Here is a 72089-nt window from a genome sequence, read left to right as displayed (position 1 = left end):
TATTTGTATAAAGTGTGATTGTCATTTTGCAAGTTATTGTTTGTAATTTCTCAACAAGTGAAAAGTTTCACCATGGGAAAATAGGTATATCATTATCAATTTTCAACTGAGCATTTTAAAATTGTTTGGTTTAAAAAGAAGCAGATAATCATGCTTTCACAGCATTAGTCTCAAACATATGGCACAAAATTTGTTGGCTTCATGTATTTCTGCCATGCTGAACCCCGGAGAACAGCAAGCAGCATTTTATGCAGCACAAGGGGTACCAGATAGACAATGACTATACAATGTGCAAAACCTAGCAGTGAAAGGTCCATGCCTCACAGAAATTAATCATTAAAAGAGACTTGAATTTACACAGCTGGTTTATACAAGAATAATTATTATTATCATGTGCTTATTTTGTTCTAGTGCTAGGAGTCCTAGACCTAAATTTACTCTGTCCTCTAAACAAAGACTGAGAGTTGAATGAGGCCTTGCTGAGATGAATATTTTACCAAATGTTTTGTTCAGCATAGAATAATCCACTTCACTTTTGATCCAATTAATCAAATCTTCCTTTATGCAAATACAGTTCCTAGTGAAACTGGATTGTACACATTTCAGTGAAATTATGGAAGTTAGAAATAACTGGCAGCATCTAAAAGTCCAGCAAATGGGAGCAGAAGAAAGAGTAGAAAGCAGGAATGAGGAGGATGAGGGAGTTTCTCTGTCAAACTGGCTATAGTGTCAAGAAGATGCCACATGTTTACTGCTAGGCAATAAATAACTGCATATGGCCATGACATATGCATATGCAAGTTGCTAAAGCTCAAGGGGCTGAACAACCATGAAATGACAGGAGAGTTGAAATACTGATGGAATTGAGGACCAAGAAAATCTTAGAGAAGGAAAAGACATGCAGGACTAAACTTGAATATCCTTCAAAGGCAGTTCTGAAGAGCTGTATGAGTTCAGATGTGTGAGCTCTTGTGCAGCCTGGAGATTTAATATTGAAGGAGGTAAACACATATCCTTAGCCAGAGCACTATGAAGCATCTACAAGTTAGACGAAGGATGAGAGAAACTTTCAGAATCTAAATATCACATAAATACATATGTTACTAGTATTTCCATTAAAGCTGTGTTTTCTCAGCCTTTATGGCAGTATTGTTTACCTTTGCTAATATGCCTCCTTAACAAGAAGACTGCTGTCTTTAGCAGCTCCCAGCTGGATGACCTGGTTCCACATCCCCAAAGCCTGGAACTTGAAAGAGTTGGATACCATAGTAATGGATCAAAGTTACATTTAAGACCTTGGTATTTCACATGAACTGAAAACAGAGAGACCCAGAAAAAGAAGCTTTATAGAAAGGAAAAAGAGATAGCAAAAATAAACTGTGGTTTGCAGTAGTCAGGCAGATCTGAATCTTTATTGAAAGGGATGTTTTGTGGCTTAGGAATTTTTTTGGCTCTACTTTTAAAGCACATTAATGATTATTGTAATGTGGTTTTTTTTGTTGTACCTCCATGCATTCTACATTATCTATAACTATTGTGTCTCTGGGAAAGTTGTGAATATTGAAGTTATTTCTCTGTCTTAAATTTTGCATCCTAGTTTTTCACCCAAAAAAAAAGGGAACAAAGGTTAAAAAAAGCATTAAACACATATTCAAATGAAAGATAGTCTCTATAAAAAAGATCATCTTGAAATAAGCCAGTAGACCTCCCAGAAATGCTCTATTACAAATATTGTCGCAGTTGGAATGAATATCTCGTGCAGCCTAAGCCTGCTACCATAACTGGTCTGACTCTGTTACAAGGTGTCCCAACAGGAAAAAAATAAAAGAAAAAAAGTAGCGACATTTTAAGGACGTGCAATGACTCTTAAGGGCTCTCCTCATTGACTATGACACAAACATCTAATGTTCCTAGTGTCACTTTCTACAATCAGCACTTTAGTATGTGCAGTAATTTTTTTTTTTTTTTTTTTTAAGGAGATCCTATTTCACTAGACCTTTTGTAAGGGCTTTTTAGAACTGGTTGCACAGAAGCTGCCAAGAGCCATATTTGCCAGCTCTTTGAACAGTTAAGCCTTCTCTCAAGTGACCTCTCTGGTCACAGTTGGGCCACCAGCCCTACACTTTGTTCCTTTTCTTTTAGCATGCTTATAAACAAAAGGAACTGCAAGTGTGTATCTATAAAGAACAAAAGCCATACAAGGTTTGATCAAGAACTAACATGTACCTTTCAACTGCCTACAAACATTTTACTTGTGACAGACCCCACATTACATCCGAGAGTCTGCAGTACCACATATGGATCTCTGAGGCAAACAGTGATTAAATGCTCCAGCAGGCATCTGCAGCTCTGACAGAAATGTTGGCCTCTGATGAAGATTCAGAAGAGACATGGTCAACAAAGGGACATTGGTTTTTTAAATAATTGTTAAGAAATATTAATTTCTGATATAACCAATGGGAAGACAGAAGTTAGGAGCTTTGCTTTTCTCAGAAAACTTGTTGATCAAGCCTAAGATATACTTAATTCCATTAAAATTCATGGTTCTTACAGAAATATACCGTAAATGATTACAACAGGACTGCATTTTGCTGGCCTTGGCAGGGGCCATGATTGACCCTATTCCCCCATCCTGGGCTCTGGCACTGGGGAGTGGTGCTGCCCAAACCGACCCCTGCCCCACATCCTGCTGCTCCATCACATTTCATTTGACACACAGAGACCCCCAGCCCTTCCCAAGGTGGCTACTGCAGAAAAGATGAATGGAAGAAGCTCAATATGTCCTTTGCAGGGAACCTCCAGGGGCAGCTTTGATCCCAAGGAGAGGCCAAGCTGGCAGACAGAGCTCTGGAATGTGCTGACAGTTTGTGCTCGTCACCTGGCTGAAGCAGAGGGTCTATTCCTGATTCCTAGAATGGGCTTGATTTGTGAAAAAAAGGTGTAAATGCTTGCTCTAAAATGACAGTAATTTTAGGGAAAGGCTCAAATCAAGGCTGCAGGAAACACAGCTGATGAAATATTGAAGTATTTGTAAAATAAAGTGGGGATTTTGAGAACTGCTTTTCAGATTAAAATGCCTAATTTCAGCCTCAGCCACCAATACCACAACTTGCATTCATCACCACAGGCATCACCTATATGTTTTGAGATGACAGCTGCTACAGAAAAAAAATATTTTTATAATCACAATACATTTTTGTGAAATATATTGTGAGATTTCTTCTTTTCCTTTCCTTTATAGCACTGCTTTATTGCTGTTCTTAGCAACTTATCCAGGCCACAATAGCCATTATGACTTGCTGAGATGCACATAGCACAGCACAATACTAATGCTCCAGCTGTGAATGGGAAATCAGGGATGGAGTCACATTTTTCCTTACTGCATGCAGGTAGTAATTAAAGCTACCAGAGATTTTCTTCATTGGATTCTCCCATGGCTCTATGAAGTTCCACTCCCAAACTTCATTAAAATACAATCCGTGCAATATTTTTCTTTGCAAGGTATAAAGCCCCCTTGAGGACAATTTTTTGTGAAGTGATGGGCTTTTGTTGTGCTTTAAAGTAGTTTTAATATTTCTGTATATACAGGAACACACATCACTGTACACATGCAAGTACTTTGTTTGCAGTTTGAGTTTTATCAGCCTACGCTAACATAAACCTGCCCCTGGCAGTTATGGGACTATATAGATAGAGTATTGTAACACTGTAAGACTTCAAAGATTAATTCTGACTATTAGAGGGTTTTTGAGGTTCTATTATATGCACAAGTAATGGTTACAGTCAGAAGGAAAGGAAATCAGAACACTCAAGTTTATTTAAGAAAATCTAATAAATATCGATGCTCATTTTCACCTCTTATTTTCAACTTCATGCTTCATGTTTTCTTTACAAAACTCCTCTTGGTACATTTGTGACTTTTCCAACACTGCAGACTAAAAGTTCAGTGCCAGCTAACTTTGCCTTCTATCAATTTTTTCAATGACAAGAACGTGTGCACATGTGTTTCCTGCTCGACGTGAGATTCGCATTTACAGGATATGGAAAGTTAGCATGACAAAAGTAATGACTGTGTAGAAGGAAACTCACTTTCGTTAGCAGGCATCCTATTTACTCTACTGCCACCTCCCATGATATGACACATACCATTTCAGACACCAAAGTTCTTTTGGTGAAAACTTCCTGCACAGAAAATGGAAACTTTGACAAAAAAAACCCAAAACAATAACAATTATTAAAAAAAAAAAAAAAAACACCCAGCTTCTACTGAGTCCACTGATCACATATGAACTTGATCACAGAAGATTATAAAGAATTATTCAGTTTAATAAAAAAGACCACTTTTTTTTTTTTTTTTAAACCACTGCATTCTGCTTACTGAGAGATCTGGCTGTCTTCAAAATAGTTTCTCCAAAACCTTTTAATTATGACTGAAGATTAATTTTTCTGGCAGTGCCTGAGGAAGGATTCCTGGTCTGAGGGATAACAGCCAGTGGGATTGGACAACGATGCTCAGCAGCTATCTATAGGATTACAGTGGGATAAAGAAGGACAGGAGTGAGTTTGCATTCATAAATCCTCATAAGATGGACCCAGAGACCCAGTAACTGTGTTGGAAATACCACATGCAAGACAGTGGCTGGATTCCCAACAGTGGGGGAATTGCAAGGTTCACTGTTAATCTGCCTACAGATGGGCACCATAAGAACTGGAAATTTAAGGGAATCATTTTCCATGCACTTAACTCTTCTACAAGTCCTCTGGACTTCAAAAATGGACTCCAGGTCATTGCAATGCAAAGCACTGGAATTAATATAAAATCAGGAGAAATTCCCATGAACTGGTGCAAAGACTACTTTTGTTTAAATTCTTCTAGGGTTTCTAAAAAATAACGTGAAAATAACAATTAATTTGGGTGTTACAAGAAATGACAAGCTTTGCATTGTTGTTGTAAAAATGAAGGTTTTGGATGCTGATTTCACCCCAGATTATAATCACTTGCAACAGTTCTTTTGCAAAGGCTATAACACTAAATTTCAAAAGGATGTAATTTTCCCACATGATAAATTATATTCTGTGGAGCACAATTTGGCCATAAGTCAGCTCATATGAATGACTGAATTTAGAATAATGCAATAATATTCTTCTCTGCTCTGTGATGCATGAATTTAATTTTGCACAGTGATACGGATCACTGAAAATGACCATTTCCAGGTTTATGGAAGAGCTTGCCACTGATTAGAAACCATTGAGTGCAGCTGAATTTAGGAACAAAAAGGCTGAGAACCAGTATCAAGATCTGAAGTTTTAGCTTCTGAGAAAAAAAAAGTGTGAATGGTTCACTAGTTACTAAAATAGATCGAGTGTTACAACAGCAAGAGCGTGCAGACGTTACTTGTGTAATAAAAATATGGGTGGTAGCAAATTATATTGCTGTGAAGAGCAGATGAGGAGAGACGCCTACTGAAACCTGATGCTGCCTTTGAACTTTAAAATTTTGACTTAATAAGCTTTGCAGTGGCGCTGCTTAGCAAAGAGCTGTCACGAAGGGCAGATTTGTTTCACAGCAGAGTTGCTTTATTAAAAATCCTCAGCATTTCCATAAAGTCTTGATTCAGACACAGAAGGAGGAGTTACACTGAACTTGACTGCTGACCTGACAGTGAGAATGGAGCTATTGTACCCAGGACTGAATATGCATATCTGTGCTTCTCGCCGAGCTTCACAGGGCAGTTCTCCTCCAAGAGAGAGGAACCCTTTAGAGATCTGAGAGCTGCTACTGCCAGATACTGAAACCCCAAAACAGACCCTAAAGTCTGTAGGTTTCATAGCCATTAAGAGGTTAAAATACAACTTTTAACCTTCTCCCTTTTTTTTCCTCTGTTTGCTGTAGGGTAATCAATGGATGGCAAGCCATGTGCAGCAGCGAAGCCCATGGCGTCATCTTTGTGCTATTCAGCAAACTGCAAGCTAGATGTGCTCAATTAATAGTAAAGATTGTCAGGGAATCAGAGCTGGAAATGCTTATTTAGTGCTGCATGAATTGAACCTGCTTGTTTGAATAAAATACTAATTACCTCACTGACTCTTTTGCATTAAGCCTTCTCCTTATACTGTGCTTTACTTGGTGGGAAGGATTTAGTACAATTCAGCACAAAATGTCATACAAACTAATGCTTGGGAAGGAAAAACTCTAATGGCACATTAAGTGTTGTCAAATGCATGGCTTTCTCTATTATTGCTGAACATTCAGGATTAAGAAAATTCCATCTGTAATTATTGGTTGCACAAATAAAACACACCGAAAGGAAATTCATTCCCTCGTCTTGAACCTCAGAAAAAGGCAGGGCTCCTTTCTGCTCTGCATGCGTTACTAGGAACCCTTACTAGTGCCCACCTAAATCATATTTTTTCCCCAGATTTTAACTGAATTTCAAACTCTGTAATGCAGATAGATCTGCTTGTGATTTGATCTAGTAATGATGACAAGAAAAGGTATTTTAGTTGACTTTTCTGCCATCCTTGAGACACAGAGGCTGTCTTCTCTAGGAAATTTTTTAGTCCTTCTTCAATCTTCATCTGTGGTTGTCTTCTGTCTTCATCCTGATGGAAGCTGTGGTGCAGTTAAGCATTTTCTTGTTAAGGCTGCACTGAGACAGAGCTCTTGGTTCACTCTAACAGCTCCATATTAAAGTGATATGACCAGCAGTAACCACTTGTTTTAAGCAAAGACACATAGAAAATACACTGAAAGAAGTAGAGAATATGCTTCATTCCTGTTTCAAGACCTGGAAGGAGTCAACAGAAGGTTTTTTATGTTTCATTTTTTTAATGTAAAATTAATTGTTCTACAATTCAGTGCTTAGTTGCTCCTCTAACTGAATGAATTTTTGTCATAGGAAAAATAGTTTTCTATTGCCACCTATTAATGAGCTAGAAAAGACTGCATATGCTGTTGTCTGAGAAATACTTTGTTTTGCAATACAGCAACAAACTGAAATCTCACGACAAGGTAGAAGTGCACGATGTGTAACTAGGACTGTTGCAAGAAGCAATGCCAATGCAATGAGACCCTCTGACTTCTTGTCACTGGTGGTGAGAATCTCCTTCCCCTAGAATGAAAGGTCAAGGCATCATGATGGAAGATGGCTTTGTGGGCTTTGGGATGAATGGATCTCAAAAGACACTACAGGGAGGGGCATTAGATTAGGAAAGGTGATGTTATTGGGTAAATAGAAGAAAGTGAGGTGGAATAAAATATTTATTTCCTAATCATAACATTTGATGGGGAAAATGAGGCAAAGATTTGCTCTCAATTGTTTATATCTGCTAGGTGGAACTACCAGCAGCTTTCTAAGGCCCATGAGAAGGTTATCAAGAAGACTCATCCCTTCTGCTTCCCTGGAAGTTTTCAAGGCCAGGTTATATGGGGTCCTGAGCAACATGGCCTAGAGGAATGAGATGATTCTTAAGATCCCTTCCAACCCAAACAATTCTGTGATTGATTCTATGAGAGGGACAGGCTCTCCTGAGTGGTCCATGGCACGTGGAGGAGTTTCAACTCACATATGTTGAAAAAAGGAGAAGTTCAGACTGGTTGTAAGGCAATGTCCTCAACACAAGGACAGTCATGAGCAGAACAGCTCTCACACAGGGACTGTGCAGTTTCCTTTCTTGGGGGTTTTCAAGTTCCAACTGGATAAACACCAGAGCAACATGATCTGATCTCACAGTTGACCCTACTGGGAGCAAGATGTTGGACCAGAAACTGCCTGAGGTCCCTTCCAACGCAAATTATTTCATGATCTTGTGAGCCTATGATTTTTTAATTTTTTGTGGCACAGGTCTTTTTCCACACATGTAAAAGAACCTTGCATTTATCCTTACAATTAACTCAGAATTAATGACTGTTCATTATAAACACCTACTTGACTGCTGACTATTGATTCTCTAAATTACTGCTGTATTTGTCTTTTAGATTAGTGATATTTTATTTCATTTACATATAGACTCAAGGCTTGTAAGAAGAGATGTAAGGTTATTTAGATAACCTTCAGGAGAACATGTTCTAGTTCAGATGCCAGAAAAGGCCAAAATAGTTTACTAAAAATAAGGATATTTACTTTTTTTTAAAGTAGTTTTAACATCATCTAGCTGGAGCATAGTATATAGGCTATAATTACTCTAATTCTAATAAGACAGAAAAAAGAATAATGCACTTTTGGGAAGTGAAGAAACATTATCTTAATGTTCCTAACACTTCTATTGCTGTGCTGTTTGTATTACACACTAGACAAATGATAATCTAGGCACGGAGTGTCTAAATTGTAGAGGGCTTAAATTGTTTTCATGTTGGTACCATCTCAAATGGAATCTAACAGTACTGATACGCTTACATTTTCTTTGAATTTTTGCCTAAAAGAGAGAAGCACTCCTTTTTAATGAGGTAGCATTTTTGACTGTTCAGATTTTAGGTGAAAAAAATAATTATTGGAATATGGGGATTTCTTTTTTCAAATTACACCTAAGAGAGTGTTAAACTTATCTTCCTTGCTCTCAAAAGAAAAGAGAGAGGCCAGTCTCCTACTGGCTTGCATGTAGGATAGATGTTCTACAGTTTGTGAAACATGGATAAGGAGAAAAAAGGACCCTGCAGGAAAAAAAAATCTTCATTAGATTTACACCAAGTAGTTTTTATATATCCTGATATTTGTTTTGACACAGCAAACAACAGATAAATCCAAGTGACTTTAATGAAAACTATTGCACGTGCTTGTTTGTTACAGCAGAAGAGACAAATAATTGTAGGAGAACCCATTTTTTTTTAATTCCTTGAGTTTGCTGGGTGCTAAGCAGATGCTCACTCCAGCAACAACAGGCCAATTTCTCTCCATGCTGTGCTGAAGGCTGTCACATCTGCTCATATCTTCTTCTAGGGTTGACAAGGTGAGCACATCTTAATATGGTTCAGTCAAAATGAGGTGACCCAGAAGAGATCTACTATTTAAACCATTTAATCTAACCTCTCTCATTTTGACTATAATAGAAAATAATCCCAGCAAATCTTTGGGGATAATAAACACAGGCAATCTGGGAGTGGTGATGTGTTGGTACCAATACAATAGACCTGAGAAGATGACATCCATTCACAGCTTAATGCTCCTGCAAAGGAGTGTCTGGATCCTGAAAATCCTTTCCAAATAGTCTATGCAAGACAGGATATTAGATCTTATTTGGTTTGATGTATTCTTTAAACAGTGGTGCTGCATACATAGAGCATGAGCTAAAAACAGTATTTAAAGCTGCAGAGTTAAGATTTCAAGAATTAGGAACTATCAGAATCAAGATTTTAATGTACATTTCCCATAATCCAGCTGGGTACCTACCCTGCTTTTTGGCTGAAGAGCAGAGGCTTTGTGTATTGGTTTATAAACAACGGACATTAATGGATATGGATTTTGCAAAAGTGTATGTATTTGATCCACACTGAGATAATATGGGAAAGTCAAACCCTGGCTTTTCCTATTACAAAAGATAAGAATCTAATTTAGCAACCCAACTGTTACTTCAAAGCACTTGTGTAATTTCCTATAACAACTGATCATCATTTCATACATCTTCAAATTGTAGTCCTGGCCTTTTAACTTACTAACAAAGATTTCAGCTCAGTTGAAGTTGCTGACGACCATGTAATGGGGCAAAATTAGATGGCTCAAATTTCCATTTCCATCAGCTCTGTCCTCCTCTCCTTTGACAGAGACTGCTGTACTCAAGGAAAGCTCTACTGCTTATTTCCTGAAGCATATTCCAAATGTTGTGCTGGTCAGTAGCTGTATGAAGGTAAATTGAAAAGAAAGATCCTCAGCCACCTGAAAACTTCAGTGGCTCAGGAGTTGCTTCAGAAACTGTTCTCTTGTTACATGTACATTTAACTCTAATATGAGTGCAGGAAAAGTGACTGAGGACCATTTCAGTTGTGTAATTTGAATTTATTCTGGGTATAACTGAGTCCTACTGGTAAGCAGAGGAAAATAGTTTTGTTAAGAGTAGAACAAGAACAGCTATCATGTTTCGTGTCCACTGAAGAATAGCTGTAAGGTTGTGGTTCAGCCATGCTACCACAGAAGGCTTCAGTTATTGTTGTTGTTTTGAAAAGAACTACACAGGCCTGGCTGCTAAGAGTATTCAGACTCTGTGATTTTGATCCAGGCTGAGAAGTCTTGAGAAACACAAATTGAAAAAACAGGAAACAATAGTCTACTTTTATAAATGTTCTGCATTTACAGGGTATTATACATGGTACATTTCTATAAACAAGCTTTGTGGCAGGTGAACTCCATAGATCTTATCCTTATCAAAAATTTTTTAAAAATTGTTTGATAATACTAGAATATACCAAAGATACACAGGTTTCTGTAAACCATATTCTATAGCAAATTTGCTGACATATACTCAACAAAACCAGCAGACAGCTCTCTGAAAAATGTCCTTTCAATGACATTCACACATGAGATGATAACGCATATATATAGCACTTCAGCTTCGTGCTTGTGGTATATGCTGTATTAGCTTCTCAGGCTTTCAAGTCAGCATTCCTAGGTGTGGCAATGCTGGGAGCCTTTGCTCCTCTTCTTCTCTCCATAAGTTCTATGTAAGTTTGGTGAAAAATACAGGATTTTCAACACAGAAAATAACAGAGAAGAAGCAGGGCTGTGGTTTGGGATTATCATGACTTCACAGGACACAGATTGGGTTGCTGCTTGCTTTCCATGTTTGAGTAAAAGTATGTGAAGCATGCCAAATAAACATTTAAGCTGGATAGATACACTAAAGAAAATGTTTAACAGATTATTTAAAAAAAAATCTAACTCACATAGATTCCTAGTCATCTATCTATAGCTCTGAACGATGGAAGTATCCATCTTGTATTCTCATGATTCCTGCAGTATTGGTTACCTCATTTGCATAAAATGAATAGAATAAATTGTTACGAATCCAAAAATATACGGTTGCCAGGATACATCTTGCTAGATGCAAATGAAAATGGGTTTGTGCCGACCAGCTTAAAGTAGTTTGAAACTTAGACATTTTCTTATTAACATTAATAGTGATAAATGAAACATTACATATCCAGTGAGCCAATGAAATTATTAATATTTGTTTTGCCAAAGGAATGTTATTTCAAGAAAATCAGAACTAATGGTTGTACAATGTAATTCTGCTGAAATATCCTGCAGTTTTACTGTAGAAGCAGCATTCAGAATGAATATTCTGTGCTTGCTCCTATATAAACTTTGAATTTAAAAGGTAAGTTTCATGCTAATTGTTTTTATGATTTTCAGTGCTGCAGCCTTAACAACAAGCATCTATCAGTGTATAGAAACACTGTTATTATGCTTTATCCATTCATTATACATGGTTAAGGAAGTTATAGTTGAGAACCATATAAAAAAAAGTCCTAGGGTCTAACCACATTTCTATACAATGACATAGACAAACTCTTATCCAATGTATATTATTCTGACTTGCTAAAAAAGATAAAAATATAGCTTATTTTATGCAATATAGATTATAAATCTCGAGTTTTTTAAGCTGCACACATGCATATCAACATTTTTTAAAGACTATACCAGAAGTTAGGACCTTCTATCACATTTTTGAGTAAATTTGTTTAATTTTCATTGAATGCCTAATGAAGTTAATGAATGCATAAAATAACTACATTTTTAATATTCATCGTTCAAAGTGCATCCATGTCTTTAAAAGGTGATTTATATATCCTATATATTGACTTCCAAACTGGTAGATAAACGGAGATCAGATTTCCAGCTGTATTCAGATGAGACTCCAGTGGTTTTGGTGAGTGGTGTAGCTGCTCTAATCTGCCATGGCTTGTCCCTTGTCAGCAAAGGGCTGGATGCCCATGCCTCTGCCAATGTCATGTTCCAGTTGATACAAGAGAGAAACGAGGGGATTACTACAGTAAAGGCTCAATGTGCTCTGAGAAAGAAAGCTCTTCAAGCTGAAGATACTTGAGAGAATTGAGATGAGGAAGTTTTCTCTACGCTCTAACTAATGGTTGGTTCTTTGAGAGGAGAGAAAAATACTGACAAAGCCACAGCAGCACTGTTCTTTCACAGGAAACAATTTCAGACACAATTCAGAGCTGTAAAATTCTAGATTAACTTCCTTCTCTACTCTTTTGGCTTGTTGTGTCTCAGAAGTTACTGGCTTCATTCCTAATTTTCAGTCATATAACTGAAAAAGAAGATTATGTCATTAAATTATAAAATAGCGCTGAAGTTGCTCTTCACAAGTTACTATTACAAACAATACCAGTGGTACTGTGAATTATACAACTGATGACAGGAGCGTACTGAATATTCATATAATTTAGTTCATACAATATATAATTACCCTTTTTTTCTGAGTTAATCACAAAAATAAAGGGCTTCCAGACTGAGGAAATTATTAAGGGCCTGATGGAATGGGCACTGAAATTGAAGACACTCTCCTTTGAATTTGATAATTTGATAATTTCTGAACAAAGCTTTAAACCTTTCTTTTCCTGAGAATGCTCTTTGTACTAACCTTCTTCTTTTCAGTCTGCACAGAGCTAAAATGAGCATTAAGGAAGATGTCCCTTTATTCTACAAATGAACTCCCACATCCCATACTGGAGAAAACTGCTAGATAAATACATTAGTTCTGCTTAGCAAATTAAACATCAAAAGCTAAAAACTCATGTGCCCATCTGTTCTGAGACCACTGGTTGCATCCAGGTGATTTTGAATGCAATCCTGCAAAAAGCCATGAGTTTCAAGACTTGCAAGGCACCATAATCTGCAAAAGACTAAAGAACACTGTTCCAGGTAGATAAAAATACAAAATCTGCCAGTATTGCAGATGACTTTATGAATCATTCCTGTTTAAAAAAAGAATCTATGTCACCATTCAAATTTCAGCAGATGTTTTAAGGCCAGCACCTACAAAAATCCGGAGATTACTGCTATGCTGCTCTGTCCCAGTTGAGCCATGGCAACTGGTTGTGTAAACGTTGTCATAACTGTGAAATAAAATGTGTTAAAATCCCCTCTGATTTCAGACTGCAAATCGATTTAGATGGGATTCAGTGTGAGATTCAGACTCCTAAATTTTGGGTGTCTGGCAGCAGGTGTCTTTAGCTAAGTGACTTAAATTTCCACTGCAGTGATGACAGATTCACTTAGGTAGCAATGGGCATTCTGAGATACATCTACAGGTCACAGGACCTACAGGTGCTTCTGGAAGACCAGTAGAAAATAAGGCAAGATAACTAAAGATAACTTAAAAATCTCTGGATGTTTCTGCTTATCCCACCCATGGATCAGGATTGGGGCAGCTTTAAGCTGTGATAACACAGACTGTTACTGGCTTGTCCATTGCATTGCTCACCAGATACCTGATTTAGGTGCCTAGCTGCTTCCTGTGATGTGTGAAACAACTTTATGAAAGCACCAAACCTGGATTTTAGTACTGCCTGTAAAGGGAGATTTGACACTTTATTAATGTCTAAGAAATTGAGGTGTCTGTACACCCAAATTTAGAGGCACAATTCACTTGTGTAAATGCAAGCACATCCTTTCACCAGAGAAAGTTTAGGGTGCTTGAGGTATTGGGATGGGGCTGGTAGAGATGAGACAGAAATTTATGGGTACCCTGCATCTCTTCAAAGAAAAAAACTGGGTGATATGTGAGATCACTCATAGAGTCTAAGTGATAAGAAATTACTTTATTGAGGAATCTGATCCCTACACAATGTGCTGCAAACTGAATTTGTCTCACACAAGCACTAAGATAACAGTTTCACACAGACAGTTGTGGCTTGGCTAATATGCCAATACCCAGTTAAATAATTGTTTCCTGGTCTCTAACGTCATCGTCTGAAGCTGAGACTCTGAAATCTATCGCTTGCCTGCCATTTCCCCTACAGGCTGTTCATCTTCAGTCTTATGGTAGTATGTGACACTACATGCAGATGTTCTACAGTTCATTTCACCAATACAGAGCAGTTCCTTTGTTTTCGCAGGATTTAAAAGTTGGATTTTTCTAACTCCCAAATATTATCTGTATGCAGATAAGAATATAAAAATATTCTTCTGGCTAAGTCCTTGATGCATTCAGTGCAGACAACTTGAGAGCATACATAGCATGCACTCATAGAATCAGAATATTTCCAAAAGATGGGTAACAGCTGCATTTTCTTTTGTACAAGCTTCCAGTTAAAGACGCAACCATTATAAAGCAGTTAGAATGCATGCCCCAGAAAAATAATTAAAAGGGGACATTACGTTGCTAGCTGGGAATCAGGTTCAGTTCTTTCTCCTGGTTCAAGTTTTCCATGTGACTGTTCTTCCCGCTTGAAAGTGGAGCAATGCTATTTACTTCTTTTAAAAGGTACTTTGAGACTTGTGGGTAAAAAATGCAAGCCAGCAGCTCAATGTTCTACTAAGCTGGGTGCTGTAAGGGTAGCTATACTAAATATGTGCTCCAGCAACAGACACACAGCCTTTTAATAGACTAAGTATGTCACTTGAATTATTTTCTAACTAGACAATTTGGAGTTTTCAGACCAAAAAAGAACAATTCAAGGACATCTGGATGCAGCCTGGGTAAAGGCAAGAAATCAAAGCATGGAAGTGATGCTGCTCTGGGGTGCTTGCTCAGAGGGAGTGACAGGCCAGAAGGTCAAGGCAGCAGCAGGCCCTACATGCTCACAGCTCCACCAAACCACTCTGCTTCACAGCGCTCCAAAACTTGACTTATTCATGAGAATCACACCTCTCGGAGCACACAGCTCTCCTCAGCACATTTGCCCGAGGCAGGACGCAGCTGTGAACTCTCAGGTTCACTGGCACAGAGTTGTGATGGCTTTGTGGTCAGCATCACAGCTTCTCACATTTAAAGAGCTCAGCAAGCAAAGCACTGGTATGAACAAATAAGCAGGTATTTCTGTACTGTACTTCCAATATTGACACTTGTAGGCTTTTTTTTTTGTTTTGATTTTCTTTTCTTGCTTTCTTTCTTGCTGTAATTGAGGCACAGACTGGCTTTTGGGGAAGGGGGAAACTAAGCGCTGCACAGCCGTTCTGGCGACTTTAACCTCATTTAACCCTCAGCACAGCAAGAGGAAGTAGAAAGTATTTTCACGAGCTGTGAATGGGCTCAGATCTGCTTTTGACGTCTTGAGGAAGCGCAGCCTTCTGCAAAGCCAGAAATACAAAAAAAATATATATGCGACGTCCCGAACTCCTGTATTTACATACAGACACCGTCCCGTCCCACCTCCCGCCACCCCAAAACAGAGCCCACCGGAGAGAGGGGGATGGGATCTCTGCGAAACGGGGCGGCTTTGGGTCAGCGCCGATGTCTCCGGGCGGGGCGCAGCGCGGGTGACAGCCGCACGCACCGCTGCCCTTGTTCCCGGCCGGACACCCCAGCGCCCCGACCCGCCGGCTGGGGAGCCTGGGGTCCCCGCGTACGGTCTGCACGGGGGTAGGATCCCAATCCCAATCCCCGTCCCCGTCCCCAACCCCATCCCCTCCGGAGGTCGCCGCGCCCCGCGGCGGGAGGCGGGAGGCGGGTCCGGGGAGCCGCGCCCGGGGCGGCCGCCGGCGGGAGCAGCACGCAGCCACCGCGGGGCGGGGCGGGGCTGCCAGCGTCGCGCTGGGCCGGGCGGGCTGGGCCGCGCCGCAGCGCCGGCGGCTGACTCGGAGGCAGCGGCGGGGGATGGACGAGGGTACCTGCGGCGGCCAGCGGCGACGGGCGGCTCAGGTACGAGCGGGAGACACGGCGGGGCCGGGGGCCGCCGCCCGCGGGGCTGCGCGGGGCGGGGGCTGAGCCGCCTCTGCCGCTCCCGCTTTCGGCGCCCCCGCATCGCGGTGGGGCGGGGACGGCGCGCTGCAGCCCCGGAGTTTCTCCGCTCCCCTCGCCCCTCTCGCCCCCGCGGCCGCCTTTGTGCCCGCTCCCCGGCCCCGGGTCACCCTCCCCGCCGTGCCCCTGCCCCTCGCACCCTGCGGGCTGCGGGCGGTGGCGGGGGGGACCCGGAGGGACACGGCCAACTGTTGCCTGGGAAGCGGCGGTCCCGGAGCGCTGCCAGCGGCCCCGGGTCGGTGAGCGCCGGGGGACTGCGTTCGCCCCCAGCCGCGCTCGGAGAGGCATCGGGTGCGGTGCCCGAGCGGAGGGTCCCAGCTGGCCTCGCCCAGCCGGGGAGACGCTTTCCCGGCCACCGGCTCTGGCGGGTGGAAGTGTCCGGGTTTTCGCTGCCGGCCGGGGGATGCCGGAGCCGCCGCGGGCGCAGGGAGAGCAGCGGCGGTGCGGAGCCGGCTGTGCCCGCGGCAGGGCCCGGCGGAGCTCCGGCGCTGGCCCGGGTGTCGCTCAGACAGCGCGTCGCTGTGCCTGGCTGCACTGGGTGCCTTGCCGGGGCAAAGGGAGATTAAGCTTCAAACTTTGATTATACTGAAAACTTTCCGTTCCAGCTGCTGGTGGTTGCTGGATGCGGGGTGCCATAAGCGTGGTGATTCCAGAGGGATGTACCTAGACAGGAGATGAAAGACAGGCTCTGGAATGCTACATTCATCTCCTTTGAATCGCTGTCCATGTTGGGAGGTGTTACAGTGAACAGATAGCACGCTTGCATCTATTCTTCCTCTTATTATTTTTCTCCTAATTTGATTCCCAGACCATTTAGTTGCTTGTTTTCTTTATCTATGGTTTGTTTTGCCAAGGTCTCAGTAATACATTACGCCACTGTGTAAAATCGAACGCTCCATAATTCACTGGCAGCACAGAGAGGCTCTTAACTGCACAGGCTTTCAGTGGTGCTGCTAATAACTTGCCGAGGGTGGTGATGTGAGTTGGTTTCCAGCCTGTTCCTGGTCTCTCATTGTTATACAGCCCATCTTTACACTCTCTGTTTTTGTTACCAGTTCTAAAGGCAGTTTGTAGCTGTTTGGGGAAAGGCTAGGTTGAGGGGGACAGAGATGTGTTTGCTTTTCTTCTTCTGTTTTGACAATCTGCAAGGCCAGAAAAGACATGAAAATTACTTTGGCAGTGAGCTCATAGGTGGAGAGATCTAGAATGGATGCTGTCGCGACATGAGGTTGCCGTGTGGGCAAAGATTTTCACATGCTCAGCACAGCTCTACAAAAATACCCCAACTCCTATTACACACGGAAGAACTGAGCTGATACTTCCCTTTTCTCTGTTATGGTAACTTTCATATTTCTGTAACATATAAGGGAGACTATTAAACAGCAATGTACTTTTTTTAAAGTAATGTTAAAAAATAAACCTTGTAATTTCTCATGTTTAAATCTCCTTTCTAATCCTCTTTAATACCCCCACTCCCTCATCTCACCAGGCTCAAGTTAAAAACTAATGATAAAGTCCTACTACTTCCTAGGGTAGCCTTTAAAAAAAATGTTTTAATGGAATGAAATTACAGAGAATGGGAACATCATGAAAGGTTTGACTTAAGTTTATAAAAAGCATAATTTAGCAACTAAGAATAAAATTCTTCAATTTGAACTGCTGTAGTATAATTTAACTGCTGGTCATTAAAGTTTCACTTGATGTAAACTATGGCAAGTGTAAGCAAGGCTTTCTAAGTTACTTATATGGTTTCTCAAAGACTGCATTATTTTACTGTATTCTGCCCTGTACTTTTTTAGTACCCTCCTGTGCTGCTTTTGCAGTGCTGCTCTGTTTTTTCTCCCATGAACTTCTGCTCTTTATTAAAAACTGAAAATAAACAAACCACAAGTGATTAAAAGGACAAAGTATGCCAGTAATTAGAATAAACCTCTCTTGATTAAGTCAGAAAGAAAAAATGGTGATCATCTTGGATACTACTGCGTGGTTACCATCGTCAGATGTCATTTTGCCGTGACAATGAGTCTATTAGTGAATTTTACAGTGCTGAGAAGATAATTCATTGTTAGTGTGCTTAGCTTGTCCCCATGACATCATTTTTGACTCTGTTTTGTCAGGCTGAAATATCTTGTCCTCAGCAGTATGGTAGCCTTACAAAGACACTGAGGATTTGCATGTGCAGTATGTTGCAGATTTCCACGTTATGTGATATACAAAATGAGCTTAAAATGTCTGTCAAAAATACTAGATGTTATTTATATGAATAACAATTCCTGTTCTATGGCAGAAATAATATTTTGTAGGTGTACAGATACTATAAGTAAGACCTCTTTATCATGTTTCTATCTACTTCCAAATGCCCTTTTAATTAGAAATTTTGGAGAAACTGTAAAATATGTTTGTGTCATTACTGGCATCTTTAGCACTAGATGCATATTACATGCAGTTGCACATGAACTTAATCATTCAGTTCACATTTTACACAAGCCAGAAAAATACTATGCCACATCCAAACCCTTTATATGATCCAGATATCATTAAGTCTCCTATTAAAATCCCTGGAGACAAACTGAGTATGTTACTGGGACCTATAATATCAGTGGATAGAGGTGTATGGGTGCTAACAATATATGTTAATTTGAAGCAGCCAAGCCTCTTCGTGTTTCCTCTGTACTGAATTCAGTATGTATTTGGATCCATTTCAATTTTATCAATCATTCTTTTAGCAGTGCTTTCTACTCATGTTATCTAGGAATGCAAAACAGTAACACTAAATCAGAGAAAACAGTTTGAGAGGCATGAATTAAAATATTTAATATATGGGGCAGTTTGAGAGCTGCAAAAAATGCAGTCATAAATTTGAATTCTGTTGTTTAAATTAAAATTGTAATAGAAGCTGCTATGCACTCATGTGAATTATGACAAGAGCAATGTAAATTATTTGAGTTGTACAGGTCCTAATTCTTATGAAGTACCAAGAATTTACCATTCTTCTACTTATACAAAATTCCGATTCCCACTTCCAATTGAAATGAAAAACATGTCTTATTTTCTGTCTTTATGTATTATTCAATACAAGTTCATTATTTAAACTGGTAGCAGTAGTTGATTCTATAGAAAAAATAACATTAATAGATATAGGACAAGAACCCTTCAGGACTGATGTGGCCCAGTGCAGCACTGACACACAAGTGCTTGAAAGATTTTTATTTAGTATTGTGGATTTAAAATGTTTAGAAATTATGCCAACATGAACATACCAACCACGACATTTAGTTAAACATCAGTCAGCCTTACCTTAACTTGGGAATGGTTACTTTTGCATGCTAACAACTGAAATACTCTTGTCTAATTTATGAACTTGTCAATAGACAACAAAACCAGTGCTCTGAGGGACTTCTTTGTGCATATTACCCTTTTCTTTCCTCCTGTCTGTGACAGTACTTCTGTAGTGCTTTTCATCATGGACAGGTTGACTTTTACCAACATGGTTTGGATGACCAGCAGTGCAAAAGGTGAAGCTAATGCCTAAGTCCCAGGCTTATCTTTGAATAAACCTGTGTAAGGAATTTTCAGAGACTGAAATAGTTCATGCCTCAAACAGGAATTTATGATGTTTGTAACATGTGAAAAGTTAATTTTGAATGTTCCAGTAGCAGTGAGGCTTGTGGTGTTGGATGTGCCTATCATATGTGCTGGTCTGGTTTGGTTCAAGTCTTCGGTTAATTAATGTGATTTACAAACACACATTTCCCAGGCCTGGTGAAGAGCATCCATACAGCATGGGAGTTGCTGTGTCTAGAATATGGCATGGAGCATACCAGTATCTTGAGTTTGGTCCCATTTGTCTGTGGTGAGCTCTGCATGACAGAGTGTGAGTTTGCGAAATATGATAACACTGTGGAGGTGGTTTGGTGTTTTTAAGGGAATATGTAGATTTAAACTGACATTTTAGGTAAAAGTCATTCTGTACTGTCCTGTATCTCTCTGGTACATATAGGTTTAACTTAAAAATTAAATAGTTGTTAGAAGCTTTCTTATATATAATTTATGAGATTTGGGCGGGGGAATCCTTCTCTCTACTGTATTACTGCCTGAATTCATAAATTATTTGAGTGGCCTATTTTACAATTAGATGCCTCAAAGCTGAGGCTGATGGTCCTAAAACCCCTGTCTGAAAGCACACTTTTCTGCAATTTTTTACTGTGAAGAAAATGAGGTGCACAGAGCTTCCGTTCTGCATCCATCCATAGCAGTTACCACCAAGACTGTTCTGGAGAGCGGAATCTCTCTTCTGCCTCACTGCCTTTGGCATCCAGAGATGGGAATGTTCCCTCAGGATTAGAAGAGCTTGTTTTGCTAAGAAATAAGTGTAAGCTATTTACTCAAACTTGAGTAGAAGCATTTGCAATGATGTTAATCTCTCTTTTCATGTTTTATGATGCATTAGTTACATCCCATATTCATTAAGTGTGACACTTTATTCTCTGTCCTGTTCAGCTTTAAGTACCTTGAGCTTGCCTCACCCTCTTCCCGAGAGAATGAAGCAAGCAGAGTGTCATAAGCTGTCCTTTATTTCACCTGCAACCTTTGGGAAAAAAAAAGAAAACAAAACAGTAATTAGGCCAGAGGGAGAGTGACTCCTGCACTGTGATTAAGGCATTCAGGTGAGGGAGATCTGGATTCTATAGGTGTTTCATTCTTTCATCCAGTAAATATTTTTCCATTTCATAACTTCAGCAGGAACAGTCTTAAGACAGACAATAGCCTGTGGTTTAGGGCACTACCCTGGCGTGCAGAGATGTGGTTGGGAGCCAGTCTCTCAACCTGAAAAGAGCCTACCACCCACTTCTACTTCCTCTGTGGTTGCTTTCCTGATGCTTTTAAATAACTCAGTGGTGCTTGAGGACATGCTCCTGCCCTCTCATCCGAAACTTCAAAATTGCATGACTCCTTTCCTCAGGAACTTGTGAAAGGAATGACTTTGTATCTTGCTTCTGGGGAGGCCTGAGGGTTTTACAACCCTATTTAATAACACAGGTACCTTTTGAGCTTCCAGGAATAGGTGGCATCAGTTTAAGGTACTGCCTTCACAACTTTCTTGCCTGTTAGGTTAGATGGCTTCCTGCTTGCTATCCCAGTTATCTTACTTTCCCTCATATACCCAAATTTGTTGCAGCCATGCTCAGAATTCTCCTGTGAGTCCAATTTGGTCTTCTAGACTTATGTGGGTTAGTAAATCTAAGAAGAGTATAGATTTTGAAGGGATGAAGACCAGGATTTGGCAAGACTGAGGACTTCCCGAGAAAATCTTTCTTTGGAAAAGGTTTAGGGCACAGTTTGAGTCTGGTTTGATTCAGTTGTCCAGTGTAAATGTTTTGTCCTTGATGAGATGTTTTACAACAGCTGTTGCATCTATACTTGGTTAACAGATGCAAGGAGGCCAGAAGACCCATATCCTGCATGGACCCATGTCCTGTAAAGCGTACTGGTGAGATGGGATATTTTAAAACAGCTCAGTACTATTTGCCTCCGCGACTGAGCTGAGCCCAGTAGTGTCCGAAGACTATTGTTGCCTAGGCTGAATGTGGTTATACTGAGAAGTGGGAGGGAGGGGTTGTTTTCATGTTTTTCAAAGATATTTCTAAGCAAACCTGCTTTCTGTTTTATTTTCTTTATTGTGAGTGTATTTAATACCTAGTTTGATCATTATAATTTTCATTTTGCAGCTGCCCCAGATAAAATCTGGAAGGTTAGCTTCAGTTAATGGCTTTCTGGGAAGAGGGGAGAAAGTTCATCTTCTGGTTTCTCTCATGCATGTTAATAGTGGTGTGGAGCTGTGGGGCAAAAATTCATTACTGTTTTTAGCTGGTATGGAAATGCTGAGTGATGGTGCCACTTACAGAGCAGAATTGGTTTTGGAGGAGAAGGAAAATTCTCTCTGATAACTGATCCATATGATTCTATCTCCAGTAAATTGGTTCCAGAATTGTGTTTAAATAGCCTCCACGGGTTTTTATTTGGTATGGATGATCTGTTGGTCCTGATTTTTCAGAGGAGATTGCTGTAATGCTGGGGAGCTGGGGAGGGAAGCAATGGCAAGGGGAAAATTCTATAATAACATTTCTCAGAGTTGTTGCGATCTCTTTAGATTTGAGAAGGCTAGATTGTTAAATTTGCTACATTTTATTTCCAGGAACAGTCTAATTTTGTCCCAGTTATACTTTGTCCCACCCACATACACACAGTCTGACTCCCTGTACTGTATTGCTCTGTAATTGCAGTGTTTTGCTTCAAGGATCATCTGTAGGCAGTTGGTGATTTCTTCAGATAAAGATGTCATGATGGACGTTGGCATCTTTAGAAGCTTCTGGAAAGAAGTATTAATCCTCTCCCTAATACTTGATGGTGGCAGAGGAAATGGGATCTGATATTTTGTAACTGTTTTCTCTATGTTTTTATTATTAAAGTGTAAAGCCCTGTAGGACTGGCTGGAACACTTCCCTCACCCTCTCACAAGGCTGTGCTGCCGCAGGGCTCTGTAATACCAATTACTGTGGGGATGGTTTTGCTGTCCAGATGAGACCATGATGGGGGTGCTGGAAAACTAGTCTCCCTCAAAATGTGTTTTATGCTCTGAATACGTTAGTGATTGTGTTATTGTAGTGCAATACTCAGGTTTATGTAGTTTATGGTTTTGGTTAGTGAAGGTGTTAAAAAATCCACTAGAATTTTTTGTCAATGTCTCTTGTATTCAACAGGAAGGTAGAAAATAATTCCTGATCTTGAAGTATTTTGGGACTGTTGCCTGTAGAACTGATTGAATTTCTACAACTAGATAATCTTACTGCTTTTATTTATTTTATTTTTTCCTGAAAGACAAGGCCAGAACACACATTAGAGGTCTGAGATATATAAGGTAGTATGTTTGTCCATTTTTATAATGTGAGACAGAAAATGAAAGTCTGACTACTTACGCCTTTGTTTTACAGAGGTTTTGATTCATTAAGGCACAGACAGTATCATGTTGTCCTTTACTGAACTAAAAGTAAAACTGCCAAAAAAAATCCCCTTTTGTTCTGCTGCTGAGGAACACTGTGGGCTGCCAAATCTTGGCAGTCTGAGTCACCACAATTGTAATAAAGTGTTTGTACTTTGGAGGTTGCTGTTATTCAGTGTCTTCTAATTTATTCATAAGGCAAAGGGACACCTACAGATTTAAAATACTACTTTTAAAATAAACAGTCAATGTTTATAAAGAAATAACATTTGTCAATAGAAAATTGGGGTTACACTTGAAAGCTTCTAAGGAGTAAATGGTTAATCTTTAACAGTAAGAAGTATACTTACGTTTATACTTATATATAAATATATATATATGTATTTAACAAATTCCGTGTTTTGTGTAAGAGCAATGCTAGACTTCAAAAAAATGATGGGATTATTTTAAACTCCTCACTGAACTCTGCTGTTTTGGCCATCTGATCTGACCTGATAATGATCTGATAACCAGGGAGACTGTTTCCTTCCTGAAAAAAATCCCAAAAAAGACTAAAAAAAAAAATAGTTTTAAGGATAGGGCCTCTGACCCTGGAAATGCTTATCTGCATTTTAGCTTTGAAGTGTCGGCTTTGACCCAGCAAGCATAGCTCATGTAATTGAATTCAGTTGTTTTCAGAATTGCTTCCAAACAAAGTAGTCAAGTTTAAGTTCTAGTAGTCAAATTAAGTTGTAATAGCCAAATAAAACTCAGAGTGAGCGTGCATGAAGAGCTGGGGGATGCTTTCCTGGGTGTCTCTGGCTCAGCGATGGTACCTGTAAGGCTGCCAGGTGTTCCCAGACCCACAGCAGGTATCCTGCCATGGCCATGTGCACACTGTGCTGCTCTGGCTGATGGATCCTGCTGCCTGTGCTTGGCTGGGAGATGGGAATACATACAGATTCCTGATCCCATCACCTGTGCATGGAGAGGAGGTGGCTTTCTTTATAATTTCTCAATATTGTAGCTGTTTATGAATATGAGTCCTCATATTGTCTAGTATCAGTTATTGAGGCAGAAACAATGATTCCTTTCTTCTCATTGATAAAACAATAATAAGGCTTTTATTCTTGATACATAGGGAATTTCATGTGTCATTTACCTTTCCCTAACATTGAGCTAGTGAAATTTCCACAGTTCTCTCTCTCTAAAAAAGCAACAAATTTGCTAAACTGGATTATTAATAACTTTTCCTGATTTAGTCTTTTTAGAGCTGCTTACAAAAAGGCCCGAGGTGGGTGTGGGGTAGTAGGCACTGGGGACACATGGAAATTCTTGCAGCAGAAAGTACTATAATTTTAATTGCTGCTCAGTGTCATGCTATCAGTACAGCTGTTTCCCAAAGAAGAGGTTTGCCTGCTGTTGACAGGACATTCACACAAAGGGAGGAGATGGTAGATAAGCAAATGCAAATATATTACATGCCTTCTATCTTTTGGTTTTTAATAGGTGCTCTACTGACGAGTTCAGCGTGAAACAGTCAGTGACATGTAATTATATATGCATTAAGTGGAAGTTGATTCATAGTGTCCTTCTTTGAGAGTACCTATCCATAAAGCACTGAGGTAGGGATGCGAAAGGAGTAGCACAGCTCTGAGCTGCTTAATTCATGTGGCACTGCAGTCCTGCTCGGCTGCTGACTTCCTTTCTCCTTTTTTTTTGCCCATAAAAGGAGAAAAGTGCTGCCATATGACTCGCTTTAGAGAGAATCACAAGATGAGGTTGGGGCCAGGAGGAGGGGGGGCAGGGGGGGAAGTTATTCAGGTAGCTTTGTTTCTTGTACATGGTACAAAACATTCTGCTCTCTCCGTTTAATGTGGTATTACTAGCAAAGTATGTGGCAGTATTTCCTTCAACTGACATTGAAATCAAACATTTCATTCTTTTAATAACTTCTTTTTTCTTTTTTCTTTTTTTCTGCATGGATGAGAGATTCTGAAGGGAAGGGATATAAATGAATTTGGAAAGGAGATAACTTCAGTTTTTAGGGATTAGGCTATCCTCCAAACCTGCAGACACTTTCCTGCTGGTTGTCAAGGAATGACTGTATGTGGTATTCTCCCATCTTGTGCCAGTGACTGTAGGTAGGCATGCCTGAATTCATTGCTTAATTTTGCACTGTTAAAAAGCTTCATCTCCAGGTTTTTCCAGAAAACAGACTAGTCGGGTGATTCTCTGAAGACTTGGTCAGAGATCAGATCTGGACAGTTCTGTGCCTTTTCATGAAGTTCTTGAGCTCTCTTACTCTGCAGTCTCACAGTGACTCTCAGCGTACAATAAAGCAGGAGTTGCTTGACTTCCTTTGACATATTCTGACAAAAAGCACAGCCCTCCCACTGGTGAGAGTCACAGTTTCTCCACAGAGCAAAGGCAGTTAGCACCTCTAAATTACTTCCACCCAGTTTCTGGCGTGGGTTGCTAGGTGGTGTTTGATGGGCTCCTGATTCTGCATCAGAGTGCACAGCAAGCACCAGGATGGTCAACTCAAATCGTGCTGCCAGCTGAAGTCCTGTGTGTGTATTCAAAGCCATCTCTGAGTTGATGATTCGCAGTATTGATCAGCTTGGGTTTAGTCAGCCTTGTGTGTTCCCTTTATTTATTGATGCTATGAAGCAATTTGACATGGGGGCATATAAATCAGCTGTCTCTTCTTGCTCAGTCCAACACAAGATGTTTTAGAAATCACAGCAAAATGAATGTGTCTGTGCAAACCAGACTTTTTTTCTCTGACAGCTATGAAAAATGGACATCTTCGACCCAAACATTCACTTTCATATGAAATGAAGCATTTTGTCAAGGAGTCCAAAGGGAGCTGGAGAAAATTAAGATTTTAGTAATAACAGTAATTTCCTGCTTTTCCTAGCATCACCCTTTTCTAGTGTCACTGTAGGTATCCTGGGAACAGAGCGAAAGGACTATACTAATTAGGGATCTAAAGTAATTTTTTCTTTTTTTTTTCCTAGCTGTTGGTTTTTGGGGTTTTTTTTTTAGATCAGAACTAGGATGTAGGCCAAGATCTGTGAAAAACAGATGTCTGTCTCATGCCTGCAGTGTTACCATCACTGGGATTTAATAAATTTGTTACTTCACATATGTGGGTGGGTTTTTGTTGTGTTGTAGGCTTTTGGCTGCTTTTCTTGAAAGATCTGATGGGTTTATGGTTTATAGGAGTGATGGTCTTTAGATGAGTGTTGATGTCACAGTTGAGATATATTTGTCATCTTTTCATCTCTTTGAAGACTGAAATTGTACCTGTAGTTCAAGGTGCCACAATTAATGTATTCACAGGTAAATCAGAGTATGGGATTTCATCATCTGGGACTATTAGGCTGGAGCAGATGGTTATTAGGTGGATTATTTGGTGGACTCACCAGACCAGATTGGCAGCTGGTATTCCAACAGTTATAAATGGGTGCTCAAGGTTTTACAGAGTAATAAGCAGTTTTGTCAATGCTGAGGTGGGCTGAGCCTGTTTGGATGGCAGGCACCCACCAAAGCTGCTCTGTCACTATCCTCCTCAGCTGGGCAGGGAAGAGAAAACATAATGAAGATCTTGTGGGTTGAGATAAGGGCAGAGAGGATCACTCACCAGTGGCTGTCATGGGCAAAACAGACTCCACTTGGGGAAATAAGTTTAACTTTTTACCAATCATATCAGAGTAGGATAATGAGAAATAAACCCAAATCTTAAAACACCTTCTTCCCACCCCACTCTTCTTCCTGTGTTCACCTTCACTCTCAAATTCTCTACTTCTTTCCCACAAGCAACACAGGGGGATGGAGAATAGAGGCTGCAGTCGGTTCAGCATACCTCTGCTGCGCCTTCCTCCACACATTGTTCCTCTTCTCCAGCGTGGGGTCCTTCCCACAGGAGACAGTCCTCCATGGACTTTTCTAATGTGAGTCCTTCCCATGGCCTGCAGTTAGTTCTTCATGAAGTGCTGCAATGTGATCCCTCCCTCAGGATGCAGTCCCTCAGGAACAGCCTGCTCCACTGTGGGTCCCCCATGGGGTCACAAGTCCTGCCAGCAAACCTGCTCCAGTGTGAGCTCCTCTCTGCATGAGGCCACAGGTCCTGCTGGGAGCCTGCTCCAGCACAGGCTTCCCATAGAGTCACAGCCTCCTCCAGGCATCCACCAGCTCTGGTGTGGGATTCTCCATGGGCTGCAGGTGGATTTCTGCTCCCCCGTGAGCCTCCATGGGCTCAGGGGCACAGCTGCCTCACCATGGGCTACACCAGGGGCTGCAGGGGAATCTGCTCAAGTGCCTGGAGCACCTCCTGCCCCTCCTTCTGCACTGATCTGAACTGCAGGATTGTTGGTCTCATGCTCTCACTTCTCTCTCTGGTTGCTGCTCTGCAGCAGCTTTTTCCCCCCATCTTAACTCAATTACCCCAGAGGTGCTTCCACCATCACTGATGGGCTCAGCCTTGGCCATGGTGAGTTGTGTCATGCTGTCCTGTTGTGCCTCACTGCCCTCCCCACTACCCAAACCTTGCCACAGAAACCCAGTGCACAGTACCATTGCACTTAAGACTACAAGGTGAGGAGTTGGGACTGAAGATGATCTGTACGTCAGCCGTTGTGAAAGGGTTGTATGTTTTTGTAGTCGTGATGATTTTTCAGTCCCCTATGACACTGCATAATCACATCTATACAAAGTTTTACACACAGTAATTCTTGCCAAGTACAATATTTACATCCAGATTTGCACAACAGTAGTTGGAAAGTTTTATGTGCCTCTCTTGTGTTTATAAGAGCTTCTTGCTTGTGTTCCTTTCTGTGCAAAATAAGGGTGAATCTTTTCAATTCAGGTTTGCATGAATTATTTTAAAAGTAATTAATTTGGGATTTCTGACTTAGACAAAAGAAACAAATTTGTGAAGACATATATTACTGTGAGTTTTTGAAAAAACCCACAGATTTGTTCCTAAAATGCTGATCTTGTAAGATGAATTTCTTCCTTGCCTGTCACCCCTATGTGGGTGAAGTTTGGAGAAGCAGAGTCTCAGCTGTGCATTGGGATGCTGTTGATAGAGCTATGCCCACTTTATAACCAGCTGACAGGGCCAATGTTCTACTGGCAGCAATCCAGGCTTGCCAAAATTAAGAAATCAGATGCTCACGTTCAGTCCATCTGAACATGCTAAAAAGCTCCAAAACCTAGAGAGTGCAAATTTTCACGTGTGCTGCATGTGATACTCATGGAAACACAAATGCTCAGCTGTTACCTGATTATGTGGTTCTATTCCCCTGATTTGAAAGCAGCAACCACCTAGGTGAGGTTGACCTGTTAATTCTGAAATGCATTTGGCTGGTTATGGAATGAACTTCTCAAAATTACGTTCTCCAGAAGCAACTGGGTACTGTATTTGTGATGCATGTTCATAGCAGGAACTAAATAAGGAGTGGATATGGCATGCGACTCTACTGTTACATTTTTAGTACTGCTCATGACACAGTTTTGTTCTATGCCAACTAACACTCTCCCAGATAATGCCCAAGCATAGTTCTGGGGTTAGTAGAGACAATGGACCGTTTCCAAAAGGCTCTTTGGAGTTGGCAAGGCTGCATGGAGGAACAGGGTTTTAGTTGTCCAGATACAAGCTGTAGCATGTTTGCTGGTTCCAAGCCCAGAATGTGGCTGTGTGCCCTATCTCTTTTATTTTCTGACATATATATATGGCCACAGATCCTGCTTTCCAGGAAGCTGGGATTCAGCAGCTTCTTTAGGAAGGCAGTGGCAGCATTGTCTTTGCGTGCTTAGGAAGGTAGAAGAAAAAGTTCTTTAAAGCCTGGAAGTGAGAAGCTGTCTGGAAAGCAGGAAAAATAAGCCAGAGCAACTTAAAATCGTGGAATAATTGAGTTTCATATTTTTTTAATGACAAGCCCCAGGGAGTACACAAGTGTAATCAGCCATTTTGAAAGCTTTTTTTTTTTTTTTAAAGAATATATTTGAAGAATTATGGCCTGGCATTTTAAATCAAAATGAATAAACTGAATGTAAGCAGATGGCATCTACAATGTCCTCAACCGGAGGATGTATATCCTGGCAGTAGAGTAAAATTTATCCCTGACCTAAGCTTTGCCTTCTGTTAGCTAAAGGAGCAGTAGCAACATGCTACTGCAAACCTGAGTTGGCATGATCCTTAGCTTTTCTCTGGGGAATCCCTGTCTTAAGCAGATGTCTCAGCCCTCTTCTTCTAATTGTCTGTTTGCCTCCTGTCAAGGAGGTGCAAGTCTAACCTTATATTTAGCAAAAACTGTAGGGCGTGAAGTTTTGTGTGTGGGTGTTTTTTTTTCTTTAAGCGGTGTTAAAGCTATTAGCATCCTAATGACTTAACAGTGTCTGGTCCAGCAGACAACTCAGGGCTTGACTCTAGTCCGGAGCTCAGCCATCTGTCTCAGCACCTCGCTTCTACGGGACATGAGGAAAAGCTACTGGGATGGCATGGGCTTCCTGCTAAACTTGTCATGGATTCCTCCACCTGGAAGTGGTCCAGCAATCAGAAACTGAGCTCCCAGTCCCCACACCAGCAGTGACAGGCTAAGTGCCACTCCTGGGCTGCAAATTTCTGGTGCAGTTTGTGCTTTGAGGGTTGTGTGGGGAGAGTCAGAAACTCACGTTAGGATGCTCTAAGGATGGGCTGCCCTGAATTACCTGTATTCCTGTATTGCCATCAACATTGCTCTCATTTTTCTGCATAAGATTTAAATAGTACCAGTTTGGTAGTAAAGTTTGTAATGAGTCTTAATGAGTCTGTGCTTTTTCAGTTTATACATTGATAAGTGTGTTCAGCTGTTCCTTTTTTTTTTTTTTTTTTTGTATTTTGAATTAGGATAGAATTCATTGCTTCATTTTGGAGCTTGTACTTTCTATTTCTTGAGTAAAGGACTTCTAAAACATGGAATAATGTTGTGGTTGCATAGTTAGGATTGAGAGTTTGGCCTCTGACGCACACTTCATCTCATTTAGCTCTTCTCTTTTGCCTTTGAACTACAACATTATGTAGTCCATTGTGTAATGCAGCTTCACTTAACTCTTTACTTGCAAATAGAATTAATTTAGCATCTTTGCTATTTATGCTTCATTGAATACTGATCATACAGCCTTAATTATTTCTTACACAGCAGGAAACTTTCAAAATAGCAGCTGTGTTTTTCCTTAAGTCAAATTGGTTGTGAACTATGACTGCTCAAATCCCTGGATGGATAATAAGCTTTGCTCCCAGCAGGTCCCCCAGACTTCTATGCTGAGGGAACTGAACTGACTCCCATGTTTCTTTGTATAAATGCATTATAACTAGGGATAAATTGACTTGCTGGATCTTACCAAAAAAGTAAAAGAGAATTTTCTCTTCTGTGTTAGTATGTGATGGTTTGCCTCCTTGTTAATATCCTTTCCTTAAACCAGCATTAAGGTTTTTACTAAAGTTTCTAGAGTGCCTTATTCACTTCAGTCCATTTTAATCAGGCTGGTGTTTAAGAAGTGATCACTTTCCTTTCTTTCTGACTTGGAAATTCTCCGAAGGACAAGAGTGGTTGCTCATAAATATGTTTCTTCACCCTGTGGTTAAGTCACAGTGTGGTGAAAAGTATCTTGATATTTAGTTATTTTCTAAACACGTTGTTCCTGTTCATTCCCCTCAGCTTTCCTATGGAAAACTCTGATATCAATTTTGGGATGTTTCTCTCCACTTTTAAAGGGATATTTTAAAGGCACAAAACCGGAAACTGGTAACTTCCCAGAGTAGTTTATCCCCTTTCCATGCCATGGCATTGGCTTTCCCACTCGATGGCATCTCCCTCAGTCCAAATGTGATACCTCAGTGAACTTGCCTTGCAGCCCATTCCATGCAGTTATCACTCACAAACAAGAAGTGCTTCCTGACATCTGTTTGTCATCTTTTTATGCCCATTTCATATCTGCTAATCACATTAACCTTGTGAATTACACTGACATATTTTTTTTACATCCTATTTGTTTTGTGTTTGATTTTGTTTTATACTGAAAGAAAATTAGATATCTGAGATAATTTTTTTAAAAGCTTAAGAAGCAGACTTCCAGAATGTTGTATGTATTTGATTAAAAATCTAATTCAGTCCTAGCTGCTAAAGTTGTGCTGAGGAGTAGCTATTCTGCATAAGTTGCAAAGGTTTTGTAATTTTATAATTCAGCTGAATAGGAGGTTCTCCTTGATAGTTGCTGGGTTTTTGTTTCCAAAATTTAGTTTATCTATATAAATGTAATTAGTGCTGGAATTCCAGAGTCTTTCAGACCTGTCATTTTTGTTGCTGTTCAGTCAAGAGGGAAGGGGACATGTTTTCTTACATCTTCACCCAGTAAGTGCTGTAAAAGACAATGGTGTTTAGAGCTGGTTTTTGCAGCCCTGTGGCACTGGAGGGTCAGAGGTTGTCTCTTACAGCATCACTGCTCTGTGGGTTTCTGGGAGGGTTTCTGGGTTCTCTGAGGTGCTGCCAGTCCTTTCCCTGTCCCGAGGTGTTCCTGTAACTGTAGTTCACTGTCCTGGTGTGCAGTAGTGAGAGAGCAATTGACCTTTGGCTCTGGGAGTAATGAAGAGTAGGAGACCTTGCAGGATTCCTCATTGCTTTTGAAGAAAGGGAAGTTATATTCTATTAAAGGCATTTTAGTAACTTTTCTGATTTTTACTCAGTAATAAAAATAGTTTCATTAATAACAATCCTTTTAAATAAATTTTAAAATCCACAGATTGCATCCTGTGTCTAAGTGTTGGGAAGGCTCTGGATCATCTTCAACAAGGTAAGAAGAGTCAACTCTGGTACTTTCAGCCTTGCACAGAACAGCTGTCTAGCAGATTTGAACATCATCAATGATAAATGAGCACTCAGCCCCCCTTGAATACATCCTTTATGTAGTTTTACTGTTGCACCTAACTGACGCTTTCAAAATGCTATCTGGGCATAATATTCTCGCCTTGAGGTTTTTATTTGTTTGCTTTTCTCATTACAGAACAACAATTGAGAATTCTTCTTCCCATGTACTTTTTTCATTTACTCCACTGTTTGTTTTGAGTCGTTTCACTGTTATTGTTCTGGTCTGTGTAAACCCTTGGGACAGAATTGGCTTAGGCAGAGAGTGGGATTTGTTCTCATCCCTTTTGAAGTCCTGTTTCTGTGATTTTTATGGGTCTTCTACTGCCATTTTTTTTTTCAAATCTTGACAGAGTTCCCATTAAACTCTTAGAAATATAAGTTGTAAATACCATGCATTGCTACGGAACTGGAGAGAATTTGCAGCCAGCAGCAAAATAAAGAAGTGCTAAAAAAAAAAAAAAGTTTTTCCCCTAGAGAAAGGGAGTTCCCTGACTTGACCAGCTACTAATTGGTACAAAGACTTGTTTACACAGAGGAGTTATTGCTAATTAGTTCCCTGTGTGGGTGTTCTACTTGGGAAATTAGTGTTACATTTTGATATAATTTAATCTGTTTTCGTAATGAATTGTTACAATTTGCAGTAAGGAATGTATTTTTAGGAAAAAAAACCAATCTGCCCTGCACCATCCCTGAGTTTCAAAAGATAATTCCTCTTTAGGCAGCAATCAAGCTTACTGTTTAGAAATTAAATGAATAAAAGTCTATAATTAGATTAAACTCAGGTTTTAGTCATATATTTATAAATATAGCTGCAGAAACACAACTGTGTGTTTTTCAAAGCCAAAACTTAATTAAGCTGATTTATGGACTGGATGACTTGACCCCTGAGGTTGTGAGGATAGTGAAACTGAATATTTAGGAAGAGTGTTTGTGGAGTTATATTAACGTTATTGAGGTTATGGTTGAAATGGAAGTTCACTTCCAAGCTTTTCTGCAGTAGATTTATTTTCCTTGCTACCTTCACCTTTATTCTGGGAGCAAGGTTGCATCTCTATAAATTATTTTATTTAGAGAGTTGAAAAAAGTAACATTGAAATAGCTGTCCATATAGAACCTTATGAAGGAGCTGGTCCCCTCGTTTTTGTAATAGCCTCCCCTGCCCCAACACTTGCAAAACGATCACTATTGGGCAGTTAAATTGCATTCTGTATTTCAGTAGTTTCAAAAGATTAGAAAATTAATTTCTGAGTTTAGAACTGCTTTAACTGGACTTCTTTTTCAATATAGTTTTAAATAAATATAACTTTTATAATAAATTGCTAAATGTTTTGGAAATGTATTCCCGTTTCTATGATTTCATTATTATATCTTTTAATTTTTAATATATTGCATACCATTACTAGTGAACATTATTTTCCTTTGGCTGTACCAGTCTTGGCAATAGCTCATTATGAGATCCAACTTAAATTGAATCTTTTCTGCAGAATTATGTGGGATAAAATTCAGCTTGAGCACCTGATCATTTCAACCCAGCTGCATTTTTTAATGGTATTATTACATAGATTTTTGGGTGTTACAAATTTCACTTTGAATAGAATAATTTTCATTTTTCATGGCAGTTTCTTTTTTAAACCAGAAAGTTTCATTGCAAAATTGAGATAGGGAAAAGCACAGTGATCCAAAGTGTAATCTTGAATGTTTTCCATGACAGACAGGCATTGAATGTTTAGCATCACCGCTTTGGATTTTTGGATGTGAACTGAAACCACTATATTTCTAGGTAAGACATAACCAAGTGTTTGTGTTAAGTACCCCCTTCCTTTTATATGTGAATTGCAAGAAAGCTAAAGGGTGCAGTCTGCTGGACTTTGCTTTGTGCAGTGTGTATGTATTTGTTGAATGAGTCCAATGTTATCTGAGATTTTAAATATTAATAATTAATTTGTCCTAAATTTCTATGTTCCCTGAGAGAAACCACATCAGCCACTCCATATGGTCAATATATGTACAGGACTGAACTTTGTGGTCGGGTGTATAGATCTTCTATTAGCTCATTGCCATCTAGAGGGAGAGGTGAGTGCTGTCAGCCCCTTCTCTTGCACCAACACCTTCACTCAGCAGGATATGCTGGTTCAGGGCATTTGCTGCTGAAGATCTGTGGGATTGCAAAGGCTTCCTAGAGGATTACTTCTCTGTCAGTTTAGATCCCTGCATCAGCTCACTGCAGATTCACACAAATACTGATGTCAACTCAAGGGAATCAGTGCCAGCTCCTGCAGCAACAAATTGTTTTATTGGCTTTAAACTTCTTATTTCTCTGTGCTCCAAGAAAAGTTTTGATACATGAGGATGACTATTAAGGGGTTGTGAACAGCTGCAGGCTTCCAACAGATGAGGAGGAAGCAGAGGGTGACAGAGTAGAACTAGAAGTTTTTGATCTGTAGATGTAATTAAAAGAAAATTTGTCACTGAAGATTACCACCTTCTTAGTGAAATACTAGAGGTAGTGCCAGTCTGGCTTCCTGTGTTTTTACATAGATTAGAGGGACCAGAAGGGAGATCTCTGTCACACTTCACACACAGAGCTGTGGTCAGCACTGTGCCGAGGCTGCTGGGCTGAGAGTCACAGACATCAGTTCTGGTTTTGGTTTTTGGTTGTGACCCAAACAGTGCTGTTTGCCAGCCCTTCCTGGACTCCTGGGAAATGTGAAGCAGACAGGACATTTGACCTGGAGTGCCTGCAGCATGTAACAGCTGAAATCTGACAGGCAATAGTATCTTAACTCTATAGTGGGTAGTAGGCTGTGTGAGATGATAGCTGTGATCCAGTGGTTTCTTGGAGAGATGGAAGCCTTTGAGTATGGAAAGGATTCTTTAAGCAAACCCTGCTTGAATAACAATGAATGCTGTCATTAATTCAGCTTGCTGTGAGAGGCATCCAGCAAGTGATGCTGTGGACAAAAGACCACAAAAACTTGCATTTTTTTCCGAAAATAAGCCCAACATGGCAGCAGCCTGACTGGGTTTCTATCAAAGCTGGTTCACAGTATCCAGGTGAAGCCAGGGCAGTCTGGCAAAATAAAGGTATTTGCTGGTCGTGTGGAGGTTTGATCAAAAGAAATAAAGCCACTTGCAGAGGTGGAAGGTCACAAAGGATGTGGACGTGGAACCAGTGTAGCTGAAAGACAGCAATACTCCTGTTTCAAATCTTTGAATGGGTGAACAAGCCCAGGTCCAGGGCAGGAGGTGACTGGGAAGGGTGGTAGGAGAGATTTAAGATGAAAGGCTGCAGTCAGAGCTTTGACAATTTCTGCAGTGTGGAAAATTATTCCCTATGTTTTAAACTACTGATAAGAACTTGTAAGGACTGGATACCCAACCAGCAAAACTATTTTGCATATTTTATTTTTAGGTTCTATTTTATCCTTTAAAAGGGCTTTCAACCTTCTATTTTGTTACAGTCATATGGAATTTGAAATAGGAATTATGTATATGACATACCTATTAAATTTTATAATAGCATTTCAATTAAAATTAATGGCCCAGGATGATCCTTCTGAGCCAGAGAGGAGAGAATCTCAAAAATGAGTGCTCAGCATGGACTTAGCACTCCAGTGGGGGAAACTGAGATGAATTGAAGGGAGATCTTAGAGACAGGACAAGTAGAATGAAAAGGAAGAATAAAAGGAAAAATGGTAGGAGTGGAGATGAATACTCTTGACGTGTCAGAAGAAACAGGAAAGGAGGAGAAAAAAAGGGGAGTGAAATGAGGAAATAAAGATTTGTTAAATTATGGATTATTTAATATATATTCCATAGAAAGTTCATATGACTACAGTGTGGATCACTATTTTTGTTAAGTTTGTTGGTTGGAAATAATAAACTGGTAGGAATTACACCTGGTAAGAAAATTAGTGGTTTTTTTACCTGGTATGTTTTTGAAGTCTTAACTGTTTGCTATTAGAGATCTTTTACAGTTAAGACTTTTTTTTTTAAATGAAATCCGTAAATATGGCTTTACTGACCTTGAGGATAGATTTTTTTCAGAAGGACAAAATACAAGCTGTAGAAGCATCTGAAGATATTTTTTTGTAAAAGGAAGGGTTCTGAAAATCGAATCTTAGTATAAAAGTGACAAGCCAATAAAAAATTTTAAATACTAATGCAGCAGAAGCAATTCTTTGTATTCTTAGCTGTGAGCTGTTTGAGCTGTGCTGGGAATTTTACATGATAAGGTTTTCATTTCTGTCAGTGCAAAGAGAAAGATTGAATCTTGTAGACCATGTTTAAAATGACCAATATCCCTTACAACTTTTGAAAAATGTGACTCGACTTACTGCTTTAGTTGTTCAGAGTTTGAATGTTCTCATCAGATTAAATAATTGTATAACTGTTTTCAGAAGTGTCTGGTGTGTACATGTATATGATGATCTATTACTGTTGTTTTTTTAATGACCTTGGGAGGAGGAGAATATGGGATGGGAAGAGAGTAAATTAGTTTTCATTTTCAATTTCATTTTTTCTAAGAATACATTGGGAAATTTCTTAATTAAATAATATCATAATAGACATAAGTTGGAAGATGAACTATGATGATTATATTCAGCTCTTCGGATGGTAAGTATATGCTTAAAATAGTAACTGCTTGACAAGAATTAGGCATCATTTTTCTACCAAAAGTAGTGTGAACTGGTAAGATGAAGTTAGCAATGCAGGAAGACCAAGATCAAACATTTAACCTAATCCAGACAATTAAGTTGGATGCCTGAAGTAAGCTTCACATACTGTTTAAGGATTGATGCTTAAGTGCCAGAATTAATATCTGAAGCTGAATCTCTGGAGTGAATTTGTACTTCACACGCAAATGTGTCCTTAGTTTACCTTAGGCCATGATAATTTACTAACATCTCAGCTGCCTTGATAAAATGAGGAGCACTGTGGTTGTAGAACTTCAGCATGCATTTCAGACAATTTTTTAGAAAGTAATTAAAAGTTTATAAGCAAGATGATAACATCTCATGTCTGTTGCTGTGCAGTTTTTGAGACTTTTTAAAAATCTCACAGAGTATCTTGTACGGGCATGTTCTGTATGGTTATGAGGAGTGCTATGTAATGAAGTTTTCAACACAGATCACTAGCTAATTCTTTGCCAGGTATTTTGTAGATATAACGTATAAGTGTGTTTCAGGGAGAACTGTGAAGGAAAGTACTGTGGTAACTGTAGGGGGTTGCCTTGTATTGTTGGCCAGATGTGTTTTCCCAAGAGCTGGACATACTCTCAATCTGGAATTCAACTTTATGCCAGATTTTGGTCTGTAGTGCTAGACTGTGACTCAGTCATAGTCTAAAATTAAAATGCTTTTCCTGAGTTTTACATCCTCAGAGAAGGATGGTTTTCCAGCAGGTGTTAAGTGATGAGGTTTCTGCTAATTGACAGCACTGAAACTTCATGAAATTTTTGAAATTAAGGGTAAATTTTTTCAAAAGTAGCAAAAGACTGAAACTCACTGACTTCTTCTGAAACAAAGGCTCTAATTTTTCACCAACAGGGAAAAATAAGGCCTTGTATTATCTCTTTTTTAACAAAAAAAACCTCTTGCAAATAAGTTCTTTCATTAAAAAGATGGAAGCCCTTTTTTTTTGCAATGTTCACCTTCATTAACACAACTTGCTGACTTCCTTCCTCAGCTGCAGTTCTTCCTACACTCAGGGGTCAGAAAAGAGCAAGATCAACAAGCCACACATCTGGCTGTCTCTCTTTCCAACTGGAACAAAGAAACAATTTTTAATGGCTTTTTGAGTTAATTGTAAACAATTTGGGTTTGGAGTCGCTGACTTGCAGCAAATGTTTGTCATAGGCGGATGTAGGGAGAAATTACTATGTCCTAATGCAATTCCTCTGTGGCCGGCGAGGGAAAAAAAATCACTTAAAAAAAAGAAAAGGAATGTCTTGCTCATTGTAGCATTGAAGTATGCTGAGAATTTTGAGTGCATATATAGGACATTTCACAAGCTTAAAATATATGCTTTGATGAGGCAGATAGACAGAAGTGCTTGCTCATTTAATTTTTCTGTAATCTTATATACAATAATACTGATTTTTCCACCTCGCTTCATTTTCAGGAGCTGTTTATGTATGCACAAACTGACAGTGCTAAAAGACTAGGGACAAACAATAGGAACAGGGAAAACTATTTAAAAATGAGAGTCCTGTTCTAATACTTTTTTCTGGTATTTATATTGTTCCTAAACACATTTTTCTAGTAAACAATTGTCAAAAACCTGTATTTATAGTCATTAATCCTTAATTAATATTTTGAAAACAAACAAATCCTTAAATAATTAATGAAGTGTAGTAGTTTTCTTACTTTCCCTATTGTTGTAATCTTTAATACTTTCTAGAATCAAGTAGCATCAGTATATCTGAATTATTAGAATTATCTTTTTTTCTTAAGTGTTTTATCTAAAGTAAACATCTGGTGTGACTTTTATACTTCTGCGCTTCACAACAGGAAATACTAGACTTGTTGATTTACAGCACTTCTGAAACCCCAGCTACTTTTAAAATACCTTGCTGTAGTTTTACGTGTCTTAATTTGAACTCACATTGCTCCCATATTTTGCTTTGTTGCTTTGTTTAAATAGGTTTGTTATGATGGTTTTATTTCTGATCTGACCATCCTGCTAAATATTTGCAAATGTCTTGATCTGAAAAGTAAATTGCAAATGCTGTTTGGAACGATGCCAAAGCTTATGACAAAATTGAATAAAATTAATCCTTCAAAGAAAATGTTTTTTATCAATTTGTTTGTAGGAGGTAAACTGTTCTGTATTGTGATTATTTTTTGTCTAAATTAGGTGTTTGGGTTGATAATGCCACTTAGTGGATATCTGCCTTAACTGCAGCCTTTTCCAAAGCTAAATCAGGTGCCAGACAGTTCGCTTGATTTGTACATTGGAGTTTTCCTCCTGGCTAGAATATGTTGACCATAGCACATTTTCAAGAAACTTTTAATTATCAGGTAAATTTCAGGAAGTTTCTTATAGCTAGTTCAGTTTCTGAATTAAATGTATTAAAATGTAGGAATTATTTATTACAGAATTTTAAACTTGGAGAAGAATAAAGATCTTATTTGCATATTTAATTTGCATTAAAACATCAAACATTAAACAACAATCTTGGTCACTTTGCACTGATACTTTAGGTTAACTAAATATTAATTGATAGTAAGGCAATAATTTTGGTGGTTTAGGCAATACTTCGTTTTAACCCTAATGGTTGGAAGATTGGTGGCTGGGCAAACACTGACCTAGAACAAGCTGATAGTTCAAGAACTGAATTAAGAATTCAAAGTATTGAGTGCCTTACTGAAAGCAGAGAGTGCCTTTTGTTGGGTGTATCCAAAACAGTAGTGTAGGTCTGGGATAGTCCCTGCTGTAGTTGGACTTTTTCAGACTTGAAATAACTGGTTTAGAGCAGAGTGTGCTATTAATGCCAGGGTTTGATCACTTCAGAGTTGGACTCGATGATCCCTGTGGGTCCCTTCCAACTCTGAATATTCTGTGCCTCTGTAATTCTCCTTTGCAAGATGAGGAAGGTGAGATAGACACCAAATGTCTGTTCTACCACCATCATTGAAAGTTATCATTTCCTGAATATATTTTTTAAATAAAGGCTCTTACTAATTAGTTTAGATGGTGGTATTAATAACTTGGTGTATTTGATACAACATTTAAATACATTAAAAATCCAACTTTTATGTGATATTTATATATTTTTTTTACCTCAGTAAATTTCCATTACTTGCCATCAACCCTGATAATCTTCAATCATGAAGTATTTTTTATCTAATTTCTTAGGCTTTTCTGAAGTTTTCATTTATGCTGTTTTTATTAGTAAATAAAAACAGTTGAATAATTTGTAACTGAACTAGTGATTGGCTCAGAGGAGAATGAACCAAAAATCAGTTTCCAGACTTGTTTCAGTGCTATATTACAGGCTGGTTAAATTAACAATGAAGACTGAAAGACAATACAAAGACTTTGGTTGGCTTGAGTAACAATATTTTTCAGAAAATTTATTGTCTTCTATTTGTTTACAATAAATTAGGATTAATTGCAGAGGTTTATCTGCCTTCTGCCATCCTCCAGAGAGCTCACATCATCTTAACTCATGAGCTAAGAGGAGCCTGAGCTGTAGGACTTGTTAGTGCAGCTGCAGTGACCCAGGTGTTCCTTGTGCCCATAGATGGCTTTCAGTCACCAAACAGAATGCTTTGGTTAAGTAAATGAGTTTAATCTTTTGGTGTTGGTACAGTTTTAATCTCGATGTATCTAACTTTTTTTTTGGTAGTTAGCAACCAGTTCTCAGTTTTTGGTTAAACAAGCTCATTTGCAACTCCTTGTGTACATGCACATGGTATGTGTTTGTGTGTGTAGTTTTTACAAAATTGACATTTTTCAACAAATTTTTAAACTGTTTTTACACTTCCTCTTTAAATAGTTGTTTATCATTTGAAATTTTCTCAGGAACTAGTGAATGTTGTCTTTTCAAGGATGTATTTCTTTCAGATGTGACTTCTGTCACCTTTAGGTGTGAATGGCAAATTAGTTACAAGTGAAAATGAAACAAGGTTATGCAGAGGTAAAATTTTAAATTTTGTTTTACATCTAAATATAGTATAGTTTCTATAGTTCCTAGTTCTAAAAGGCATGATTAACCCATGTATTTGGCTTTTAGTCAGACTACAAAACCATTTCTTCTTTCTCAACTTCTAGGCTGCTTCTTAACTTCTTTCTCAACTTCTAGGCTGCTTCTTAACTTCAAAAGAAATAATGTTAATCCAAGCTGCTTGAAAATCTGTGAATAAAAGCAGTGTTTCTGTACAGAGGGAGAAGACAGGAGTGGTGCCAGAGCTGATGTGGCACATGGCAGATGCCAGGCAAGGATGTCCTGCTGAGAACCCTCACCAGCCACGGATCTCACTGTGCCAGTCCTGGGCAGAACCCATGTGCTGTTCTACCTTTGAGTGGAAATCACACTGCTGATCATTTTAGATGCAGTCACAGGTATTTTTAGATGCAGTCACAGTTACTTTCAAGCTAAATTCTGAGTTTCAGCAAGAAGAAAGGCAAAGCAATATAATCTGTTTTTTCATATTGGTGTTAGTTCTGAAATGTGGTGATGAAAATGTCGTCTGGATGAGTTTGGGTTTTGTTTGAGTTGTAAGAGTAGAGGAGAAGGTGATGCAGTGGTGAAGGAGCTGGAGCTGTGCAGGAATCCAGGCTGACCCTGCAGAGGGAGAGTGGCACTGCTGGGCTGATCCCAGCTGCTCTGAGGCTCCATGACCTTCACTCCTGAGGAGGGAAGGTGGGCTGTGGAAATGCTCAGGGAACTGGAGCACCTCTTTTGTCGGGAAAGGCTGAGAGAGCTGGGCCTGTTTAGCCTGGAGAGGACAAAACTGGGAGGAGACCTGGGCTCTGCTCGGTGCTGCCCAGCAACAGGACAGGAGGCAGAAATGGATGCACAGGAAGTTCCATCTGAACATGAGGAAAAACTTCCTTGTGCGAGTGCCTGGGCACTGAAACAGACTGCCCAGAGGGGTGTGAGTTGCCATGGAGGGCTGTAGGTTGCCCTGAGGGGCCGTAGGTTGCCCAGGAAGGGCTGTGGGTTGCCCAGAGGGGCTGTGGGTTGCCCAGGAAGAGCTGTAGGTTGCCCAGGAAGGGCTGTAGGTTGCCCAGGGGGCTGTGGGTTGCCCAAGAAGAGCTGTGGGTTGCCCAGGGGTCTGTGTGTTACCCAGGAAGAGCTGTAGGTTGCCCAGGGGGCTGTGGGTTGCCCGGAGGGGCTGTAGGTTGCCCAGGAAGAGCTGTGGGTTGCCCAGGGGGCTGTGGGTTGCCCGGGAAGAGCTGTAGGTTGCCCGGAGGCTGTGGTGTTGCTCTCCCTCGCTGGAGCTGTTGCAAGGCCCGGGGCTGTGCGCTGGCGGCCGTTGGGCAGCAGGGGGCGCTCCCGCGCCGTCCCGTCCCCGCGCTCCGCTTTCCCTGGATCACGGATCACGGATCATGGATAATGAGCCTCTGCAGGCTTCAGCATCCCCAGGCAGGGAGCAAACCGGCATAAGTGGGCCCGGGACCGACCACCATCCACGCTGGTCACCCAGCAAAAAGTACATACATACAGGAAAGTGGGAACAGTATAAAGTCACTACCGTGCATCAATTTTATTGTCTTAATAAAACGTTATTGTGCTAATTCCATTACTATACTAGGGATAGCTTGCAGGAGTGGTTAGAATTAATTACTGCAGAGCCTGCCAGGGTCAGTACATGCTTTCAATTTTCACTTACACTTAAAAGAAATCTAATTTTTAATTAAAAGGATGGTTTTTATTCTGCACCATCTATAGTAGTCCTTCCCTGTTCATCATCTTAGGCAAATAGCAGACTTGTTAATATACCCGAAAAATTGCAGTGGTTTTAGCAGCTCATGTTGAGGCACAAGGCTTGTTTGGCAGTCAGTGCAAGTAAAACACTTTTTTGAAAATAGATTTACTAGGGAATGTGCTTCTTAAAGTATTAGGCACAATGCAAAATTAAGAATCTCTTTGTGTTTGCATCATTAAGAGGGTTAATGTGCTTGTCTATTAACACAATTTTCAAGGCAGGCTCTTCTGCAGAAAAATACTATGCACCCATTCTGCCCTGTATGTCTTAATGAATTGAGTATTTAATTTGAATGTGCACTAACAAAATAATATCAGAAGGATTAAAAAAATTACACAAAGTTGTTTAAGAAAAAAAAAAGGGAGGAGTTTTATTGAAATTTATACTTTTCAGTAACTCCTGTATACTTACAGGTTACGCAAGTGTTTTGGAGAAAACCTGTTACTGTTCTATATTCAGTCCCCTCATCCCTTAACTTGACTGTGAGAGCAGCCATTGAAAAATTCCAGAGTTTAGCAACATTCTAACCTCCCTTATGTTTAATTTATAGTCCAGTATAATGATTGAATATTTTTCCTCAGTCTTTCTACTTACCAGTCTATCTGCATTTGTGGGATTGATTTGGTTTTTTCCTTGAGTGGAATAATTTACGTTTGTATTTATGGAATGTCTTCTGGATTGTATCTCCAGTTTATTAAAGTATTTTGAATTATGATCCTATTTTTCAGAATATTTTAATTCCCTTCTAGCTTAGTGCATATTTTTAAAGGGTATTTTCTTCTTCTCTGCCTGTCATTAATTAAAAGTATTGAACAAAACCAGATCTATACAACAGATATTATTTAAAAATACCATAGTCTTTTTTTTCGCCAGTAAACTACTAACAGCTACTTTTTCAGATTTTCAGTGTTTTAGCAAATTTATGGTAGTAAATAACAAAATTTTATCTTTCTTCATCTCTAATGCTTTGTCAAAGGTCCTGCTATATATTTCTTCAGTACTGCCCTATGCCTATACTGGTTCATTGATGTCTGAGCCTCCCATTTTTGTCTCTTTTCTTTATCAGAATAACTTGTGTGTTGTCTTAACTGCTGAGTTTCCTGCACTCCCTTATCCCATAAAGCAACTTGCCAAGTGAGCTGTCCTTCCAGGTACCTGAGATTACTGAAACTGCTTTTGTGAAATCAGTTTAATTTGCTGTTTTCTCTGTGTTTAGTAACATCCTCTCTTTTTAAATTCTCCTGTATTTCCATCCTTTTATTCAGTTAATTCTCCCCATAACTACCATAAAAGTCAAAACCAGCCTCTAGAAAGGACATTTATTACTCCAGAAGCCTGAACAGATACATGGTTAGTTATTCCTCCTGAAACTTCTTGCCCCATTCTGTTACTCATACACCTCCATACTTCAGCAGAACTTCCTAAACACTTTCCTGGGTTAGGTCATCTCTCAAGTTGCTGTTTTGGGATGACACCTGTTATTTCTTCCTTTACTCTCACCCAGACACACATAGAAGTTTTTCTTTTACCTTTTTCTGAAATTCTAAATACATTTAAAAAATATATACTATCTTTCAGTTTATTTGGAGTGGTTTTTGATTCTCTTTTTCCTAGTGGAACTCTTGCTATTTCTTGCTATTTCCATCAGCAGCTGTGTAACAGCCTTGTAACAGGGCAGCAAGTTTCCTTATTTTTGTAATGAGAAATGAAATAAACCACTATGACACACATGGAAGTATTTTAAACTAAAAGCAGCAAATCTCTAGAAAGATCCACATTTCATCTTTAATTTCTCAAATCTTGAGCTATTGGTAAATATTGTCAGCTATAGCTATCTTAATTCCACTAATGTCAATATCTTTGATTGAATTAATTGTCTGCTTAGTATTTTAAGATGTTCTTTAACTTCTCTCCCATTTTCTAAGAAACAGTATTTGCATAGACTACTTCAGATCCATATTTTATAGATTGTTACCCTCTCAATCAGAAATACAAAATGGTAAAATGCATTGTGTCCCACATACTGACACATTCAGAACAGATCACTAGGAAATACGCACTAAGAAATTCAGTCCCTGTAGGATTTATGTTTGACTTACTGAGATTAGATGTACTGTTTTGGCATTTATGTACTAAAATGAGAAGTAAAATAGAAAGAGTAGAAAGCTAGCATGCAAAGACTTACTTTTGTTATCAACTGGAATAAGAAATAATTGGAAAATATAATCACTCTGAGGAAAGTTTTTACCATAGTTGCCCAGAGAACTAGAATATGATGTTTTTTGTCTTGTTTTTCAGATACTTGCATTGGATTTTCTATGAGTATAATAAAAATACTCTGTGTGGCATAGTGAGAAGGCTGAATAATCAGTTATTTACAGGCAGAAAGGACCAGGAACATTTTTTTTTTTGTTGTTTCTGATGTTTCACCCAAGAGTCCTGTTTCTGATTCTGGTTTTTATCTGATTTAGCATAGATTTTTCACTCATTATATTCACAAATGCTGAAACCAGATGCCTTCACAAATGTTCAGATCATTAGATTTCCAAAACTGTGTGTGTTCTAAGATGTCTTATTTCCTTTCTTACTATGATTTTGGTGAGAGATGATGAGGACAAGAAAACTTTGAAGAGGAAGATGTTGGTGTGGCTCTCTTTCTCTTACAAGAGTTTGGAGGAACCAAGTCAAACTCCACTTGGAACAGTGGCTTTATTTTGAAGGAAGAAACACTCAAAGTAGCCAAACCTGTCCTGTCTCTTTTAAAGGTGTCTCTCTGCTGTGAATCAGTTTGGTAAGCTTTGTTATCCTGCTTTGCTTACCTGACTGCACCAATTGGCAGAGGTTCCATTTATTGTGTATAGAGAGATTGTGCCCCTGGTTTGTGTAAAGTATTTGTGCAGACAACACCATATTCAGACTAGGTCACTGTAGTTACTCTGTGCTCAGGCAGAAGGATCAAAGTGCAACAGTGCTTTCTTAAATTCAGATATAATTTTAATCTAATTACTTAATTGGATTCCATTCTGCATTTTTGTTGGTGTGTTTTGTTTGTCTGGTTTGTGTTTTCTTTTGTTGTTTATTATGACCTCTGAATCAAAATCCAGGTATTTTGGTTGCCTGGTTTTCATTCTTTCATGATGGCTACTCTGACATTATATACTTTGAAAATATATAGGAGTTCTGTTCAAAGTAAATTCAGGTGTGAGGGTTGGCGTATAGAAAAATCCCTCCGCTGGATAAGTTGTAGGTTCATCTGAGGTAATTTTTTCTTTCTTTACCTTTTAATTTTAGCGAAACCACAAGCCAAGCTCTGTAATCCTTGGGGCTACAGGTACTAATGTTGGCCAACTTTTTAAACATTTTGTGATTAGTGAAAAACATATTTGTCATTACAAACCATTTATTAATTCCCTTTGACTTGCCTCACCTTTTTTTCTGTAGGTTTTAATTGTGTCCTGCATTCTGCATATCAGTTAACAGCAAAAGCTCTTGGCTGGAAGTGTTGCTTAACTAGGAATTTTAATAAAATGGTTGTTCAAAGAAGAAATGACTCTTTTATCTTGAGTTATTTCACCTTGAGCAACTTTCTTTTCTTATTCCAGTTTTCACTTCTTTATAGCTATTTTCTGGCTTTGAGTTTTGTTGGGGTTTCTTTTTGTCTGTTAATACTTCACCTGCCTAAGGAATGCACGGCACTGATTTTTCTTTGCTTGCATGCAGGTTGCCACTCGGTACACTTTATGCATGTTATTCGTATTATGAAAACCTTATAAATACAGTGTTTAGAGGCCAGCACTGGGGGTCATTTGTTTTTTTCTGAAAAATGAGTATAGCTTGCTTTCTGAAAAGAATTTGGTTATGTTCTTCTCTTGTCTCTGTCTTTCTAGAGAATACTGTACATACTTCATTATCAAATGTCTTTGGGGGTTTTGTGCAATTAGCACCTCAAACACAAATGTATGACTATTGTTACATTTTTCTTAGTATAACAATACAGTTTTTAACTTATTTCTAGAATAAAGTCTGTAGGGGAATACCATTTTTGAAAACTAACTGTATTTGCACAACTGAGACTATTAAATATTAGTTGTTGCATTTTTCTTCATCAATGCAACTACAGTTTATAAGATTTAACACTTAGCAGTAAAACAACTGAAGATAATAATAATGCCATATCCATGCAAATACTCTCAACTATAAGAAAACTGAAGAGATGATTAAAAAGATACCTATTGTGGAATTTGATGGGAATAAATAATAGAATCATAGAATCATTTAGGTTGGAAAAGATCTCCAAGTTCATTGAGTGCAGCTGGTGACCTGATCCTACCGAATCTACCTTGTCCCTAAGCACGACACCTACAAGTTTTTTAAATACCTCCAGGGATGGTGACTCACCCACTTCCATGGGCAGCACGTGCCAGTGCTTGAGAGCCCTCTCAGAGAAGAAATTTTTCCTAATATCCATTCTAAATGCCCCTGGTGCAGCTTGAGACCATTTCCTCTTGTCTTACTGCTCATTACCACTTCCCTGGTCCTGCTGGCCGCTCTATTGCTGATACAGCCAGGATGCCACTGGCTTTCTTGGCCACCTGGGCACTCCTGGCTCATGTTCAGCTGCTCTTGACCAACACCTCCAGATCCTTTTGCTCTTGGCCACTTTCCAGCCACTCTTCCCCAGCCTGTAGCACTGCAGGGGTTGTTGTGACTCAAGTACAAGAGTCAGCACCTGGCCGTGTTGAACCTTCCAAAACTGGCCTCAGCCCATTGATCCACCTGTCCAGATCCCTCTGCAGAGCCTTTCTGCCCTCCAGCAGATCAACACTCCCACCTGGCTTGGTGTCATCTGTGAACTGACTGAGAGTGCAATCCAATCACAGAATCATTTAGGTTGGAAATGTGCTCCAAGATTATCGAGTCCAACCTTTGATTGACTTTGATCATGCCAACTAGAGCATGGCACTAAGTGCCATGTCCAGTTGTTTCTTGAACACTTCAGGACTCCACCACCTCCCTGGCCAGTCTGTTCCTGTGTTTAACCACTCTTTCCATGAAGAAATCCTTCCTGGTGTCCAACCTGAACCCCCCCTGGAGCAGCTTGAGGCCATGTCCTCTCACCCTATCACCAGTTGCCTGGGAGAAGAGACCAAGTCCCATGTGGCAACACCCTCCTTTCAGGCAGCTGTAGAGAGTGATAAGGTCTCCCCTGATCCTCCTTTTCTCCAGGCTAAACACCACCAGCTCCCTCAGCTGCTCCTCAAAGGACTTGTGTTCCAGACCCTTCCCAGCTCCATTGCCCTTCTCTGGACATCTCTCAATATCCTTCCTGAAGTGAGTGGCTCAGAACTGGACGTAGCACTTGAGGTGCGACCTCACCACTGCAAATCCCCTTGTCCAGATCACTGGTAAATATATTAAATGGGACTGGCTCCAGTACTGTGCCCTGGAAGCACCACTGGTGTCCAGCCACCATCTGGATCTAACTCCACTCACCACTCTCTGGTCTAGCCAGTTTTTTTTCCCAGTGCACCTGGTCCAGGCCAAGAGCAGCCAGTTTCTCCAAGATAATTTTTTGAATCTTGCACTTCTGCTGTTTCCTTCCAAGCACCACAACAAACTGAGTGAATATCACAGTGATTTGGAATCATGCTTTGGTCTGAGAGATCTTGTGTTTGTTTAGATGCTGGTACATTTTTGAAACCACAATCAATCATTCAGGCAGTAAGGTCGGTTCCAGTGCTTTAAGCTGATGTGCTTAGTACATTTCCCTTAGACTGCGGACTGAATGCCTCCTGTCTCTCCCCAGGTAGTTGTGCCCCTAGAAGTTATAATTCTCTTATAATCCGTTGCCACTCCTGAGCTGTTTCTGCTGAAACTCCCAATGGAGCTGCTCATGAGAACGCACAGCCCTGCTTTCGTTAGGATGATCTAAATGAGGTTAAGCAGTAGGTATTTGCTGATCCAGCTCATTCTGACAAAAGCCTTTTAGACCACGTTTATGTGAGCAGGCAGATTTAGGAAATATTATCTGGCAAAGGAGCGCTGATGAGATGCAAAGGCTTGAGCTGGTGAATATGTCCTTTTTCACTAACAAAAGGTTTAAAAGGTTTGTCTCTCTGTAACATCTTCAGTGTACTGCAATGCTGCTGATGGTGTTGAACTGATAGTTCTGTAAGAAAAGAAAATCAGTACTTCTCTAGCAATTTGTATAGTACTGTAGCTGTCACTTGGAAGTGGTGCAAAACTTCACACTTGAAAATTGTGTAGCTGTTAAAACTGCAAACAAAGATTTTAAAGAATTGAATAACATAATATTTAGCTTTGGACATTTAGTGTTCAGTTAATAATACCCATTTTGTTAAATTTTCAAAAGTGGATTTAAGGATATAATAAATATATTTCAGTATGCTTTCAGTATATGTATGTAAAATCCATGGCAGATTTGTAGGGTTGAATTCTGATTTGTTCGGGAGTGGGTAATATATATCACAATCCAAATGTAAACTGATTGCTTTAGTGGGGTAGAAGGAATTTGTTTTCTATACGAGGTAATTCCTCTAGAATGCTGAAACGGATTCAGTGAAGTTTTAGGAACACAGTTATATGTTGGAGAACCAGCACATATTTAGTGATATTTTGTTCAAAGCTCAAATTTTGAAACATGCTACTGTGGATAATGGTAAATAAAATGCTAAATGTACTTTCCTGTTCATTGCTACATTATGGTTTATGTCTAAGTGCTACTAATAAAACATTGAGCATCAAAAATCAAGCAATGAGCTTTAAAATGTCACCGGTAGCTTAAAAACTATTTTCTATATGCTTTTGTAATATCTTAGGGTAAGCTTTAATGATTTGGAAAACAATAGAGAAAAATAAAATGCAAATGTCATTGTCAACAGGTCATAATTTTAAAGCATAGTTAAAAGTTGGAATTTTAAGGGATTTACACACTAAAGAGAAGCTGCTAGCATTTAGTGGTGCAGCATCAGCAATATTTTTATATATGCATTGAGTCTCATTTCAACATTTAAACTGATTTTACAGTAAGTAAAATAAAATGCTTTCCAGTTTAATGAAATAGAATTTTATGCTCTTACATTAAACCTTTATGATTTGCTTCTGTACATCAGCTGTTACTTGCATTTTTCTTGCAACCACAGTGTCTATATTGACCTTCTCAGAATGTGTGCCATTAGTTACTTTGAAATCTCATTAAAATTATCCTGGAGGTGACTTTCAGTTTCTGAGGTTTGGAATATGTTATTAGAGTTTTTAAGGAAAGACAGTTTAGAAGAGCCAACTACTGGGAAGCAGCAAGCTATGCAGAGTAAAATAATTCAGTTTGAAGCAAAGATTTGTGTTTATTACCTCTTCCTTTAAGGTGAAGGTTGGCCTTTTAATTCAGAATTAAGTACTTAGTGTTGACTGATGAGTTACATTTGAAAGTGAAAGTTTCTTAGAACCTGATGTTGCTGTTAGTTTTGGTTTTTAGGAAACCATAAAGAAATTATATAAAATCATAAATAAAGAAAACATGTATAGCAGCTGCCTGAACCATATTTTCTGGTTGTTGATGTTGAATGTGCCTATTTTTGGGGTTGGTGCACTTTGACAATAGGTGGTGTCAAACCAGAGTCTTTGGGATCATTGGAAAGTGCCACCTGCATGAACATGTGTGTGTAAGTTTGTGGCAGGGCTCTGTCTCATACTTGTGACCTGAATAGCTGGATCAGTTTCTACACAGGGATTGAAGGAGAGGGAATAAAGTGAAAAACAAGCTAGGAAGTACAACAAAAATTCCGGAAAAATACTCAGAAATCTCCCAAGCCGAGATGTGCTGTACTTGTGTAAGAAGGATCAGAAGGCAGAGCTTGGGCACATGACCTCAAGCTACTCAATGCAAATGAGGGAGTGTATCCTCAGGTTTTTGGCACAAAGGGTTCCTTGCTGTTCGAAGCATGCTATCAGCTAAACCAGTTCTGGATGCAGTGCAAGCTTTGGCAGCAGAAGAAATGCTTGGATACTCTCTGAAGATTGAAGGCGATGAGGTAAGATATGGCTTAAAAAGAGTTGAAAGTGAAGGATCCAAGCTGAATCAGTCATTTAGATTGTGATAGTAATGCATAATATAATTTTTTCTTTCAAGGTTATGAAAAGGAAAAATAAGTGTGTGTACATTGTCTTGTTTCTCCTAGCTGATACTGATAAAATGTATTATACCAGTGTGATGAAAATGTTAAATTATTGAAGATACAAGTTTTAACACTGTATAAAATCTATTTCATTCTGTTTGTATGATTTTCCCCCTTTCTAGGCTAACCAGAAAGTCAAACTCAGTTTATAAGGTGCTGATCTTATTCTCAAAGTAAAAGTGTAAATATTTTTCCTGCATATAAATTAATGTAACTTTACGAATAATGGAAAACATTTCTTTATGTTTGAATTTTATATCTGCAGTATGTTGCTAATTATAAAGGGCTTGACAGTCTGCTCACTGGATTTGTTCTGGAGAGAAAATTTTGAAGAAGTATTTAATGCAAAACAAAGCCATTTATTTAACAAAAGCCTTGTTTATATGAAACTTCATGCTCTGAACAGATTATTGATTAAATTTATATAATTTTATGGTATGACTGTGGCTGCTTTGAAATCTCCAAGCCTCACATTACTTTCCTAGGTTTTCCTGATGTAGAAATATATCCTTTATATGTACATAGAAACTAGGGTTGATGATACTTTTCCTACTGTAATGCTTGTGGGAAAACTTGAAAAAAGCTTTGTCTCCTCATGTGGAGTATCAGCCATGTACATGCTTAGAATAATTTTTTGTGGTCTGATTTCTTAAGTGGGAAGAGAGTTAAACTGAATCACAGATGAACATCAGATGTGAGCCCCAAGAGCCGTGGTTTAGAGTAATGAGAATATTTCTCTTTGAGGCAAAATCAGTTTTCAATCTGTGTTTTAAGTCTAAAATTACATTTTTCTACATCCCTTCAGGCAGATCTCTTTATCCTGATATGTGCTTTTCATGGTTTAATTTTTCTCTTTTTTGAGAAAATGTTTAAGCTTGACCAAGAAAGCTGTACTTTTACATAGTTTTAGAATAATATATCTTCCTAAGGACTATACTGGTGAAAAACATTTCTTCAAATCTCCTTCCTTTTTATCTTCCATACAGACTTGCTTTTTTGAGAATTGGTCACTTTTCCTTTTGGGAATTTTTCATAACTTGAAATACAAAGAATTCCAAGATGATAAAAGATAAGAATAACAGATAAAAAGAGTTCAAACCTCCCCTTTTTTGTCCTTTTTTTTTTAATGGGTACATACATTTTTTGATGCTAGAAAGCTTTTTTAGCTGTCCTTTTTGATAGTATTTTATAGTAATATTTTATAAAATCTTACTGATTGGAAACAACTAGATCTTTTTTCCTTATAATGAGTTATTTTGTTAAAATGACATGGACTTTTGCTTAAGATTCTAGGACAAGTATTAAGACCTTAGTTTATACTTTGAAATGGTATTTAGTAATCTGGAGTCAAGCAGTTTAGAGAATTTACAAACAGAGATGTAGCTCTGAGTTTGTTTCTCTTGCTAGTAAATAAACTCATAAATATCTGTTTATACACTGGGATGTTATCCTTTAAATTCCAATTTGTTGAAGAGAATTATTTCTGTGTTTATCTGAGGTCTTCCTCTTTCTGCCCCCATGCATAAATATCACAGAATTGACCATCAAAATGTTTCTCATGGTCCAGAACTTGCCAAAACTTTGAATATATGATGCAGACTGTGTCAAGCCCTTAGCTGTAGTATTATGAGTTTACATGTGTAACTGTTTATGATTTTGTTGCATTTACTAGGTTTGCTGGGATGGGTAATCTTCTTAAGGTCCTTACCAGGGAAATTGAAAACTATCCACATTTTTTCCTGGATTTTGAAAGTAAGTTTAAACAATTACAAGACAATGAGAGAATCTTTTCCCTGACTTAACAGCAAACTGAGGAAAAACTTTTAAAATCTGATTGCTTACAATGTGTATTTTCCAGCACAACCAGTCTGTCCAAGTCCTTGTCTCTAAAATCATTTGTTCACTCAGGACTCCTTTTCTCTTCCTTTTCTATTTTTCAGGAACCAAATGGGAAATCTTTTAAAAGTTCTCACTTGCACAGAGCTTGATCAGGGGCCAAATTTTTTCCTTGACTTTGAAAGTGAGCAAAGCTTCTTGCCTGGCTTGCCTTCTTTGCTTATTATTTCCTAATAAACTGCATGTGCTTATGCATCATAAAGCAATTCAAAAGGGATTTGCAAATAAATCAAATTACACTTCAGTAGAATATTGCTTTTTGATTTGTATAAAACCATACAAAATTCCTTCAATTCATTTTGAGCAGAGAAAGGGACAGAAAGGTAGATGTGCAAGTAAAACCTTATCTTCAATTAAATTCACAACATTTATGTGCCATTGTTAAATTTACATATGAATGAATTCAGCCTCAACTTTCTTTAACAAATCAGGGTTAAAAAAAGTTATGATTTTTTCTTGAATGGAAATACATGTTGGAAATAAAAAGCTGGAAAAAAAAGCAGTGTAGGTAGAACTAGTTTTGCTTAGTTCAGTGATGATTTAGCTGGGTTTATATTTTCTGAAAAGTAGTGAAGTGGTCAAAGTCTATGTGCTTGATTGCATCTTTCTTAATTGCATGGTTATCAGTTCGCAGCAAAGTGTTTCCCATTCCAGTTTTCTTGTCACATCTATATTTGATTCAAAGCTGTTTTCACTTTTGCTGACTATAGTTTCTCTGCATGTACTTCTAGACACTGTCATCAAGTCCTTTAAAATGGGTTTAATCTGTCTTCACTACATACGTGAAATGCTTTCTTATTGTGATGGTTTCTCTCTTAATGCCTCTATTCTATTAAAAAAAAAACAACAAAAAGGTTTTGAGAAAATCCAGTGTTATTAAAATACCTTTAGCATGGTTTAAAACATTTCAGGTGATTAGATACATATTTTATCATCTTGAAAGTTTTGTTCCTTAATCATTTATTCCTGAACTATTTTTCTGAAAAAGGTAACTGACATGCTATGAGCATGTATGTGTGTGTGCACTTGGAAGCACTGTTTCCAAAGGTCCCTTGAACACACACTTAAATCTCGTGAAACTGTTCAAACTTGCTTTCTTAGATGAGAGCTAGAGCTGGAACTGTGCACATATCTTAATCTTCTCATCTAGAGCCTAATTACCTCATTGTGAAAAATCAGTTTTAAATTATGAGAAAAAGGTTAATTGGTTAGTTTGAGTTTAGGAAAAGCCATGTATCCCTTCTTCTCTATCTATATAATTGGAAACTTTTACGCTCATCCCAGGATGTCAAACCTGTGTGCAAGCTACCACTTAATTTTTTTCTACCAAACTTTTGAGGGCCTTGGCAGTGCTCTGTGGCTTTGCCAGCTATTATGAAAGTTTTCAGCTGCTCTAAGCTTCCAGGTTTAATCAGCCCCATTGTGTCCTTGTTGGCAAGAAAATGTTCCTGACCCAGGCTGCAGGCTTGGCAGGAAACAGGTGGTCTGGCAGTGGGGAGCCTTGGTAGAGGTGGTGGTGAGAGGGGGAAATACCGAATTTTTTGCCTTGGCAGCAGAAGTTTGTTTTTTTTTTCCAAAAGCACATGGCCAAGAACTGAATGATGTACCCTCTGCCACGGGAGGTGCCAGTGGTTGGGGTGCACTAGTCAGGCACATCTACCTGGAGAGGAGCAAAACTGTCATCTCCAAATTTCAGGGAGTTCCATGCTTGTGAGTGAGAGTTTAAGTTTTTCTCATGAAATACAGTCCCAGAGGGTTTTAGTGGCACAAAATCTACATTGGGTCAAAGAGATCTGCCTGAAAGGGCTGTGATTTTGTGCTTTGGTCTCCCTTAATTGGCCATCATACAGTGCAAAAAGACACTCTAAGTTGAGTGGGCACAGGTCAGTCTGGTGTGGGCTTGCTGGACCTGTGGCTTTCTGTGGCCTGAGCTGTCAGTTCTAGCTCATGGGTGAACATGGTCACTACAGTTGGCCATTTGGAGGATGAGGGGTGTGCTGAGCTGATGTGTTTACTGTATTCTTTATTTGCATCAGCATATTGCTTTCTAGTTTCTGTGTGCTTTTCCATTAGCTGGCTACAAAGAAAAAAAGAAAAAAAAAGTTTGAAATCATCTCTTTTCCCCTGCTTTCCTGCAGCTGTCCACATTGCAGTTACAATTATTTTTTTACACTTAACATTACTCTTCAATCCAAACTGGAAACCAAGTTTTGTAACTCCGTGGTCATACTTGAAAAAACTTGAATTCAGCATTAATTTCAGTTAATGCTATATAGCAAAAACAGTTCTGTTTGCTCCCCAGTACTCATTTTAGAGTAGGGCAGTTACTGGGTCTCTGTGGAGAATATCATTCTCCATGCAGGTGGAAAGGCCTTTTCTTTGAGGGGTGTTGCAGACTAAATGCATTCAGCCAAATTACTTTTTTTTTTTAAGGTCTACTGAAAGGTTTATATAAAGAAAAGTAATTTCATCTTTCATAGAAAGTGCACCATATTGCTGTTTTACACTTGGATCTTGATGGGGGTATTTTTAATCAAACTGCTACCTCTTTGGTTTGATTATATACCACTTATTTTACCTTAATTCCTTCTTAGCTCTCAGCTTGAAAATAATGTTAGGAAAAGTGAGTGCCTGGCAAGTCTTGAGAGTCTGTGGATTTCTGGATTTCACAGCAAATTCTCTTGAATGGATTTTGTCACTTCAAGAACAGTTTTGTTCTTTAAATGTTGACCTTATTTAAAGTAGTTACAGATAAATGAATTCTGGGTATTTGAGCTCTTTCTATACCGTCTTAAATTGCTCTTCTTTGCAGAAAATCTGTTGTCAAATTACTGCTGCCTTTTTCAGGCAAAGTAAACAAATAATTCCACATGAATTCTTGGAAATAATTTGAAAGTTGAGGCAACAATTTATTTTTAATCTAAAAGACTAAAACTTATAGCTTATTGGGAGGAGATGTCCTTAAGTGACACCTACAGTCCCATCCTCTCCTCAAATACTTTTTATAAGACCTCTCTAACCCTAATGTGAGCAGATTCTTTTTTTTTAGTGTTAGCTAGGTGGACTTGATCCTAGTTAAATCCCTCTCATCTCCTCCAAGAATCTTACTTTCTAGGATTCCCCCAAACCCCCAGAAAGATTCATGAAATCTTCAGTTATTATTCATATATGATTAAAAGGATCTATTATTAGAACGTGTCTGGCAGCAGTGCAACTGCTCACTTTCCACATAATAGGCTATTAATTAATACCCTTGCTGCACAGGCAGCAAGGCTGGGGATATAATCTGGGTCCACTCAATTCCCAAAGGGCAGAGTGCCCTGAGCCAGAAACTGCAGCTCAGCCAGAGAGGTGCTGTGTGTCCATCCCTTGTTCACCAGAGGGCTGAAGCTGAGCACTGATCTCCCTGGCACAGCACCCTGCCTGGAGCCAGGATTAACAATTTAGTGAGCTTCACTTTATTCTAGCTAGCTTAGAAAGAATGAAATTCAAAAATCCCTTGTAGCCTGGATAGGATCCTGTTTCTATCCAATACTGGGGATTCTTTAATATATGGAGTATAGCGGGTTCTGGCACCCTCTAAAGTGCATTACTCCCTGTAGTTATAATGCCTTTGCTCATTTTTAAGAGTTTTGATTTTGTCCCAAATTGACATGGAAAAAAGTAATTGTCATGATTTGTCATTGTCATTGACAAATCTGAAATAGGACTTTAGCATTATTTGCCACATGTGTAAAGGTGAGGGAGAGCATGTGTTCATGGAATGGATGAATGACCATAGCCTGTTTTTTTTCTGATGGAGCCAATGGAAGTGTATTTCTCTTGAGAGCTAAAATTTTCAAATTTTGCTGGTAGGATCTGTATATGGAAGATTCAAGCTTCATCTGTCTCTTGTATTAATTTGATACAGGATTCATATGGTTGTTTAGGGTTCACATTAGAAACATTTGTCCAAAGGGAGGTAAAAAGGTTCTCTATTTTTAATACATCTTGTTAAACACAGAATGCTCTGAGTGCTAATCGTGAGTACTCTACAAACTCAGTTTTGAAATGCAGTGAGTCTGGCTATTATGGTAACTCGTTTGTGAGAGGGCTTGCATTCCCCTTGGGTTAGTCAGTGGCAGTGGTTTCATTTATAAAAGGGCTCAGGTTGCTGAAGCACATGCTGGTTCTCTGGTGGTATGGAGGTAAGAGGTGAGCACAGCCAAGCAATGATTCCACACTGATTCAGGATTGGCATTTTTAATTCAGTGCAGAGAAACAAGCTTTGGTTTTGGTGGATTAGGAAGCCAGTTTTAAAAGTCAAAATCTGTCATGAAGAAGTCTCTATTCCTTTCAGTTGGTTTTTGCTATTGTTGTTGACAGTAAGATGAAATTGTTTTCAAAGTGATCCATTACAGTTATTTTAGCTGACCATTTTTGGCAGGATCTTCTTGTAAAATCCCTTTTGAAACATGGCCATGGTCTTACCAGAACATCTGTCCACTTCTATTTCATAAATAAGATGCATGGGTTTTTTTAAGAAAAGCCTGAATCATCCTCCCTGCCTTTATTTTTAAGCTAAACACTTCCAACATAAACTGCTTCTGCAAATGCAAGCTAAGCCTGTTGCTCTGAAGCCTTTGCAACCCTCTCCCTCTCCTTCCCTTTCCTTCCCTCTTGCACATACCTACCTGTCTCTTGCTCCTACTTCCCCAGGGATACTACAGAAAGCTCAATGAGTCTCAAATATTCCTCCTTCCACCAACTTCCAAAAGATGAATTGTGAAATTTTGAAAAAGACTTACAATAAAGGGTGTTACTAAAGGCTGTATTGAAGTCCCAAAGTGCTGAGCAGTCTATAGCATTTACATCCCCCTTAAGTACCAGTACTTTTAAAGATAATAAATTGTAAAAATTATCATAGAAGTACCTTGTTAACCAACAAGGTTAGCAACTGCTTCAGGTGACCTGCACACGCAAATTTTACACTAGTGAAGTGCACTAACAAATATTTATTTTCTTTTGTGTTAATATTTACTGAAAATGTTATTTTCATTAACTTATTTAACTGTTAAAATATAGATACTGATTTTTATGTGACTCCTACCTTCCCCTACTCTGTTGTTTTGCAGAATCACTGCTTTCTTTGTTAAAATCAGAAGGGTTTTCTGTTTTGCTTCTTTATCACAAGGTGGCAAACCCCTTATGGTGTGTGCCTGAGATTTCTCGCAGCCTGAGGAAAGAACCAGTCTGGAACACTGTAAATTTAATGTGACTGATGGGTCACTTCAACAGCCATGTCTCAGTTGGGATTTTCCTGTAGATACAGTTTTTCCCTTTCGTGCTCCTTTCCCTCACTTTTTGAAGGATAGTGGAATTTTTTAGTTACATGAAGTATTTTGGCTCTAAAACCCAGCTAAGTAAGCCCAGTTTCTGTTTATTTGCACTTTTTAAATAAGATAAAGGAAAACTTCCAGAATAAAAGGAAGTCCAATCAGTATTATGTGCCCAGTCTCACGGGACTCGTGGTGCCATAGAAATATAGCAAAGGTTTTAAGTACAAGTTTCGGTGGAGCTACAGACATGTAAATCTCAGCCATTTGTGTCCTGTTCATGCAAGGTCCATAGATGATAACTGGAATAATTAAAACAAATTATCTGAACCTGAAACATCATGGAGAGAATGACTGTTTTCCATGCATGCACTCCAGTGTGAACCAGTTCATTTGTTTGTAATGGGGATGGGTAAATGAATCCCATACTGATACATAAGTAGAAAACTCTGTCAGTTTTCTTCAGGAGAGTGAGACAACTAAACAGAAAAAGTATTTTTAATATTTCTTGTCTGTTAATCTAGAGATGAACACATTAGTTCATCCTAATTGGTAAGTTTTGAAGTTACCTCATTGCTTTTAATTCAAACAAGTAGTCTTAAAGTTCTAAGATTCAACTTCAAAGTAATTTTTTTCTTTCATAAAAATTAACATTCTGTCTTTACAAACTGATACAAATCTAAGGGAAAAAACACAGTTGTGTCTCTATAGAAATCTGCTGGGACAATGCCATTGTTCCTATACGTACTGACTGCAGTCCTATATCTAGGTCATCCAGTCTTTGGTCAGTGCCTGTCATCTTTATGTTTTAAAGAAAAAAAAGACAGAAGATCTCTACCTTGTCTAATGTGTCCGTGTTTTGCGGATAACATCACTCCCTGGTGTCACACTGCTGTGTAAATCCCATCGGAGGAGATTTGAATAGGAAAATTGATCTACTTTCACATGTCATTTCTCTCAACAATTAAGGTCTACAGGTCACTCACACCCTGAAAACTGATTACTGACAGAGCTGGATTTATTTTAGTGGCAGGAATGATCCCTGACACACATGAGAAAAAAATATTTTTAATAGTACTATATCTGGGTTTTACAAAAGGAGATATAAATTACCCTGGTTAAGGAAGCCTGTAGGAAAGTCAAAGTGGAGCAATATCCCACTGCTCCATCCATTGAAAGGCCTGATTTTATCCCCAAGCTGCAAGAAAAGTGAGCAGTTCTTTGTAATTGAGCCATGGAGCTTGTGAAAGAGAGGAACTGATGCATTATCCTATTTTCTAATAACATTGCTTTATGATACTGCTGCTCTTTAAAATACTGCATTTTGAGAAGAGGCATTATAAGCCAGAGCATACAAAAACTGTACTGTTTTTCCTTCCTTGCTATAAAGAGCAGAAGCTTGGATGTTAGCAGAATGGCAGTATAATTGTATATTTTAAAAAATCCTACATCAGAATGGAGTTACACATAGTCAAGCTGGATATGGTATTGTTAAGTGGAACTGAGTAATCTTGCCATTTGTACTGCAGCTTCCTTTTGACTTTGTGCATTTTGCTTTTCTCTTTCTTAGATGCACAGCCCACAGATGGAGAAAGGGAGGTATGGAACCAGATCAGTGCAGTGTTACAGGACTCAGAAAGCATGCTTGCAGACCTTCAGGCTTACAAAGGAGCTGGACAAGAAATTAGAGATGTATGTTTGTTAATGACAGTTCTTTGGAAGCAAAATGAGGCAAAACTCAATGTGCTCATTGCTTCTGTTCTCTGTCCAAGCACATTGTATGAATTCATATGGAAATCTCCTTAAAATTGTATTTTTAAAATACATGAGAGATTATGCTTGACATTTAATAGAAACCCCAGTGTGAAACCATTAAATGATGGCTGTTGGAACATATTTCAGGCTTTCTGTTAGTAATTAGTAATTATTTTTCACATCAAGAAACAGCATTTCATACACCTTGTTTCATGTATCTTATGATAGAAGTCAAAGTTGAGGACATGGAAGAAGTAATAGTTGTCAGAAATGCATGACACGGATAGTTGTTTTTCTGTGTAAGTGGAATAATGTACCATAGTCAATTATAGCTTCACATCCACTTTAGAGGCATCTTATTCTGTGAAACTGATCCGGATGTACAGTTATGAACTGTAACTTAGAATTTTTCTCAGGTGACCAAAACTTTCCCTGCATCAGATTTGCAAATACTCTTAGTGTGAGCTGTTGGTTACTTAAAAACTTCAACACACTGAAGATTTCAAAAGCATCAAAACCTGAAAAAAAAGGCTGCTTTCACAACCAGTAGTCACACAAAAGGTTTTACTTGATGTGTTACAATAGTTTTTCTCCCAAGAGAACATGCAAGAATATATTTCTGTATGTCAGTGGTTCACTGTAATGAATGATTTTAAATCAGTATGTTACTGGGAGAGGGAAGGTGAAAAGCACAGTATTTTTTGGAACTCTATGCAATGTCATTTCTCCAAATTCTTCTATGTTTTACAATACTTAGTTTTTAAAATCACGTAGAAAAATTCCAAACCACCTTTTGCTTGTAATTCATTTATCACAGGTCTTTACAGTAATATTTTCATTGCAGGCAATACAAAATCCCAATGATATCCAGCTGCAAGAAAAAGCATGGAATTCAGTCTGTCCCTTGGTTGTGAGGCTAAAGCGCTTTTATGAGTTTTCACTCAGATTAGGTGAGCCCTGTTTTAGTATGTCTTACAGGTTTTTTATATATAATGAAAGAGGAAGTTTTGTATTTCCACAAACTTTTTAAAGGAGTTAATATCATTTTTTTATATCAACAGATATTTAACTGCAATTGCATTTATCAAGGTATCTCTTTAATCTTAATTTCATAGTTTGTTAGTTTGTCTCTATTACCTAAATAGCATACAAGCAAAAAACATTATGAAACTACAAAGTTTTTCTCTGTTTCCTGCCACTGTTCTCCACTTCACTGGTCCCTGTTGGACTAATGCAATTTATTTTTTTGTAATTTGGATCCTTTGGACTTTTAAAAGGAATGTAAGCCAGTAATATTTTGAAACTGTTTAAAAGCAGGGATAATGGGAAAAGAGTATCGATAAACTCTCTCATGGGGTGAAAATCCAAATTTGGATGTGTTGTACACTGAATTTGTCATCCCAACAAACACAAAAGGTGATGTAATTTTCCTTTGAATTAGGACTCTGGAATGCAAATGTATGTATAAATTGAGAGGGCTCCCAGTGCAAGGGAGTTCTTCTACAACATGCTCTAAATATGTCTTTTTGAGTTATGCTCGTAATTACAGGCACGAGAGCTGATTTGTATTGCTATCAGTGCCTAAGAGGACACTTTTAGTAACAGACATGCCAGAATAATCTCTATACTGAGCTGATGGCTAATTGAGGAGGATGAAAGTTGAATATCTGAATGCAAGAAAAATGCTTCCTCTAGAATTTTTGATAGGGATCCAAGATAAAGGGTGACAAAAATGGAAAAGAGTTCAGTGATACAAAATGGAGAGAAAATGGCAGAGCCTGAAGAGACAGGTGTCTTTAATTAATGCTTCTCGCTTTAGAATAGTAAGAAAAAACACTTCTGTTAGGGCTCTGCATGTTCAGAGGGTTCCTTGCCTTTGAATGCAGTATATTTAGATACATAGTTAAAACTCTGTTTGTGTGGACTGACTGCAATTTGTTCTTCTGATTTTTATTCAGAAAAAGCCCTGCAGAGTTTACTGGAATCCTTGACATGCCCTCCCTACACTCCAACTCAGCACCTGGAACGGGAGCAGGCTCTAGCAAAGGAGTTCGCAGAAATCTTACATTTTACTCTTCGTTTTGATGAACTTAAGGTTAATAAAGTCCTTTAACACATATTGACCTTATTGATTTTTGCTGTCTATTTTGAACCAAAACTGATTATTTCCTGTTTGTCTTCCTGGAAGATGAGAAACCCAGCAATTCAGAACGACTTCAGTTATTACAGGCGAACAATAAGTCGCAACAGAATAAATAACATGCATGTAAGTAAATGAACTCTGATGTGCTGCACACAGTGAGGTATTTATTTATCAGGATGCATTTATGCCATTTGTGGTAGAGTTTTTGCTTTTGATTCAGTAGCTGTCATGTTCTCTCCTCCACACCAAGAGTTGATCAGCAGTCTGGATGAAGTGATTAGAGAGGACTATTCATGCAGCAGTCTGCTTGCTGACATGAACATGTACTGTATCTTTTTCTTGCTGCTGGCAAGATTTTAAAGAGCTTTACTGACTGTTTTTTTCTCCTGTTTTCATCAGCTAGACATTGAGAATGAAGTGAACAATGAAATGGCCAATAGGATGTCCCTGTTCTATGCAGAAGCCACACCAATGCTGAAAACCCTCAGTAATGCAACGACACATTTTGTATCAGAAGTAGGTAAAGGGGGAGAAAGGTCTAATACAGACATTATTGATTTTAATTTTACAAGATAGTTTGGTGAACTGTGACTTTTTCTTTCCCTTCCAGAACAAAACGTTACCAATTGAAAATACAACAGACTGTCTAAGTACTATGGCCAGTGTATGTAAAGTCATGTTGGAAACACCGTAAGTTTTATCCTAAATCTTGGGGGGCTTGTATGAGAGAACTTGCACTTTATTTAGCCACCTGGGATAACACATTTTTTCCTAAGTGAATTCCTATATCATTGCCTGAAGTTGTTACTGCTTGTGTGTACACAGCATGACCTGGTATTAGAAAGCCTTGTCTCCTGTTCTAACCACCTTATATCTTTCCTGAAGCAGTGTTGAGTTTTTCTGGGGAGAGCTTACATTGTCAGCCTGCATTTCAACAAAAGGCTAAAATATGAGTGTAATCTTACACACTCACAGGCTTCAAAGTCTGTGTCTTGTCTAACCAGGGCCAAAGGCTGACTGCTGCCTCCTGCTTGGATGTGCTGCTCAATTACTAGCATTCAGAGGGGCAAGATTTTGGCTCTTCCAAGACAAACTTTAGCAAATACACAACGATTTTTCAAGGATCATTTCAGTAGGTCTTTTTTTGGATGCAGCCATCTTATTCTAGATATGAAAAAATTCAGCTGTATGAATTTTCATTCATGTAAATGTATTCATCTGTACAGTGGGATTCTGTATTATTGTTTTCCTATGCATTTAGTGAAATATTCTTTAGGTTAGATATCTCTTTGACTGGAAAACATATACAAGATAGAAGCAAAGTAGTCTTTCTGCCTATGAGTCATTTGTTCATGGTGGCATGGAAAGGGTAGAATTCCTGAGGTTTGTGTTTGTTTATGAAAATTCTAGAGAAGTGTATGTAGGGGCAGGACTCATCTCATAATCCCGAGATGTCATAGAAGTATTAACTGAAAAGTAGCCTTTTGACTCAGCTCTTTTTTTGGCAAAAGTAGAGGAAAAAGTTGTGAGTCATCTAGATGATTATCTGATATTTAATTCTAATTGTGGGATAATCAAGCATTTTCACATCAAAATTTCTGTAACCTTTAAATCTGTTCATGTTACAATGCTGTGGAAGAATATAAAAGCTGAAATTGTTGCAAACTGAGAGGTACTACAGTATAGAGAGAGAGCGAAGAGAGCACAATGACTATTACAATCCACCTTGGTGAAGCCCTGAACTCACCAGCTGCTGAACTTAGATCCTACTGAACAGTTTCAAAGTAGGAATTTAAGCAAAAACAGTAGCTTTTATTTGAGGTCCCAGCATGTCATGTTTCTGAGATTAAACAGAAGTATGAACAATCTCCATCATACTTTGTGAAGTTTTCTGTGAAGCCATCATCACGTACATTTTGAGGATCTCAGCTGTGCATGGGCATGACAAGAGGTTCACATCTCTCTATTTACTTTCTAACCATTCTTCTAAACTGGCAAGGGCTTACAGAATTCACAAATATTGGAAGTCTTACTAATGTGCATCTGCAACCTTAAAATACACTCAAAGTCTAGTTTTTTAATTTGTCTAGTAAAAGGGCTAGCATGTTTATTTCTTTTGTTCTGTTTTTCAGAGAGTACAGGAGTAGATTCACCAGTGAAGAGACCCTTATGTTCTGCATGCGGGTGATGGTGGGAGTTATTATTCTGTACGATCACGTTCATCCTGTGGGAGCTTTCTCAAAGACATCAAAGATTGATGTAAGAGAGGCCTTTCTTTAATACTTTGTCATAAGGTTTGAGAATTCTAGTCTGCAGCTCTTTTTCAGCACAAGTTAATGGCTTGGTATAAATAATTTTAATTACTTCTGAATGGCAAAATTTAGAATTTGTCTTCACCTGTGCACTTAAATACATCAGTTTGAAAATAAAATAAGGACCAGGAGTTTTTTGGGGGGTTTTTGGTTTTTTTTTTTGGTATTTTCTTCCAGACACAGATAATAACTTTTCTTTTCTAGCTCTGCTTTCTTGCCAACTGTATAGTTAGGCTAAAATAAAATTGTGTTACACCTAGCCTGGAATATGTTCTGTGGTCAGTTTGTTTTTTTTTTAAAATCATGTAATTTATCAATGCTGAAATACTCATCTTTGGCCGTAGTTCTGTTCAATTTTGTCTCTGCTTTGTCTGAGATCTGAAGTAGCAGAACTGAAATGTTACTGACCCTTCAGTTTTATCTTTGGCATGGCCAGTCACAGAGAAATCAGCCTTATTTTTCCATTTGAGAAATTGTAAGCACACATAAAAAGAGTCCCCTTATTTTTCTATTTTCAAAAATGAAAAAGAATTGCTCAAATTTTTATCCCCTTTGGCTTGGTCTGGTGTGATCAGAACTGCTGGGGCATGTAAACCTGTACTGAGTAATGTACACACAGACTTGAGTTTCTCTAATTTAGGAAAGACAACTGTGTCACTTCAAAAGATGTGGTGCTGGCCTGAGAATCTCATCTGATCTGTTGTTTGCAAAGCTAGTTACACCTTCCAGGTAGAAACGAGCCAGCTGTGCAGTGAGCAGTGTCTTGGGCTGGTCACTGTCAAGGATGCTGAGCTACATTTTCTGAGTAATTTTTTGCTGGCAAGTAAATGGACCCTAACTGCAATTAAGTGTTTCATCATCCACTTTCTTAATGAGGCAGATGTGCTCTTTAGCTGCAAAGATTCTGACATGTAGATTTAGCACTCCAATGTGACTTGGAAAATTAAAGGATTCAAGTCTTGACTTGGCCATGTCTTTATCTGTCATTTTGATTAAAATGGAATTAACCTAGGCTAATTTCTGGATAGCTAGATTAGATGTCTTCATAGCAGTGGGAAGAAATAGGTACTTCTGGGGCATAATTCATTACATATGAAAATCTATTCTGAATCGGTTAGAAGAATTTCTTGTTTTTCTCTATTGACTAGCTAGGGAGTCTCTGCAGTGGGTCAAATGAGTTCTACTCCTGCTTTCTCTGCTTCATTTCCACTTTTGTAAATTTGGACAGTTTCAGCCTGTTTTTTACAGTCTCCACAAAGACGTTCATTCAGTGTGGTGTTAAAATCAACACCATGGTCTTCTTAGATTAAATTTTTAACCACTAGTTATGAAACAATTGTAAGTTATCACCAGTTAGGTTTACAACTAAAAACTGAATACTGACAATTACTTCCTTGTGTGCAAACATAAAAATAAAAGTCGAAGTTGAAACATCTCAGAGTTGTTAACTGCAATGACATAGAACTTCCAAAATCTATTCTTTTTTAGCTTATATCAGCCATTTTTCATTTTTATATTTTTAACTTGGAATTGGAGAAACCGTGTGCAAGTTAAAATATAGACACTTCATGTATATTTTACTCTCTACAAATGCTTATTAAAGTAGATGTTTTCTGCAAAGTTAGGTTTTTAACTTTGAGATAATTTTTAATAAGTTATAATGCTTTTATTGTGTCATGTTTACATTAACACTCAGTAAGAAAAGAAACCTGCCTATATAGTGAAAATTTTCCTTGTTTTCAGCTAGTACAATTCATATATTATTGTTCAATAGTGGCATGCTTCTGTTCCCAGATGAAGGGATGCATAAAAGTTTTAAAGGAACAACCACCTGACTCTGTGGAAGGACTTCTGAATGCTCTCAGGTATGTGTGATTCAGCCTTAGAAAATTACTCTTTATTTTTCTCCCAATCTCTTTATATTCAAGACTCTTCACTTCAGAAGCTTGATTTAATAAGATTGTCCTTTCAGGTTTGCCTTCATCACCTGGGGTTTTCTTAATATTAATTTATTTCCATTTCATTTCACATGAATAAACAACAACTGTTAATATTGTGAACAGTATATGCTAGCTAAGATTTGCTATATAAAATACCCCAACATCTAGAACATTTTAGAAATGAATTATCAGATTTCTGTTTCTCAAACCCTTAGTATTTCCCTTCTCCCTTTCCATCTTATTAAGACTCTTTTTTTTTTTTTAATCTTGCTGAATTATCCAGCTTCAAGAAAATAGCATCCTAAATCCTAATCCTGTAGCTAAGTGTTTATGGTGCTGTCTTGGAAAGGAAGACATATAAGGGTTTGACACTTCTCTGAAGCTGAGAAGGGAGTTGGTATCAAGTTTTTCAGAGCTGTTTTGAGTTCTCTAGCTGTTGAATGCTTAGATAGAGTGAGAACTGCACCTGCATATTTGCTTATCATGTCTTTTGAATTAAATTTGATGTGGAGGTAAATCTTATAGATATCAAATGTGTTTTGAGTTTATGTAATAAACAATCTCCCTATGACCATAGGCAGTGGAGAATGTTTGGGTTTAAATGGAAAAAACACACTAAAGCTCTTCAGTGATCTCAGAATATTTAAGAAAACTGCTTAAAGTCATAGATTATGCCAAAGTTCAGTCTAGGTTCCTAAAAGCTTTTAATATTTACCATATTTCTTATGTCTTTCCACAATTTTGCTTCTTTTGAGGCTTTTAAATGGAAAAAAGTGAGAGATAAGTTTGACCCAAGATTATGACAGTGAAATAGATAGCAAAAAGGATTTAACCACAGTTCTCCAGGGAATAATTTATTGCATAGGGTATTTAGAAAATGAAGAGAACCAGACTCTTACCAGTTAAATTCCAATGATCAGTAGAGGAACATGTAAATTCCTCCTTTGCGTGACTGAACTGTGCTGATTTCGAAAACAGGCTCAAGTGTTCAGACTTTTCCTATCCCTGTTCATTTTATAAATTATTGTTTTAACTTGTAATTTCTAGGTTCACTACAAAACACCTGAATGATGAATCTACTTCAAAACAAATTCGAGCTATGCTGCAGTAGTATCCAGATGTTTGTATTGATCACAGAAGATGTGTATGTTTACATAATTTAATACAGTTTGATGTTAATACTTGTGTGTATTTACATAACCATTTTCTTCACAATGCTAAAATATATGAATCTGTTCATAACCTGACTGACTTTATATAGTTCAACCTAAGTTTTTATGCTAGCCTTTGTCTTTTGACTTCTAAAATACTTTTTTACTTAGATACTTCAGTTATGACAGTTTATCTGTGCATTTTAACCATTAAACACCTTCTCTATCAGAGAAGCAAGTAGTAGTGAACAAAAAGCAGAAATCAAACTGAAATGTCAAAGGTACCACAGAAAAGGAACTTTAAAGAAGAAGAAAGTTAAGAGAATGTAAAATTCATTGGGTATGTTTAAAAGAACATGTGCACAGTTTTTTGGTCAGTTTTAGGATCTTATCAAACTAGTATGAATAAGAGAATGCCTGAATGTTCATCACTCTCATGAAATGCATTGTCTTTCCTGTAATAAGTGGACATCCACCTAATTTTAAGAATTATATGCTGTCTGGCATCCAAAAATATATTTCAAACAGGTAATTTTACATTTTTAATTAATTATAACCTATACCTTTCAACAGTTGAGGAAATTAATAACCTTTTTCAGATTCAGTATAAACAGAAAATATGCCTAAAGATCATTGATAGATTTTGAAAATTCTGTATAATTTTATTAGATTTAGAAAGGAAAGGAAAAATACTAATGCCTTGACTTAACTGGAAAAGGTTTGTCAGTGTAAATATATCACAATGAACATTAAATCCCAGACAGCTCTAGTCAGTAAGTCATTTTTTTTCTGATCTAAACTAGTACACTCTTCTGTAGCAGCAAGCTTCCCTTGTATCAAATCAGCCTCATCAAACTAGGGATGGTTTAAATTTAAGAGCTGATCTGTTCTGAGGAACTCCATCAAGTTCCTGATAGTGTTATTCATTAGATGATTCAGAGTCAACACAGAAGTATTTATCAGCTGACTGCTCTTCATTGGCTTTTGAGATGTGATTGATACTTCAAGGAGTTAAGTTCCTTATTGAGTTGTTTGTTCTTACTTTCTTGTAAATTTTCCAGTTAATGGAATAGAAATACTTTGCCAAAAGCAGGAAAGTGCTCATGCTCTGTTAAGTGTGTCTACTGGGTGGTCTGCAGTTGCTGTACATATTCTTGCAGAGGTCACGTTCTGAAAATGTGTTTGATTTTGTGTACTTTGCTTGCATGTATGTGTGGAAACTCCAGTGCTTGTGCACAGATTCAGATTTGTATTTGCTTATTCCTGTGTCGATAAATCAGGGTTTGTGTGCTTTCACTGGAATTTTCATGCACATCTCTTCTAAAAACATTACCTTAAGACTTTGAAGGTGCATTTGGTCTGCTGGAACTTGGCTGCACTGTGACAAACTGTCATTGAATTCAGTCCTTAAACAGTATTAATGTCACAAGTTCTCTGCAGTAGGGATTGACTTAAGAGTTTATTTCTGAGCAGAACAACCACTGTGAGGTTCCTCAGGCCTGATCAGAACCTGCAGGTGCCAGTGTCATACATGTGATGATACTGGACAGCAGCACAACTCCAGCACTGGTGTCACACCTCTGCAGGTGCAGCAGCCAAGTACTGTGTTGTTGTCGGGGACAGAATTAGAGCTCACTCACATTAGATTTTTTTTTTTTTTGTGAAAGCAATGATCACACTTTTTTCACAGTAGTAAATCCACTGTTTACAAGCTCTATTTTTAATGGGGGGACATCTAAAAGTGTATATTAGGGAAAATCCTGCTTTGTTCATAGTCACTTCCAGTTAGGTGAATTAGGTGGATGACAGGCCATTCTGTTGAGCTTTGGTAACTGAAGTTAATATATGCTTACCTGCAATTTTTTGTCAAACAATAAAGTCTTATCTTTAAGTAGCCCAGAGAAAAGCTATTTGTCACTTGTATAATAAAAATGTAAACCTTAAAGCATTCTGTGAGTAGTCATGTGCTGTTTGCTAAAGTCACGGGATTTCTTTGCCTGCTTTGATGTTTTTGTACAGAAGTTTGTTTGAAATAATAAAATGTTTGGTACAGTAAGCTTTGGGACTCCCTATATTTAGAGACAACATAAACAGGTTGAGAAATATCTCATTTAAAGATTTGGATCATATGGTAGGCTCACCTTTATGTGTCCAGTTTGTAGTTTATTTTAAAAGCACTTCAGATGATTCATTGTACGCTGCAACAGTATAACCTCACATCACTTAAAAAATCCTGTGTTTTTATGACATTTCTTAGCACTTCTCTGTCATCATGACCAAGGGAAATTGTTGATACTGCTGAGGGCATGAATCCCTTCTCTTGACTTTGATATCTTCACATTAGCAATGCTGGCCTATGGGGACCATCTCAGGTTGTGCTTATAATCAATAAGGTCACCAGAGGAGGATTCATTTAAATGTAAAATAAATTCAAATTAATTGCTTTTGGAAGGAGAGCTATATAGACAAATGGTCAAAGTTATTGATCTCCGTTTTGTCAATGTTTCTTCTTATTTTGTCTCATCATTATGTAAGAGTACCTGTTTGTGGTATGATAAATATTTAAGCCTCATAATGACAGCACTTCAGAATGTGTTCACATAAATGACCATGAATAGTTTGGGTTAGAAGAACCCTAAAAACTTGCTAGTTTTGTGCTGGAAGAAAATATTGTTTTAAGGTTTTTGAAAGCATGAATTTGAAAGACTTAAGATTTGTCACTTTGAACAATTGAATGTGTTCGAAACATAATTTATGACTTCTAAGCTTTCTGATGCTGCCAAGTGGCTGTCATGAAAGATAGCTTCTGAGATTGCATTTACTGGTATCTGAGAGACCACATCACTCAAATAAATTATGTTTTTCATGTCTACTATAATTTACAAACGCACAAGACGTCCTCTTTATGTTGCTTTCTGTGTTGTATTGCATCTAAAGCTAAACTGGAGGTAAGACATAAATATATGAAATTGCTTGCATTCTTACACTTATTCTGAATTAAACAATGTAGGACATAAATTCTTCATATGAAATTATCTGTTGTCCCCCTTTCCCATTTACTTCTTGAGCAGTTTAATGTAATCAATATAGTCCTATGACAATACAGTGACAGTTCAGTAGATTCCCATTTGGGAAAATGGTGCATCACTTTTTCATGCCACATCTGAACCAAAGCAGCACAGGTGTCCAATTCACAGCCTGTCAAGGTCCCTCTGAATAGCAGCACAACCATCTGGTGTATCATCAATTCCTCCCACTCTTGTATCATCTGCAAAATTCTTGAGGGTACATTCTGCCCCACCCTCTGGGTCATTATTGAAGATGTTAAATAACATTGATCCCAGCCCCAACCACAGGGGAACACCACTAGTGGCTGTCCTCAAGATGCATTTTGTGCTGCTGGTGACATCCCCTTTGAGCTTGGTGTTCAGCCAGTTCTCAGTATACCCCACTGCCAGTTTATCTCATCCAGAGTTCACCAGCTTGCCTGTGAGGAAGTTACAGTGCCAGAAGCTGTTGTGGTTTAGAGGATGTTACAGCAGACTTTACCCTAGAGCTTCTCTACCCAGCCTGGTTCAGCGCCTCAGTGCTCCAAACCCTCTGTCCCCGGGCTGGACACTGCGCTCTCACCGGCCGGGGAGCCATAAGGCTAGCTCTGGTTCGTCTGCTTCCACAACCGGTGGTGATAAAGGAGGCGAGGAGGGTCTATGCGTTGTGTCCATGGAAGATGTTTATTCGCATGGTGCAGCAGAGGCCAACGACCTCCCCGAGGCAGAGATGCCTCGAGGGCGAAGGCCTCACATGCACAGCCACATGTGGAGCATAAACACACGTGGAGCATAGACAGCAAGATGGCGGAGGGTAAGGGGTTTTATAGGGAAACAGAGAGGGGCAGGGACAGCACACAGGCCCAGTGACCTCTGGGTACAGGGGAGGTACAGGGGCGGAGTTAGGAGTACAGGAACCAATAGGGGAAACCCGAGGGAGTGGCCAGGGCCACGTGGGGTTAGGGTACAGGAACCAATAGGGAAAACTGGGGGCGTGGCTAGGACTATGTGGAGTAGGGAAGGCAGGACAATAGGTGACAAGTACAGTCATTAAGAAAGGGGTGTGGGGAACTTGCAGCCATTATCACAATAAGAAGCCTTGCTAAAGTCAGGATAAACAAGACATTGTCCAGCTCACTCCACATTTGTGGTGTAAACCATGAGGTCCCACTGATTGTGTAGGACCAGCTTTTTTCAGTGTTCCCACCTGACTCCTGATCTGCCCAGAGTTAAATCTTTCTTGCTCCAGACTTTCTGGTTTCAGAGGCCTGGGATTCCTGAAGGCAAATCCTACCATTGAAAGACTGAGCCAAAGTGGACACAATTTCTTGATGTTACCTGTGCCCTTTGTCACAGGTCTCATACCCCATTTAGCAGCAGGCAGACATTTCCATAGCTTTCCTGTTGCTGCTGATATACCTATAGAAACCCTTTTTTATCGACTTTCATGTCCTTCACCAAGTTCCACTTCAGAAGGGCTTTGGCTTTCCTAAGTTCAACCATGCCATCTGTGCTTGGTTTCATGCTTGTCAGGAAGGACTGTTCTTGAGCTTGGAGGAGGTGGTCCTTGAAAATAAGCCAGCTCTGCCAGACAAATCTTCTCTCTGGGGCTGTGCCCCATGCAGTGCTTCCAACCAGATCCCTGAACAAGCTAAATCAAAATTCCCAAGTTAGATCTTTTTTGTGCATCTTCTTGTTGTTGTGTAGTCAGATATACCCTTTTAAAATTGCATGTGTTCTTGGACTATTAGAAGTGTGTAGTTCTGTGAACATCAAAAGTCAAGAAATACAAAATCTTGCATGTCCAAAAGTTTGCTAGTAGCTGAAAATAGTTGGAAGAGGTGGGGTTTTGGCTTTTTTTCTTTAAAATGTAGGACACTAATTCCTGTTTTCTTGCCTCAGATGAGTTCTCTAATCCAAAATTACAGAATCTATTCATATTGTGAAGCACATTAGGTAATGCAATGCAAGTGAGCAGGCTGAAGCAGTGACATGAATTTGAATTGCCAATAAGAGAATAAAACCCAATGTTGGTTAAAAAGCCAGCATAGCAACCTATATTGTACCTTAGCAGTCTGTAATGCTTCCTG

At 38.7% G+C, this 72089-nt stretch overlaps 1 protein-coding gene across 11 annotated transcripts; it reads left to right on the top strand.

Annotated features, from left to right (window-relative positions):
• The first annotated feature begins 15676 nt into the window (after positions 1-15676).
• Positions 15677-69008, top strand: CYRIA (CYFIP related Rac1 interactor A). Of its 11 annotated transcripts, none has more exons than XM_085056891.1 (13): positions 15681-15813; positions 31682-31732; positions 52113-52192; positions 52381-52460; positions 59222-59343; positions 60251-60356; positions 61365-61501; positions 61595-61672; positions 61949-62065; positions 62160-62239; positions 63682-63808; positions 65605-65726; positions 66849-69008. In XM_085056891.1, exons 4-13 carry the CDS (start codon positions 52388-52390, stop codon positions 66910-66912), a joined length of 1026 nt encoding a protein of 341 aa, XP_084913017.1. In that variant the 5' UTR covers positions 15681-15813; positions 31682-31732; positions 52113-52192; positions 52381-52387; the 3' UTR covers positions 66913-69008. The 11 variants fall into 11 exon arrangements, 10 of the variants coding, with proteins under 10 accessions (XP_084913019.1, XP_084913017.1, XP_084913016.1 ...); XM_085056890.1 differs by lacking the exon at positions 52113-52192 and adding an exon at positions 33518-33586; XM_085056894.1 differs by lacking the exon at positions 52381-52460 and adding an exon at positions 33518-33586 and having other exon boundaries at positions 15682-15813.
• The last annotated feature ends 3081 nt before the right edge of the window (positions 69009-72089 follow it).

Source organism: Lichenostomus cassidix, chromosome 3, assembly GCF_008360975.1.
Source record: "Lichenostomus cassidix isolate B80296 chromosome 3, HeHo_3.0, whole genome shotgun sequence".
Lineage (NCBI taxonomy): Eukaryota > Metazoa > Chordata > Aves > Passeriformes > Meliphagidae > Lichenostomus > Lichenostomus cassidix.
This window is presented reverse-complemented; position numbering and strand designations above follow the sequence as displayed.

Bases quoted from the DNA above. Each gene is read 5' to 3' on its own strand.
- CYRIA (XM_085056893.1), top strand. From the start codon at position 52,388: ATGGGAAATCTTTTAAAAGTTCTCACTTGCACAGAGCTTGATCAGGGG. The intron at 61,673-61,948 runs GTAAGTAAATGA...TGTTTTCATCAG, and splicing joins ACAGAATAAATAACATGCAT to CTAGACATTGAGAATGAAGT. The intron at 62,066-62,159 runs GTAGGTAAAGGG...TTTCCCTTCCAG, and splicing joins CGACACATTTTGTATCAGAA to AACAAAACGTTACCAATTGA.